This window comes from Scardinius erythrophthalmus, assembly GCF_964197995.2.
Source record: "Scardinius erythrophthalmus genome assembly, chromosome: 4".
Classification (NCBI taxonomy): Eukaryota; Metazoa; Chordata; class Actinopteri; order Cypriniformes; family Leuciscidae; genus Scardinius; species Scardinius erythrophthalmus.
The window spans coordinates 44,520,376-44,592,464 of record NC_138224.1 but is presented as its reverse complement, the minus strand read 5'-3'; the positions used below and the strand labels follow the sequence as shown (position 1 = coordinate 44,592,464).

Here is a 72,089-nt window from a genome sequence, read left to right as displayed (position 1 = left end):
AATAGTCCGTTCCGCGTCCATAGCAATGCGCTGTTTTGCATGGCAACGGTCTGTTATAGCTCGCAGCGGTCTGTTATCAAGAAATAACAGACCGCATTCTACATTGGAATTCAGCCGAGCCATGTAATAACAAAATACAACGAACCTTGCATTATTACCATTGCCCAACTATAACGTTAAATATCATATTTCTTATGTTTCGTTTACTTTGTGATATGGACCTACGGGTCTGAAATAATTAATTAATTAATATTCACGATATTATAACATATTATGCTACATTTCAGTCTTATAATAGCTCACGTTATTCCTGTAAGCAGGCCAGCTAGCTACATCTCTCTTTCAGATATTGATATTGACTTAAATAGAGGAGATTGTGTGTGTATACTGTCTTGTGTTTGTAATGGATCTCTCTTTTACACACTGTTCTCTGTAACTATGGGTCCATCATACATTAAATCTCATGATCTATTTTAAGTACTAATGTAAAAAAAATTGTATAGTTATATTTTTTCCATAGATGCATCAATGAGCGTCAGTGATGCAGTGGACAACTGTGAGGATGATCACAGCCACATGCCCCAGACCTGTGATGCAGAAACACAATGGGAGGATCCATCTGTCTCTGACCACAACTACACTTCACAATCTAAACTCAACCTGAAGCCACCAACATCTGAAATGGGAACACAATGTGTTGAGCCAGTGCCATTGTACATAACTCTGCTGAGAAACGACCACCTTTGTCAGCTCTACACAGGGTTGACACTGGATGCGTTCCATTCAGTGATTTCGTGAAATCACCAACACGGTGATTTCGTGTTGGCTTGACATCATGGAGGAGAAGATGAGGTGTTACATACCATGGCTTCCCAGGGAGACAATCCAGGCAACAATGCCTCAGTGTTTCAGAGAGCAATTTCCAAACACAACATGTGTGATCGACTGTTCAGAGACACCCCTTCAAAAGCCACGCAACCTTGACTCGAGAGGTGAGTCCTACAGCCATTACTACGGCCAGAACACCATTAAATACCTGGTCTCCATTACACCATGTGGACTGATCATGTTCATCTCACCAGCATATGGAGGAAGGTGCAGTGATAAATTCATAACCGCAAATTCAGGGTTCCTGGAATACCTTCGTCCAGGCGATGAAGTAATGGCAGACAGAGGCTTCACCATTACCGATCTCCTCTATGAAAGGAAGGTGAAACTTGTCCTTCCAGCATTCACCAAGAGAGGCATGCAACTCTCTGAAGAAGACACCACTAACACTAGGCGCATCGCCAATGTACGTGTCCACGTTGAGCGGGTCATATGTCGACTTAAAAACTTTAAAGTCCTCTCTCAAACCGTTCCAATTAACCTCACCCCTAAAATAGATAAAATTCTAAGAATTTGTGCAGCCCTGTGCAACCTTCGAAGCGACATCATTTCTGATATAGAAGATGGATAAATGTTTATTTGTAGTTGTGTTGCATGTCTGTCGATACTTTTTGCTTTCATTCTGCTTGAACTAATCAGTGTAAATAGTGTAAGTAGTTATTTTTATAAACCTTTACAATGTGAATAGTTATTTTTATAAACCTTTACAATGTGACCAGATGTTACCTTTGTGAATAGTTATTTTTATAAACCTTTACAGTGTGACCAGATGTTTAATAAACCCTTACAATGTGACCAGATGTTACCTGTCAGTAATTTATTATAAAACCATATAATGTGAGCTCTGTAGATTTCCCCTTAAAACTTAATTTAAGTCTTCTGGTTAGAAGGAATAAGTCATGTCAAATTTGCAAATGAATACCATCTTGGTTTATTACTGATGAAAATAAAATGGTGAAATATATCTACATTAAGGTCAGCAGAAGGTGTCTCTAGCTTCCTGAAAACATCAAACACAAGTGATTTTCTAAAACTTATTTAATCATTTATATTTTCTAAAACACTAAATCACAAATATATCTCGTTTAACACAACCAATTTAAAATGCATCCCACCCCAATTATCTAATATACTATCCTTAAAGGGATAGTTCACTTTAAAAATAAAATTCTGTCATCATATACTCACCTTCAAGTTGTTTTAAACCTGTATGAATTTCGTTCTTCTGCTGAACATGAAGATATTTTGAAGAATGATCTTCCTTTGTGTTCAGCAGAAGAAAGAAATTAATTCAGGTTTAAAACAACTTGAGGGTGAGTATATGATGACAGAATTTTATTTTGAAAGTGAACTATTCCTTTAACCCTAATTATTCGCATTCCTGCTTATTTACAAAGCTGCATGTATCTTGTGGATAGCAAAAGACGGCCTGCCTGAAACTCATCTGACACATGAGGGAGCATATACTTAAAATAAAATGCTTTCAGTCTATCTACAGTCTTGGCACAGAATTGCTCATTGTATGGGACTTGTAGCAGAACTTGCTGTGATGGAGCCCAGATGAGCAGCTTACAGGCCCTCAGCCCTGTACAGAACATTCCAAGCTGCACTTGCACATAGAAGCCCCGTGGACCATTTGGCTGCAGCTGAGGTGTCCCCTCCACCATCTTCACATCATATCTCTGACTTCTGAAGAGATCCTCCAGAGTCTCGCCACTTTTAAGGAGAGGGGATTTGATCTCCAGCAGTTCCTCCGAGTTCAAAACTCCATCTGGGCTTGATGACAGCCAGGGCTCGCTTGCACACACAACTGTGCCTCTGCGGCTGACTGAGAACCTGCAACCCTCTAGCCACTGTATCGCAGACGCCTCGCTTTCTAAGCCATGGTAAGTGGCTGCATTCCCATGGAACCTGGGGTAGAGGTGCTCTCTGAGGAAGGTCTGAGGGTTGACTCTGCTGGGGACCTTCTTTGCTGTGCTTGCCGTGATTCTTACTTTGCGAGAGTCATGCCACAAGTGAGAGGGACTCTGTTCAAGAGTTACACGCTCCAATGCTGTACGCTTTAAGAGATCAATGGCCACGAAACTGTCATAAAACACCATGCACCTCTGGCAGATGTTGGTGCCATCATGGTCAGCATGTGGTAAGGAGGATGCAGGCTTTTTTGGCTCCTGTGTCTGAGCAGCACTCAGACATTTGTGCAGAAGGCTTGACACAGGCAGTTGAAGATGTTTGAGACCCTCTCTCAGCTCACCCTGGGAGCAAAATGAAGGAGTGGGAGGCAGAGGGACATTGTTGGGCATTACCTCTGACGTCAGTACATCGGTGGCTCGGTGGTGGGAAAAGGTGATGTCCGTTAACCGCTTCGGGCAGAGGTTCCTCTGGGTCCCCACATTCCAGAGCCGCTGCTCATCTGTGCAGGCAATGCCAGTGAGCCCACTGGACACAGCATTTTCCACCTGAGACCAAACATATGCACTGATGAGCTTGAATACTTAAAAGATATTTCAAAACTTTCACAGTTATCTTATTTAAAAAGCATTCATTAATATTACACGTAATGTTAACCTACCTTATTCCTTACATCAGGTGATAGCGTAATTAGACTTAATGTTCACTTATACATGTAGGCCTACTTTACGTTTCCTTTTCCATTTTCAGTGCATGCATATTTTTTTCCTAGCACATTTTACCAATTCCAAACCACATTAATCGTAATAATTAGCATTAATTTTGTATTTAATTATTTATAAGTGATATAAAAAAACACATTCTATTCATATGTGCAAAAAGAAAACCTGCTTAATATTTATGCACATCTAAAATACACAATTAATAGTAGTTGTTAAGATTGATGTGGTTTGGAATTGGTCAAATGTGCCATCATAAAATCAAATTGCAAAATAATGATGCATGCACTGTACTTACCTGGACTCCATTCACTTACCTTACTCCAATGTACAATTAAGAGATTTGACAAGATACTTAGCCTGCCGGTGGTCATCAGGTCATCATCAACTGTGTATGTCACAAACATTATGTTAATATACCTAAATATATACATTTATAACATACTTATGTTAACAACTCGAAGGTTGCAAGATATTATCATGAATAATAAATACTAATAATGAGTGTGATATAGTCTTACCTTCCATAATATAGAGCAGGGGTCGGCATGTAACTTTGGCCGCGGGCCAATATTTTTTTTAGCCAGTAGATGGCGGGCCTGCTACACAGAGTAGGCCTATGGATACAAATGAAATATTCTTATATAGGCCTATAATCGCGGAATATGATGGGTCCGTCACCGTCCGTGGACCATTAGTTCAATCGTTTTTTTTTTCAAATTAAAACCAAAAATAAAAAGATGAAAAACGACTTGTTTTTCCATTATTTATTTCCTGAACTAAAATGAAAAAACTAATAACAACGGGTTTTCTGATTTTCTGATTGTGCTCAGATCAAAAATAGAAAAAAATAATTACTGGATTAGACAAATTTTAATTTTGATTTTTACTTTAACACCTTAGGCATATATCAAGGAAATCATTTTAAACAGATCAAGTAGGCTACTATTGTGGTAACAGATTACAGCAATTTTAATAAAGGTGTGGATAGCAATCATGCCTCATTCGCTTATAGTCCAACTTTTGAACTTTATTCCTTTTTTTTTTTATTCGGGACACACTCATACACACCTAAGGTTTAAGGAGGTCTGCGCGGGACTGTTTTGTTTTCGTCCCACTCCCACAAGGTTCTATTCAGCAACCGCTTAAAATACACTCGGTGTTCACCCGCTTTATTTCCCGACCTGACGGGTCCGCAAAATTTAGATCTCGTTTCCATAATCTCACATTCAAATGTCTCTAACGAAAAGGAGATTAAGTAGCCTATAATATTTATAAATGCTATACAAAAAAAATGTGTTCGTGTCAATATAAATATTAGGCTATTTTAACATTGTAGCCTACTGTCAGCAGAGAAAAAAAATGCCACAGAAAAAAATTATGAAATATAAATAACATAAATTAAATAGGACAAAGCCTATCACTCAAATTTCTAAGCAACATAAACAAAAATCATATTGCCCTACTGACAAATGAAGTAGGCTATTTTCTGCCGAACTATTTCAAACATCCTTGCAAAAAAAGAATGTTGTTGACTGACAATGGTTTCCAAACAGCTCCTCAGAGCTAGCTGTACAGGTGGTCAGAATTAAGTGCGGATACGCTGTCAAAAGATGTCGGGAGTGGGCTATTGTCAGTCAGACCGCACGCTCCGTCCAAAGTACACCAGGGTTCTGACCGCAACCGTCTTTTGACGCGCGAATGGATACAAAGTGGTCAAGCGTATAACTAGACGCGGCAGGCGCGAATTTGACGCGCTATTCGCGTCCGGTGTTAACGCACCGTTATACTTTAAAATTTAATCCCGGTGAAATCGCCGCACGACTACGGCTTTTCTCAAGTAGTGGAAGAGTTTTGTGCAGCATTTAGGACTTCCAAAATAATCCGGCGGGCCAGAAAATATTGCTGGCGGGACAGTTTTGGCCCGCGGGCCGCCAGTTGTCGTTCCCTGATATAGAGGCTGCGTGGCTACAGGACCTTCCCAAACCAGCGATGCACGAACATCCAGTAGTCTCCACTGATCCCAGGCTGCTAACTAGCACCCACGCAGAGTGGTGTGGACTGCTCGACTGGCTGGGGAGCACGTTTGCTTTTAAAAATACAAAGTCACCCTCACGGTGTAAGAGTACACGACCCACTTTCCCACTGTGTAAATACTGATAGGCCTCAGTACTTTTATAGTTTTTCATGGGGCTATTGACAGGACGAAGTAATTAAATATGACAGGACGAAGTAATTAAATATGTCCACATAGGTAACCTCAGGCCACTTCTTCATATCGTCTATCCACGTTAATAATGACGATGGATGGGACAATATGAGACACAAGTTTTCTCCGTGCTCCCAATTTAAAACAGAATTAATGTTATTTGTCATTTTGTCAAGTTTTAGCTAGCTATAAACAATCTTCTATTTACTGAAATAGCTACCGGATGCGCCGTGTCAGTTTACCGGAAGTCGGATGAAAAAATGCGGAAGCGCGAAGAATTAAAAGTGGGCGGGGCGGAATAAGGTGAATAGGATGGGTGTGATCGCTACTGAGGGAGCCACGCCCTAAGCGGGGGTTTTGTACTCTGCAAGTGTTGAATAAAGTTCAGTTATGTACCTGCTAAGCTGTGTGATCACTGTCTCGGCTCTTGGCAAACACAACATGGTGTCAGAAGCGGCTAGAACAGTCTCCAACGAACGATAAACTGTTGAATAAGCCAAAAAGCATTGCTGCAAGAGAAACGCTACAGCAGGATCGCATTGTATGCCGTTTCCAACGAGAAAAATAAACGGAAAGACTGCACGAGAATCATCACACTCTCATCCACCGCATGTCCACATCGTAAGTTTACAGCGGGGGAGGGGTACGGTTGTGTGCAGGCAGAGAAGGCCAAAGAAGTGTATATTAAGTTTAATAAAAGTTAATGCTGAAGTTTGAAAAGAGCTCAAAGAAGCAAATATAAAAAAAAAAAAAAAAAAATTCTAAAAAGCAAATGGATGAATTACCAGTACCCACAACTTCATATCAAATCCGACCTCCTGATCCATTTGATTTTACAAAGCCAAACGACTTTGAAAGATGGCTCAGACGATTTGAAAGGTTCAGAGTTGCGAGTAACCTTGCATAAGCATCAGATTTGCACCAAGTTAATACACTGATTTATTGCATGGGAGACAAAGCAGATGACATTTTGTGCGGATTAACCATGACTACAGAAGAGCGTGGAAATTATGAAACTGTGCAGAATAAATTCAAAGAGTACTTTACTGGCAAAATAAATGTGATCTATGAGAGAGCAAAGTTTAACTCCAGGAAACAAGAACCAGAGGAACCAGTTAATGATTTTATCACTGCACTGTATTCATTGTCGGAACGCTGCGCTTTTGGAACTCTGAGAGAGGAACTTATTAGGGACAGAATTGTCGTCGAATTAAAAGATATCAAACTGTCAGAGCGCCTTCAATTGCATGCTAACCTAACTTTGGAAAAAGCCATAAATATGGCCAGGCAAAGCGAAGCAGTGAGAAAACAGCAGGCAGAACTTAGGCAGGAAGAAGACGAAGACCTAAAGCTAGACGCTGTACACAAAGAGATGTATGGTCAGGATTCAACCAAAAAGCCAAAGTCAGGAAAAGCTGGGGGTTGGAAAAATTTCCAGAAAAACCACAAAGAGAAACCAAAGAAATCAATCTGCATGAGATGTGGAAAATCACCATACCATGTAAAGGATCTCTGCCCAGCCAAAGAAGCTGTATGTCATCAGTGCAATAGGACAGGGCACTATATGAGCCAATGCCATTCAAATACTCAAGGCTGGTGCACAACCGTTCAGATCTTGGAGCAACCAGTGAAAATGAAAATGGACACTGGGGCAGACGTCACACCAATACCTGAATCCATATTTGTGCTGCTGGCCTCAAATAAAAACACGGGCCTTATGAAAACGCGCAAAGTACTGATGGGACCAGAGGGTTGTTCCATAAAACAAGATTAGAATACAAGCCAGGCTTATTTTGGTTAGTCAGACTTATTGTCGGTGGATTCTGTTTCATAAAGCAAACTTAAAGGGACACTTCACCCATTTGCATTAAGCTTTGCATTGTTAGAAACCCAGTCATATATTATAATAAACGTGGATTTTTCATTAATTTTTCCCTGAGATGGGAGAAATAAGGATTTAAGTGTTTTACTTCCTGCTTATTATGACGTAAAAATCATCATTTTGCGTCATAATAAGCAGGAAGTCACATTTCATTGAAAAGTGTATGAGACTACAAACACTAGCTCCTCATTATTCCAGGGGGCGGGACCCGCTCACGCTACAGGCCTATTACAGATCAGTGGGTGGGACTTCACTTTCTGAAACTAAAAGCAATATCCTCCATCTTGTTTGGAAGCTAAGCTAACAGGCGCTGTGGTGCCAGCTGTGAAGATATGACAATAGCGGTGGGTAACGTTACACAATATGATGTAGAAGAAGAGGATTTCGGAAGTCTGATGCTCGAATCAGGTGTTTGTGGCTACCTTTACAAGCCGCATAGCGAAGAGCAGCCGAGGCAGAAGACCTGCCTGCCGCGGACGAGGAGCCCGGACTGGCTCGAGCTGGGGGCGGACTGGTGGCGCCGGTGATCTCACTATGCAACTACGAACACAGAGATAGAGTCCGTCTGCTGCAAAGAATTTAAACGATGCCAATTTCTCCTGGACGAAATCTCTGAATCAGACCCATCCTAGTTTCGCAACGCATCTGACTGAACATCCCGGTAACGTTATGTAAGAACAATGGGTTGTACATTAATATTAATATTAATATTAATATTAGCTCAAATTATCTATTGGGAATTTTAATAATTAATCATGAATATGATTAATATGTTGTATGTTACAGTTACATTAATTTAGCGCAGCTGAACTAGATTGATATATGAACGATTACCATAACGGGTTATGGTTCGTCATTAATACATCAATTGTGCTTATTTCAGCTCGAAGTTATGGGATAACTTTAATGGAATTAATTTAGTTATCAAACAATCTGTTTGTCCAGCAAACATATACGTAAGATTAACTTAACTCTCAAGGAAAATTATCCTTCTTACAAACACGAGAAAGAGTATCTTTTCCAGGCCTTGAAAAGACACTCTCGGTGTTTGTAGACTAAAATTAGGTTACTTAAATCGTAGCCTACCAAGATAAAGCATATAGCTAAGATCGAACATTTCAGGGACTAAGTAACATGGGCAATTAAATCAGAGTCAGTCAATGGCATATGGAATTTAATAATTGGACCAATACATCGAACTAAGGAATATATCAAACTACACAATACACACGGATTATATGTCTATGTACATCAAATACAGTTAAACAATACAAGATAACGAATAACGAAAATGAGAGAGAGAGAGATAGATAGATAGAGAGAGAGAGATCGGAAGATGCGAGAGATGGAGAGAAGGATGGGGGACGAGATCGGAAGTGAAAGCAAAAATCTGCGATCAGAGATCGCAGTTGGCTATGGCAAAATCACAGACAGTAACCCTTAAGACACAACAAAGAAATCACATCATAAGTTCAATTCAATAATCGATACTTGCATGGCATATGGTTCTCTTTGTATGAGGTGTGTAGGACCGCAGGGTTCTGCGTGTCTTTAAAAGCAGCGCGAGTCGTCTGAGGGGAGGCGTGCGCGTGCTGTCTTCCGACGCGCGTGCGAGCGCGGGAGCTTCAAAGAGTTGCCGGGAATGATTCAGGCTAAGTTCATTCAGCTCATGAATGAACAGAGGCGAAGAGGAAAACGAAACTAGACTATAGAAAAACATAAAAGAAATAAATAAAAAGAAAAGAGAAGCAGGCCGAAGCCGGTCCGGACTTGGGTTTTGGAGGAGGAAGGAGAGGCGTAGGCATGAGAGAGAGAGAGGTTTTCTGAGTCGGTCTTTTATGGACAATATGGGTTGACGCCTCTGTTCGCGCGAACAACCAATGAACGTCCAAAGGTCTGAAGCGGGAAAAATGTCTTTGTCTTAGTTCCCAGTTTAATTTGCATGTTTTATGGCAGCGTTATTATGTGATCAGTTATACTCTAACGAGGGTAAAAATAGTATCATACATTTTACCAGATCCTGATGCATACATTTGGTTCCAGTACAAGGAGAGCTTTACGTGGATACCGAATTAGATATGTTTCGAAGGTACACGTCGAGATAGATTATTATTCTGTAAAAATAAGCTTAAAAGTTAAACTAACAACCTAGGAATAAAATGAACCCAACATGTGGTGTACATTGATAAGTGGGCATTGAAGATTGGACTTTAGAAAGATCCACATGGCATATCTAAAAAAAAAGGGTGCACATCTGAAACATTATTCCTTTACGGTTTACAAGAATACAAAAACCCATCACAGAGAAGAACAATCATGAAAAAGAGAAATTACATTCAGGCTTACATATTTCTTCAATGGTTATACATATAAAATATCTAGGATGAACACCTAATTCTGCTCTTCTGGCTAACATTCCGTTAGGTAATAAAACACAGTTCCACACAGGGGGGAAGGGATTGCCAGAGAATGTTAGTGAACCCTCTCTAACTAAAACACTATTGATTAAAGAATACATTTCAAAACCACACCTCTAGAAAATCATAATTATATGGTTAAACGAATTAATAAAACATGCGTACAGGAAGATCAAACCCAAATCTGAGTTACATACATTAAAACTATATTTCTATAGGAGGATGTTGATGTGTGTGTGTGTGTGTGTGTGTGTGTGTAGAAGGTTTCAAGTTTCGTTATCTCTCTGTGGTCCAGAGAGGGGAAAGGGGGGGTTTGGAATGTCTCTGAGGTGACATTAGTGTCGTAAAAGTCAACTGGTTCCAGTCTTTATGGAGCCAAAGCCTGATTTGCACTCACGAGTTCAAAGTGCACCAGCTTTTGTATTCAGGAAGAAATGTTTTTAGCAACACAGAGTATTTGAATTTGTTAATTCAAACCAACGACGAATGATTCGATAGCCAATGTTGTTACATTCCCCCTTTTCGTCCGGTGGAGTCCGTGTGGACATCGTCGGACGACAATCATCACAATGGTCACATGGCAGGTGAATCATGACAGTCGTGTAGCAGGTGGATCATGACGGTAGGAAGGCAGGTGGTGCTTGGAGCTGAGGATTCAGCTCGATGAGGTTCGGCGTGGTCTCTGACTTGACACCCCCTTTCTGGGGATTCCGTCTGAAACCTTTGGACACAGCTTTCGTGAGCTTGGCTGTATCGCATCTCGTTGAGTCTTCTGTACAGGATGGAAACCAACCTAGTGTTAGGGTCTGGCTGATTACCTGCAAAGGTGCACAGCCCAATGTCGGCGGCGTTCCAGCCTCGGATCGCAGATGAAGTGTTCAGAACGGGCCGTCGAGCCGGTGCTCGGAGGGCTTTGTTGGCAGGAGCAATGTCCATGAGTTGGGACCCCCTTTTCTCACTACGGAGTTCCAGTCCTGGATTCAAGGTGACGTTGAAGTTTTTGGAGGATGGTAGTTTCAGTGCTGTCTGGTACTCTTTGCTGGGAAGCTGGTACCATGTCAGGCCATCAAGGTGTAGGATGACACCTTTCAGTACTTGAAGTCCCATTTTCTGGTTGAGCATGTTGACACGGCTGGTTGTGTCATGCTGGTCGTGAGTGACAGTGGCGGTGTGCACAGGTGCGTTAGCACGCCACCTTTCACCTGCTATCTCTGCTTGTGTGTGGGTGACTTTGCTGACCAGGGGGTGCAACCCGCAGATTTCTTCAGCGTTGTCTCTGAGTAAGGGTTTGCTAAGGCAGAGATAACAAATGTCTTTGGTCATAGTACACAGGTGTAGGTTTGGAGCTGAGTACCGTTGTGTGTCGCCATCGTGGTAGGCCACCACGTCTGGAGGGCTTATCTTGATGTGGGTGTTGTTTTCCCAAAACCTGACCTTGCGAATGTCTGTAAGTCTGTAGACTTGGCTTGACTCGATGATAGGCGGATTTAGGAGAAGGCCCACTTCTCTCTGCTCGGGATCGAAGCAGAGTGAGATGGCGCTACCCAGAGAGTAGGCCAGGTGTTTTTGTAGAAAGTCAGCTGGCATGTTGATGGCGGAAGCCAGCACAGTTAGCATCAGGCTTAGTATCAGGTATGGTGGGATTACACCTGTGGCTATGCTGTCATTGGAGGAGCTAACCTCCCACAGCATGTCTGTCGTTGGCACTGTAACCAGCTGAGTCTGGACAAAGTCACTCTGTAAGACAGTAAACTGCGGCTTCATGGAGTTTGCGGTCTGGTTCGCTGCATTTACACTGGACACACCAATGTTAAACAGAGTTCTGGCGGCAGCTCCGGTTCCGAGCAACGCTCCCAGGAACTGGCTGGAGTGGTGGTTGGTGCTTAGGAGTCCCGATTGTGCAACAGTCACTTTCTCAAGTTGGTTGAACATGTGTTCGACCTTGGCCTCGGCGTGAGAGAGGGAGTCCTCTGTCCGTCGGACACTTGTCCAGATGTATTGGGCTACGGAGCTGGGGTGGTGTGCTCTGTAGACCGGGCGGGGCTGGATGAGTCGAACATGCACTTGCTGGGGGTAGGTCCTGCCGTCCGTGATCTGGGGTCTCGGTCGTTCTCTCGGTGGCAGCTGTCCTCTGGTTGGCAAACAGTACAGCATGGCGAACCACAGCAGCAACCTGGCACAGACAACAGGGAGAGAGAGAGAGAAAGGGGAGGAAGAAGCCAGCCAGGGTTGTCTTTGATTGGACAGGGCAGTCTTTTTACTTTGTGGGCGGCGACTGGGTTTAGTTCGCCTTGGCCCATGTTTTGCCATATCTTGCTGTCGGCTTGTCGCTTGCTTCAGTGTCTCGTCAGTGTCTCTGGTGTTGCGTTGTGCAGCACATGATGCGTTATAGATGAACATTAGCAGTTTATCCCCCTTTGTGCGCCGTGGCAGTACAAGCCTTGGCATTGTGATGTCAATCGGTGCACAACTCATAATGTTGTTCTGTACGCGCAGCATGTGCGTTGTGTTATGCAGTGGTCTGAGGCATTGGTTGTCAGTGAGGTCAGACGGCATGCGAGGGTGGTTGGAGGGTTTTGAGAGGTGGGCATTTAAAGTCTTGATGTGGATGTCAGAAGCCCGCATGTCAGTTATGGTTGTCTTTTCAAATAGCGGAGCCAGCGTAAGCGGCTCTGAAGTAGGCAGTTGAGCTTGTAAAGTTCTTATGGTGTGTGTAAGCTTTTCAACCTCTAGGGTGGGTGGGTGGGTTGAAAGTGACCACAGCTTGTTGTTTAATGCACCAGGCTTGGCAATGGCTTGAATGAGGTCATGTCGCTGCAGGTCAGTCATGACATTGAGGCAGCAAGTGTCAAAGTCTTTGGTGGGCTGTAAGGTGCAGGGTAGCGGATTCAAACCTTCAGTTGGTGCTGAGTCTGTGTCTTTTTGGCTGGCTGTGGGAGTTCCCATGAACTCTGTGACCGTTGTGACCTGACTGTCTGGCTGTGACTGGAGGGGGCAAAGTTCTCGTACTTGAGCCCAGACTTTGAGCTGTTTCAAGTCCAGTAACGGTTCAAAACGATCTAGAAGGTCTCTGCCGATGAGGAACGGAAAAGTGTCCATTTTTGAGATGAACACGGGATGGACTAGACTCAAAGGACCAATCGTCAGGTGAATGTGGGCTACCTGTTCGAGCCGGATGTCATGTTGACTGTATGACTGTACGTTCAGTTCACAAGTTTGAGGTGTAAGAGTTTGATCTCGTCTCTTAGCTTCAAATTGGAGTCTCTTGAAAAGTTGATTTGAGATCACCGTAATGTCTGATCCTGTGTCGATCAGGGCTTCCATGCTCACTTCCTTTTCCAACGTGATGTTCAGGTAGAGTTTTTGGGCCACCCCCTTTTTGATTAGGTTGCCCAGGAATGTTGGCATGGCAGGTGTGACCGTCGATGGGTGGTTAGGACCGGTCTCGTGTGGCTTGCTGTGGAGGCAGTTAGACAGAACAGTGTTTCCTGGTACCTTGGTATTTTGGTGCTTGGTGTGAGGAAGTGTGTCGTCTCGTTCAGGGTGTGCAGCTGTCAGCTGTGGAGCTTTGGTGATGCTGTCACCTTGTGATGTGACAGTTAGCTCTGTGGTCTGTGGATGATGAGCAGTGTTCGAGGTGCTTGGCTCAGTCAGATGGCGGACAGACGGTTTGGTTTCAGTTCTTATGCTTAGGCATAAGATGTCTGGCTCGTCCTTCTTGTCTTTCTTGCAACGTTTCTGGTGAAGAAGCTCTTTCAGCACCTTTAGGATCTCTGCTGTCTCAGACGTGGATGCACTGTGGTTATCTGATGTGAGCTCAGGCTTGAGCTTACCAGTGTCGTGTCGAGAGTGGTTCCACTCTCTGTCGGGGCTTGTTGTCCTGGACGGTGGAGATCGGCTCTTCTTGGGTCGCCGGCCGGTTTCCCGGAATCTTTTAGAGCGCTCGCTCTGGTGCTTTGGACGAGCACCACCGCGATTGTGTTGCCCTCTGCTGGTTTGGAACGGTCGTGACTCTCTGTAAAAATGTCTGTGACTGTGGTGTTGTGGGACACCCTCTAAAGTCAGTTTTGAACAGTGTTCAGAGACAGAATAGATTGTGGGGTTTTTCACAGTCTTTTCAGAAATAGTCTTTTGCTTGGTGTAGGCTTTATGGGCTAGTTCTCGCAGCTGTTGTGTAGACATGCTACGTGGGCACACGGCCACGCCCAAATGGTAACTTAAAGTGGGATGTAGGTTTCTGAGGAACAGAGTCTTAACGTTGATGTCCTGTTCCATCCCGGGCTCATTCCGTGCTCCGAAGAAGACTTGTCGGAGTCGGTTGTAGTAGGTCTGGGGGTGTTCACGCCGACCTTGCTTGAGGTCTACAGCAGCGAAGAAACCTTGATCGGAGTCTGGATCAGAGAATTCACGGATCAAAGCTTGCCGTAATTGTTGGACGTCCGTTTTGACAGTCTGAGGTTGACGGTCTAGAAAACTACGAACATCACTACTAGCCGTTATTCTTAACAAATACAATTTGTCCCAAGCCGTCATGTTGGCGACAGTTTGCACGTGAAAGTCAATGTCTCTTAAATAAGCATGAATGTCATAATGTCCTGCAGAATCTGGATTAAACATAGGAATGTTTCGGGCTATCTTGTCAAGTTCTCGGGGGGTCGTGCCGTGGTTAGTGGCATGGGTTTTCTGAAAGGGTCCTCCCCCTTTTGCGGCTGACAGGTGTTCTGGAAAGCTGGCTGGTGATGTCTTGAGCCGTGGGCTTACATCTACCTTTTCAGCTCTGGGTTCTTGGCTGAAAGAATTGGAGTGGCGGGCCGGGAGAAACTCTGTGATGTGTGTTTCTCCGTTCCAGCTACTCTGCAGTCTGTAAGAATGTTTCAGCTCTCTGTGAACAATGTCAAGTTCGTCTTTGAGATCGTGTTTCTGCAGAGTAAGCTCATGGATCTCAGCTCGGGCCGCTTGCAAGTGTTTCTCGCAGGCCCTGGCTTTAGCGTCTCTGTCTTTTATTTCAGTCTCTGCTCTTGCAAGGAGGGCTTCACCTTGTTGGAGTTTTTCGTCGAGTTCTCTTCTGGTTTCTTTCGCCGACTGTTCTCTTTGGTCTGTGTCAAGGCGAAGATCTTGCAGGGTATATTGAAGTCTTTCTACTTCTTTCTGTAGCTCTGGATCTGTGGCGTCCTCTTTCTCGCGCTGGTACTGGGTCTCGAGGAGGAGCTGATCTAGACGGCTCTGGGTCCGGGCCTGGTCCTTCCAGGCCTCATCCGCTTGAAGCTTTAGCGTTGCGGCTTGCTGCTCCAGGTCGATGTTGCTCCGTTCGCTGAGCCGTGCCTGGGCGACGAGGAGGTGAGCTAGGGTCCCGGTGATCCTGGCGAGTTCTTTGTGGGTGTAACTCTGGCTAGGATCCTGTGCCATCAGCTGGTCCAGCTCAGTGTCCAGCTGCGTTTGGTTCAGATGCTGCAGGTCACTGGCTTCCTTGGGCAGGAAGGTGCTCGTTGTCGCTTCCAGCCATGTCGCTAAGTGCTCCCGACGGACCGCGGGACTGGATGCACGGGACATATTGGCTTCACTGTAGGCGAGAGAAGCACAGCACACACACAAAGAGACCAATGCAAGTTTGTTCTAAGGTTAAAGAGCTATACTCATACGGGCTATGCCGTTTATGAGAATTTTGGGCTAACTGATGCACAGTTAGACAGTTAGCGGAGCCAATTGACTTGGGTCGAAGGACCCGAACTAGAGATTTTGGCAGGCAGTAGCCTGGCGGGTCACGTGTTGTGACGCCGGCTCTGGTTGTCGCTCTACTTATTCAGTTTTCTTTGGTGGCTCTCACAGGTTACTGTCTTTAGGTGAACTGAAAGAAACAAATCACAACAAAACAAAGGATAGAAAAGATCAAAGTGAAACAAAACACTAGTGCTGACTAGGTCTGGAATTAAATGAAACAGAACAGTAACACGGTACGTGTTAGAGAGGGTAACGAGACCTAAGCTATTACCACTGTTAGGGTTTAAGATAGGCCACCAGGTGAGTGGGGGCTATCGGGGTAGGAAACCTAGGAGAGGGTATGGCTTAGAGAAGAGGGAAAGGTGGGCCATACATCTAGGATATACCCGGGGGAATATCTAATATTCTGTGGCTTATAGTAAGTGGATGGGTTTTATCACATTTAGTTTACCTGATGTGAATTGAGGCCACTCAGGTGGAAACCAGTGGCTCGGTCAACCTCTCCGACAGTTCTCCAACACTTGACCGCGGTGCTCCCGGGCAACCTCGTCTCTCGGTACCACGGTGTGCCCACTCAAACCACTTGCGACTTTAAACACAAAGTGGCAACGCCAAGGTGTCAATCATCAGACGGCACGGAAAGATTGAGTTTTCCTCGGAACTCTCCTTTCGGAGTGGTCCTTTCAGCAGACCCCAGTTCGAGTGATTGTCTCAAAATTGCCTTGTGTGTCGCTGACGTTGACTTAACCTTTTGGCGGGCCAAATTGCTGATGTCGGGGTGGCGTGCCACAACCGGAGGTACGAGATTCGGAAGAGTCCGAGACACACGGCCAGTGTCAGGTAGCGTCGGACAGGTGAGCTCGCTTGCCGGAGACCAAGCAGAGATGGCTGTCAGATCACAAAGGGAGTACTACAATAAATACACAGAAGGATGAACAAGGGAAACTTAAAGTGAATTAAGGCTTGCTTGTTTAAAACCAATTGAGTAGTTATGTATGTAGAAAGGAGAGTCAAAGGTTTTACTAAATAATGATAAAACAATAGGAAGTTATGATAATGTTAATTATCAAAATGACCTAACCCGAAAGAGAGAAGGAAAAGAATAACAGTAGGAATAAAATAATAGAGAAAAAAAAAATAAAAATAAATAAAAATTTAAAAATAAAAATAGAAAGGAACAGGATTGAAACACGGGAGAAGAAGCAGGCCGCAGTAGCTGGTTTTCACCACAAGGGGGCGTGCTCCCTCTCTGTGCTCAACCTGGCAAACAGAAAACTTAATTCAAATCAAAAATTCAAAACTTGTTTAAATTAAAATTTAAAATAAGCATGTAAGGAAATGTAAAAATCAGAATATCTTATAATAATCCAGATACCCTAAAGTATCAGTCCTATTTATAAAAATAATCAGGAGAGGAAGACGATATGAAAGAGTGAAAGGAGGGAAACAGTGATGCCGACATAGTATCCACAAGGCCACACGGTGGCGCTGTTTCCTCCAAGTGGATACCAGTGGCTGAATAGACAACTCAATTTAAATTAAATTCAAACTAGTTCAAATCAAATTTAAATGAGCATGTAAAGAAACGGAGAACTCAGAATAATATCCCATAAAAATTAATGTTAACAGTGAAGTCTCATCAATAATTTATTAAGAAAACCAAAAGAGAAAAGTAGAAGTAAACAATTCACGAAAGGATTTGAAAAGAGAGGAAAGAGAGCTGAGTGAACCGACCTCGCGGGTGGCGGCCACTAGGTGCCGTTGTTTCCTCTAAGGGAATGGCTGAGATTTAATCTGAGTTTTAATCCAAATCTTGTTTGAACCAAACTCAGAGTAAATGTATCAGTCCAAAAGCAGAAAAATTGTCTAACACAAAATAATAAACGCACGAGCAAAGCTATAAATGCGAATAGTTATTTAGAGTTTAAACATTAATTCACAGGGAAATGAATTCAGCCGTGAAGAGAGCTTTATCTGATAACTGGCCACGCGATGGCGTTGTTGCACTCATGCAGGCGGAAATCAGGGGGCAAAAGGGGTAATTTGAGGCTGCTAAACACTTACGCCCTCTGGCGTTTAGTAAATGGAATTACACAACTTCAATGTGATTCAAACGCTAAGAGCTTTTCAGCTCGCGTCACGCGCTGATTTCTGCAACACTCACAAATAGGACAGAGGTCTCGGCGGACCTTTTGGTGCTATTAATACTGCACAGGAAAGTATGGCGGGGTTTCTTCCCGCAAATACTCAAATGTGGACAACAGGAATTTTCCGTCTGTTGCTAGACTCCCATATTACACATTTATCAAAATAGCACTTGATTTGTGTATTTAGGTTTTCGATTGATTAGCTAGGTCAATGTTAACCAGGAGTTCACCGTTTTGTTGAATATCACTGGTCTAACCACGAATTCAATAACGATATTGCATGCATGCAAGGCCTACGTTTAATAAGGAATCTCGCTTAGAAAACATATTTATTAATACCGGTAGTACGCACGTGAGAATTCTTCGTTCACAGTGATTTAAAACAAATATTAGAAATGTATCAACTGCAGAGATATTTCTTCATCTCTTAACAGGACATTTGTAATATTAAATACTGCAGTGTACGTAGCATTTAACAGTGCTAAAATCGTCTAGGCATATTTTAGCAACTTGTTAAAATGTACGTTAGGCCTACTGACTTCGGCTTTTTGCCTTGGACAGTTAGGAGTGAGTTCGCGTTAGCGACTTAACTCACAAATTCATAATTTCATAATGCGCAAAAATTATTAATAACCATATAAACAGACTGAAACTGAATATTGCCCATAAACAAAGTTTGAAATGCGTCGCGTTCTCCACCAAAACTGTAAGAACAATGGGTTGTACATTAATATTAATATTAATATTAATATTAGCTCAAATTATCTATTGGGAATTTTAATAATTAATCATGAATATGATTAATATGTTGTATGTTACAGTTACATTAATTTAGCGCAGCTGAACTAGATTGATATATGAACGATTACCATAACGGGTTATGGTTCGTCATTAATACATCAATTGTGCTTATTTCAGCTCGAAGTTATGGGATAACTTTAATGGAATTAATTTAGTTATCAAACAATCTGTTTGTCCAGCAAACATATACGTAAGATTAACTTAACTCTCAAGGAAAATTATCCTTCTTACAAACACGAGAAAGAGTATCTTTTCCAGGCCTTGAAAAGACACTCTCGGTGTTTGTAGACTAAAATTAGGTTACTTAAATCGTAGCCTACCAAGATAAAGCATATAGCTAAGATCGAACATTTCAGGGACTAAGTAACATGGGCAATTAAATCAGAGTCAGTCAATGGCATATGGAATTTAATAATTGGACCAATACATCGAACTAAGGAATATATCAAACTACACAATACACACGGATTATATGTCTATGTACATCAAATACAGTTAAACAATACAAGATAACGAATAACGAAAATGAGAGAGAGAGAGATAGATAGATAGAGAGAGAGAGATCGGAAGATGCGAGAGATGGAGAGAAGGATGGGGGACGAGATCGGAAGTGAAAGCAAAAATCTGCGATCAGAGATCGCAGTTGGCTATGGCAAAATCACAGACAGTAACCCTTAAGACACAACAAAGAAATCACATCATAAGTTCAATTCAATAATCGATACTTGCATGGCATATGGTTCTCTTTGTATGAGGTGTGTAGGACCGCAGGGTTCTGCGTGTCTTTAAAAGCAGCGCGAGTCGTCTGAGGGGAGGCGTGCGCGTGCTGTCTTCCGACGCGCGTGCGAGCGCGGGAGCTTCAAAGAGTTGCCGGGAATGATTCAGGCTAAGTTCATTCAGCTCATGAATGAACAGAGGCGAAGAGGAAAACGAAACTAGACTATAGAAAAACATAAAAGAAATAAATAAAAAGAAAAGAGAAGCAGGCCGAAGCCGGTCCGGACTTGGGTTTTGGAGGAGGAAGGAGAGGCGTAGGCATGAGAGAGAGAGAGGTTTTCTGAGTCGGTCTTTTATGGACAATATGGGTTGACGCCTCTGTTCGCGCGAACAACCAATGAACGTCCAAAGGTCTGAAGCGGGAAAAATGTCTTTGTCTTAGTTCCCAGTTTAATTTGCATGTTTTATGGCAGCGTTATTATGTGATCAGTTATACTCTAACGAGGGTAAAAATAGTATCATACATTTTACCAGATCCTGATGCATACATTTGGTTCCAGTACAAGGAGAGCTTTACGTGGATACCGAATTAGATATGTTTCGAAGGTACACGTCGAGATAGATTATTATTCTGTAAAAATAAGCTTAAAAGTTAAACTAACAACCTAGGAATAAAATGAACCCAACATGTGGTGTACATTGATAAGTGGGCATTGAAGATTGGACTTTAGAAAGATCCACATGGCATATCTAAAAAAAAAGGGTGCACATCTGAAACATTATTCCTTTACGGTTTACAAGAATACAAAAACCCATCACAGAGAAGAACAATCATGAAAAAGAGAAATTACATTCAGGCTTACATATTTCTTCAATGGTTATACATATAAAATATCTAGGATGAACACCTAATTCTGCTCTTCTGGCTAACATTCCGTTAGGTAATAAAACACAGTTCCACACAGGGGGGAAGGGATTGCCAGAGAATGTTAGTGAACCCTCTCTAACTAAAACACTATTGATTAAAGAATACATTTCAAAACCACACCTCTAGAAAATCATAATTATATGGTTAAACGAATTAATAAAACATGCGTACAGGAAGATCAAACCCAAATCTGAGTTACATACATTAAAACTATATTTCTATAGGAGGATGTTGATGTGTGTGTGTGTGTGTGTGTGTGTGTGTGTGTAGAAGGTTTCAAGTTTCGTTATCTCTCTGTGGTCCAGAGAGGGGAAAGGGGGGGTTTGGAATGTCTCTGAGGTGACATTAGTGTCGTAAAAGTCAACTGGTTCCAGTCTTTATGGAGCCAAAGCCTGATTTGCACTCACGAGTTCAAAGTGCACCAGCTTTTGTATTCAGGAAGAAATGTTTTTAGCAACACAGAGTATTTGAATTTGTTAATTCAAACCAACGACGAATGATTCGATAGCCAATGTTGTTACAGTTACCATGCAATAATTCACCAGTTCGAAAGAAATACAAATGAGGAGTTATTCACTAATGAGTTCGCCAACTAACTAACGTTAGACATTTTGTGTGAAATGAATTTCAAGCTCCGGTGGTAGCTAGCCTTATAGACGGATGAGGGATTCATGCTGTTCTGGATTAGTGGGAGTGGCTTGCGCAGCTGTGCAATGTGGTGCATTGTGGGAGTTGTTGTCTTTCATACAAATGTGTCCTGAAGTTACTTTCTTTCTTTCCTCGGTCAAGAAGGCACCAAATTCAAAATTTATTTTACATTTCGACTACATATATGACCCACTTTCAATAAAGATCAATGTTCCCATGGGTGACATGCTCCTTTAAAATAGTTCAAACGCAGTTACCCTGGCAACTTATGCTGGGAAACTAGCCTGGTCCAGGGCAGGCTAACTGTCAGGCTAAGCCTCAGTTGTTACACAGATCCTCTAACACTGACCAATAGGAACACAATGATATGACCACTAGGAACACAATGATATTACCACTGACACTCTCTCATACCATTATTGGACTTTATTAACCACTATTAGTCCAAAAATAAATACACAGTATACAGAAAATCAACTTAAATAAGGCTACAATGATAAATTAGACAATATAGACCTATATATATATATATATATAGGCCTAAATACAATATATATATACTACAGGTTTTCTTTTTTTACTGGCTGAATGTTTTGTGCCCAAGATTTAATTAGATTGTTTTAAAGATTTATGAAGATCTCTCTGGTTTTGTTTGGCAGCTGTAATACATGTTTATGATTAGAAGAACATTAGAACACAATCTGAAAAAAGCTTTGTAAAGCATAAGTTAAAATCACAAAATTAAAAATAAATAATTATTTACATTTGATTTACCCCATTACAATAGTCCCTTTACAGTTATTGCTATCATAAAAATATACACACAGGTTTAAAATTCTAAATAAGGCACATCTAATGTCCAAATAACAAATATTTTAGTATATATATATATATATATCTAATGTACTTTATTATGTCTTTTAATTCAAACACATTTAACACAATTATACAAATTGACAGTTCCTTTAAAGACATCATATTTCCCCCCAATAAATATTCCTTATTTTTCCTTCTACTTTTTTTCTTTTGTGATAATACCCACTAACACATAGCCTAAAAACACACATGATTAGAACAATAACCAAAAAGTACATAGACACTTTTATATATGATTTAACAATAAATAAATAGCACTACAAATTTAACATTAACATATTTATATCAAACTCTTATAATGACACATAATTCCTAATAGTATTTTAATATTAATTGAATATCAAATATTCAATATTAATTAAGTAAATAAATAAAATAACAAATAACTAGAAATAAAAGGGAGGGAGGGTTATATAAAAATGTAGTTAATGTAGGCTAATATATATTCCTTTATTTTATGGAATATTCTTTGATTTTAGAGTTGCACATATCTTTTCCAAATGTATACATTTGCTCTTAATTTAATGTTATCCTCTCCATAATGTACTTTATAGAAACTAAATCTACTCATTTAAAACTGGGGATTCTTGCTTTCTCCAAAAAAATATTGCATTAAAAGCTGTAATTCTCAGCATTCTAAATAAGTATACATCATCTTTATTAAGTAGCATAGGTCCTATACCCAAAACTATATTTTGTATCTTTATATATTTAGTTTCTTAAAAAAAATCTTCCCTGAATTATAGGCTACTTCTGTTTGCTAGAAGTTCACTGCAACTTATCCAACATCCTAAAGATAAATTATTATAATTAGAAGATATTTCTAGTGTTATAAAATATCGCATATTAATTTTCCAAGCAAAATGTATATTTTAGTCAGAATTATTGCGCTCCTATTTGGCGCGCAGCAGCGCTCGTTCAATATGAAAATTAGCAGCAAAATGGATACATTTGCATGACTTTCGAACATTTACAGATGGAGAATATAACTGTAAAATGTAAGTTTTGAACTGAGGGGGGGAAAAAACATGTCACAAACGCATAAAACAGCACAAAATATACGCTGTTTGATGGTGGATCGATTTGATCCACGATCGACCTCTAGGGCTGCTTAAGAAACGCGTGGAACCACTTTAGCCCCAACTCATTTGTTAGGCTCATTCAAGTCCGGTTTTGGAGTTTAATCCCCGCTTTTCTAAGCGTCTTTTATGGAACAACCCTCAGGACTTAAAGGCTAACTAAACCCCTGGTCAGAGCCTGACTCCACCCACTGGCAATATTTGAAAAATTCTGGAAAAGTGGGCAGACCCCAGCGGAGATAGAGGGGACGAACCGAGGGCGGGGCTGAGCACCTGAGACCCGCAGTGACGGATTAATTGACAGCTGCTGTCAGACTCTAAAATGGAGAGGGACTCACAGGGTCGCAAGACGACATAAAGTACATGCATCTGATGAGTTTTATCGAGTTGATGTCAATAGTGCACGCTCTCTGTAGGCATATTCATATTTTGCCTCTATGTGGAAAAAAATCCACGCTAATCTTGTTGATGTTCTTGATGAGACAACATAGTCCAAGCGAGCTCGAACAAATCAGTGTTAAGGCAAGCTGGAGCTAAACTGTAACAAATCCACTGGAGGCGAGTTGCAGAACACTAGTGCAGTTTATCCAAACGTGATCAAAATTAGTCATGGCAATTTCAAAACACTGCTTCATGATGCTTTCGAAACCTTAACAAATATTTTGTTCTGAATCAATGGTTTGGAGCATGTATCAAACTGCCAGAGTCACGTGATTACGTCACAACTGTTTCTAAACGTTTCCAAACACTTCAAAATTTCAGTGGTTCACCACTAGGGGCGATGATCTCTGTCAACCCATTAATCATGAGGAGTCACTGAGAACCATTGAACAAGTGTCTATGGGTTTTACCTGATCTCTGATCAGTTTTATACATTTTTAGACGTTTTAATTAGACATAGTATAATTAAAATGATTAATGGTAGTTAATAGTCTCTTATAGATCTGTTTAGAACAAACAAAACCTGACAATTGATAAAAGAACATATAGACACTTGATAATCTTATTAGATGATTAGATAATAGCGTTTGAAAGATTTTACTGTCAATAAAATCTGCAATAGATTTGTAAAAGGTGTTTTTCTGCACGTTTTGCCAGGGTTTTGTTGCATTTACACTGTTCTGACCACTAGGGGAGGAGCTGCAAACGGAGACGTGAAGTCAGACACTTTCTGGTTCCCGACCGCTCACGTGGTGTTTGCATACTTTACCACAGCTGAAGTGAAATGAATGCAATATTTGCCAAATACACAGATGTTTCAGAAACATTTTCATTCAATACTTTATGTACTGCTTCATACAGCGTCTGTTTGAACAAGAATAAAGTTCAACGTAAGCCTATAGGGATCTCCCAGTCAAGTGACCCCTAGCCATTTTGACGGAATACATCCATCAGCTACTCAGAGGCAATGGATCTATTATTAGGGGTGGGTAATTTATTAGAGAGTATATTATTAAATGTGTAGAAAAAACTTCCTGACATTGAGTTCGGTGACATTTACAGCTACCTTATTCACTTCCCATCACGCTACACCGGAGCTTCATTAAAAGCATACAAAAGCTTAGCAGGCTATCGGTTGTCATGGACAAGTTACAAAAACTGAATAGACGTAAAAAGTCAAGTAACCTTGTATAATTTCATCTAAACTTTATTGTATATTTTACATGCACTTTTATAATTTGTTTACATTTTACTTCTTGTACCTTATATCACAAACAGTGGGAAAGCCAAACACCACCATCAGCGTTTTGCCTGTTTATTGCCGCCAAACACTTGTTTCTTCGTTTTTTTTTTTTTTGGGATACGGTATAAAGATATTCCTTTTGTATGATCACGTATCTGATCGCATCCAACTGCACAGCATCGCTCGGGCATGATAGGAATATTTCGCGACGAGCTGTGGTATCACCGGCGGTTTATATACTGTCTATGGAGGTTTAGCATTTTCTATTCCGTCAAGATGGCTGCTCCAAATGGCGGGACGTCCCTATATGTACTATCATTGAAGTGGAGTCTAGGTTTTTTAGTCAGTTTTATTTTGATAAACATGACACAATATAACATTGCGACTACATGAAAAGAGTCTTTACTGTTATAAAAAACTGATTTGTGAACTTTAGTGGAACTAAAGGTGTGAGAATAAACACAGACACACGTGATCGTTGTCATGCGGTGGAACAGCTGTGTCTGAGTTGTGCTGGCTGAGTCCTCCGGCTACTCTCGAAACGCTCTCGCGGTACTTTGATGGCATACGTCACGTGGCGTCGGCGCTGTATCAAGTCGGACAAAATTTCTAACCAGCATGCACTGCTTTAAGTCAGCCGCCGATCGGTCTGTGCAGAGCTGTATGAAGTCCAACAAGCCTAAGGACTAATCACTAAACAAGACACACCGTTAAACATGATTAGACAATTAACCAATGACAACATGCCACAAAAGACTAGGGAAGCTCATGGCAGGATCACATGAGGGCAAGGGAATCACATGACAAGACAGGAAACATGACTGACATGAAACATGAACCCAAAGCTTTACATAAACTCTGCAGGACGCAATTCCTTGAATTCAGTTCCCTATCGTTCGGTCACTACGACGTACGTCGTGGTGAACGACGAATAGGAATCTCGCTAGAGAGGCCAATCTACTTCGAGTGAAACTAAACAAGCCAATGCACATTGGCGTGCAATCATTTGCATCAGCTGTGCAGCCTCGCAGCGCGGGTATTTAACGAGCAGCTGGTGAGATTGCACTTCAGCTTTTTGCTTCGGAGCCAAGCACTTCGATGCGTTCTACACAGAGTGACTTTGACAAGCCTTATTTGGACCTCTCCTTCCGGTGCGGGCGTTACAACACGGCAGCGCGAGCAGTCTTCTTTTTCCTCTCTCTTCTTTTCTCTGTCTTTTTTGTTTTGTTACAAACTGAGCAAACAAAAAAGCTGTTATAACAGCTGGTAAGGTGCGCCAGCAGAGCGCTCAAAAGCTGTTTTTACAGTTGGTAAGACCTGCCAGCGAGAGAGAGAGAGACAGCGCACAGACAGGTGCACATTCCTGTCTGTGTTCGCAGTGACTGTTCCCCTGCGTGTTTCAGCACCAGTGAGAGCAGTCCCTAAAAGAGCTTACACAGATAGAGAGCGTCTTTTTCAAAAAGAGAAAAAAATGACTTTCTATCTGTGTGTTTCTGGATGCGGTCGTTACCTGGGCTCACAGGATGGTCACAAACGCTGCCTCGTGTGTCTGGGCATTGAACACGCTGAGGCAGCGCTTGTGGATGAGTCATGTACCCATTGTGGGAAGATGACCATCGCGGAGCTGCGGTCGAGACTCACGTTCCTGCAAAGGGGCGGAGTCCCCGTGCCGCTGCCTCGATCCAATCCTCCTCAGAGGATGGCTTCGGGCAGCGACATGGGTGACCTGAGGATCACGGTGAGCGCGTCTCCTTCGGGGAACCAACCCCCTAGGAGCCCTCACCCCTCTCATGCTCCGCAGCCAGTTGAGCCCCCATTGGAGAAAGCTGGACCATCCTCGCGGTGTGTACCGGTTGTCTCCTTTGGGGCTCCCTGTGAGGATCAGATGTCGATCGCTGCATCGGAGGGTGGGTCAGACTTCTCTGCGGATGACGACTCGGCGCCGTTGCCTCCTTCGGGGGTGTCAACGGTGCCTGAGACGGACCCGGAGATGATGGCCATGCTTTCCCGGGCCGCCAACGGGGTCGGGCTCGTGTGGAATCCTCCACCGTGTCCCGAACCCTCGAGGTTGGACGATTGGTATCTCGGGGTGGCGCGCGCTGGTTCTCAGCAACCCACCCCAGTGCCTTTCTTCCCGGAAGTGCATGAGGAGCTTACGGGGACGTGGACGGCACCTTTTACTGCCAGAAACCTTTCCGGTGGCTCCTCCTCCCTCACCACCCTTGATGGCGGGGCAGCTAAGGGATACACACGCATCCCGCCAGTGGAACGGGCCGTTGCTATGCAACTGTGCCCTAACTCCACTTGGCGCGGAGAACCGTGTCTCCCTTCACGGGCCTGTAAGTACTCGTCGGATTTAACCGGCAAGGCTTACAAGGCCTGTGGGGAAGCTGCCTCTCCCGTGCACGCCATGGCGTTGCTGCAGGTTCATCAGGCCAAGGCACTGAAGAACCTGCACGAGGGTGGTCATGATCCCCAAGTTCTTCAGGAACTTCGTATCGCGACGGACCTCGCGCTTCGTGCGACGAAGGTGACCGCGCGGTCGGTGGGTCGTGCGATGTCCACCATGGTGGTCCAGGAACGCCATCTCTGGCTGTGTCTGGCGGACATGCGGGAGACCGATAAGCTCCGGTTCCTGAACTCCCCCGTGTCCCAGACCGGCCTCTTCGGCGACGCGGTCGAGAACTTCGCCCAGCAGTTCTCGGCTGTACAAAAGCAGACTGAGGCCATCCGTCACATCCTGCCGCGGCGGCCAGCTGCTGCTCCCACCCCTGCGTCTGCGGCTCCTCAGTCTGCTCGTCGCCGAGGGCGGCCTCCTGCGTCTGCCCCTGCTCCCGCGCCGCAGCAGCAGCCTCCATCCAAACGGCGCCGTGGAGCCAGTCGCAGGCGGTCCGCCCCGCCCGTCCAGGACCCCACCAAGAAGGGCGGCAAGGCCAAGGGCAAGCGGCCCTAGGACGGGCGACCCAGAGATGGCAGGGACTGCTCTCCAGGAGACGATGACGGCATCGCTCCATCCCCCGGAAGAGGGCCGGGTGGAAAATCCTTGTTTTCCTTTTCTTTTTGTTCCGCCGCTGGCCTCAAAACCAGCGGTACCCAAAATTTCAATAAAAGAGCAGTTTCTTCCGTCTCTGGGTCCGAAGAGGGCCCGGAGAGCAGTGGGGGGAGAGAATCCTTACCACTCTCATCCACCTCTTCTATCGCCAGCAGGCAGCAGTGTGCAGCTCGAGAACGCAACCAAGCCGTCTCCTGCACCTCCCGCCTCGTGGAACCAGGTAAGTGTTGCGCAGCACACTCAGACTCCGCTACGGGCCGCCTCCCAGAGAGAGCCACCCGAGCCGAGCCCCTGTGTTCCACCTCGCTGCCCCACTCCGGGTATGCCTACGGTCCCTTTGGTCCCGCTTGTACGGTCTCTGCGAGCCTGGCTAGCGCTCCCCAGTCCGTCTCGCTGGCTCATTCGGACCATCAGGCTCGGCTATGCGATTCAGTTCGCCCGGCGTCCCCCCAAGTTTCGGGCCATCCACTCCACTACAGTGAGAGCAGCCGATGCCCATGTCTTGCGCGCGGAGATCGCAGTCCTACTGGCGAAGGACGCGATAGAGCCGGTCCCTCCAGCCGATATGAGGTCAGGGCACTACAGTCCCTACTTCATTGTACCCAAGAAAGGTGGTGGGTTACGACCGATCTTGGACCTGCGAGTTTTGAATCGGAGCCTTCACAGGCTACCGTTCAAAATGCTCACGCAGAAACGCATTTTCGAATGCATCCGTCCCCAAGATTGGTTTGCAGCGATCGACCTGAAGGACGCGTACTTTCATGTCTCGATTCTTCCTCGACACAGGCCGTTTCTGCGCTTTGCGTTCGAGGGTCGAGCATATCAGTACAAGGTCCTACCCTTCGGGCTGGCCCTGTCCCCCCGTGTCTTCACGAAAGTCACGGAGGGGGCCCTTGTTCCCATGAGAGAACAGGGCGTTCGCATTCTCAACTATCTCGACGACTGGCTCATATTAGCACACTCTCGAGATCAGTTATGCGAACACAGGGACCTCGTGCTCAGGCACCTCAGCCAGCTGGGCCTTCAGGTCAACTGGGAGAAGAGCAAACTCGCCCCTGTGCAGAGGATCTCTTATCTCGGTATGGAGTTGGATTCGGTCGCACAGACAGCGCGCCTCACAGAGCAACGCGCTCAGTCGGTGCTGAACTGCTTGAACACGTTCAAGGGCAGGACGGCGGTCCCACTGAAATTCTTTCAGAGGCTCCTGGGGCATATGGCAGCGGCAGCAGCGGTAACTCCGCTCGGCCTGCTCCATATGAGACCGCTTCAGCACTGGCTTCACGGCCGAGTCCCGAGATGAGTGTGGCATCACGGCACTCACCGGGTGGCAATCACACCGGCGTGCCGCCAGACCTTCAGTCCGTGGTCAGACCCCTCGTTCCTCCGGGCAGGAGTCCCCTTGGAACAGGTGTCCAGGCATGCTGTGGTTTTCACAGATGCCTCTGCCACCGGCTGGGGTGCCACGTACAACGGGCATGCAGTGTCAGGGGTGTGGACGGGCCCCCAACTGCAGTGGCACATCAACTGCCTCGAGTTGCTAGCAGTACGTCTCGCTTTGAGCCGCCTGAAAAGGCCGCTACAGGGCAGAGACGTGCTGGTCCGTACGGACAACACTGCGACCGTTGCGTACATCAACCGTCAAGGTGGTCTACGCTCCCGTCGCATGTCGCAACTCGCCCGCCATCTCCTCCTTTGGAGTCAGAAGCATCTGAGGTCGCTTCGAGCCATGTATGTCCCCGGTGTGCTCAACCGTGTGGCCGACGAGCTATCACGAGCTGTGCTCCCGGGAGAATGGCGACTCCACCCCCAGGTGGTTCAGCTGATCTGGAGAGTGTTCGGAGAGGCTCAGGTAGACCTGTTTGCCTCCTCAGAAACCTCCCACTGCCGGTTGTTTTACTCCCTGACCGAGGGAACACTCGGCACGGATGCACTGGCACACAGCTGGCCCCGGGGCCTCCGCAAATATGCATTTCCCCCAGTGAGCCTACTTGCACAGACACTGTGCAAAGTCAGGGAGGACGAGGAGCAGGTCCTTCTGGTGGCTCCCTATTGGCCCACCCGGACTTGGTTCCCAGAGATCATGCTCCTCGTGACAGTCCCTCCCTGGCCCATTCCTCTGAGGAAGGATCTTCTGACTCAGAGACGGGGCACCCTTTGGCACCCGCGTCCGGACCTCTGGAAACTCCATGTCTGGTCCCTGGACGGGACGCGGAGGTTCTAGGTGACTTACCCCCAGAGGTACTTAACACCATCACTTCTGCGCTAGCGCCGTCTACGAGACGTGCGTACGCCTTTAAGTGGAACCTGTTCGTCGAGTGGTGTTCCTCCCGCAGAGAGGACCCCCGAAGATGTTCGATTGGGTCAGTGCTTTCCTTCTTGCAGCAAGGGTTGGAGCGGAGGCTGTCTCCCTCCACCCTTAAAGTACATGCTGCTGCTATTTCAACCTATCATGACCACATAGATGGCAAAACAGTTGGAAAGCACGACCTGGTCGTCAGGTTCCTTAGGGGGGCGAGACGATTAAATCCTCCTCGTCCCCCCTCCATACCCTCTTGGGACCTTTCCCTGGTGCTCCGAGCACTTCAGGATGCTCCCTTTGAGCCTTTGCAGTCAGCAGACTTAAAGCTTCTCTCCTTGAAGACTTTGCTGCTGATTGCACTGGCCTCGATCAAGAGGGTAGGGGACCTGCAAGCATTTTCGGTCGACGAGTCGTGCCTAGAGTTCGGGCCGGGTGACAACCATGTTGTACTGAGACCCCGGCCTGGCTATGTGCCCAAGGTTCCTACCACTCCCTTTAGAGATCAGGTAGTGAACCTGCAAGCGCTGCCCCTGGAGGAGGCAGACCCAGCCCTGGCTTTGCTCTGTCCCGTTCGCGCTCTGCGTATGTACGTGGACAGAACCCAAAGCGTCAGGACCTCAGACCAGCTCTTTGTCTGTTACGGAGGCCAGCAGAAGGGAAAGGCTGTCTCCAAGCAGAGGATGGCCCACTGGATAGTGGATGCCATCGCCTTGGCTTACGAAGCTCAAGGCGTGCCCTGCCCGCTCAGGTTGCATGCACACTCCACGAGAGGCGTTGAATCCTCCTGGGCGCTGGCATGTGGCTCCTCGCTAACAGATATCTGTAGAGCTGCGGGCTGGGCGACACCTAACACGTTCGCTAGATACTATAGCCTACGTGTAGAGCCTGTGTCCTCCCGTGTTCTCACCCTAAACGGGTAGAAGCACTGAGAGTACCGGCTCTGTCGGCTTGCTGCACCCTACTGTGCACCCTTATTGCTCCAGAGTCAAAACCTGTCGAGTCCTCCAAACACCCTCGGCCCGGATGTGGCGGAGCGTCCGGTGCCAGGCCTTTATCCGCTGAATCCCTGAGAACCGGATCTAGGCTGGGTCCCATATGTGTGACCCTACAGGGATCCCATATGTGTATATCTTCCACGGCTGCTCCTAACGGAAGCCCGTGTCTTTCCCTTGGGCTAAGTCACCCATTATTCATATGCAGTACAACCCTTGGGTTAGTCCATATGTGTTTCCCACATAACTCTTCTTAAGAATGTGGTTCCCGCAGCGTTCCCCTCCCTCAGTTCGGGCACGCTTTCCCAGTGTTATCCAATATCTCACTGTAGGGGTTATCATGGAACAACAGTGTGGATACTCTTGGGGTAAGCCCTCTCCTATCGTCCTTCCAGGCAAGAAGGTGTAGAGGCTTGCCCAGGGCGCTGGATGGGGTGCAGCAGCTGTGGCACTTTGGTAGGGATTCCTATTCGTCGTTCACCACGACGTACGTCGTAGTGACCGAACGATAGGGAACGTCTCGGTTACATATGGTAACCCTCGTTCCCTGAGGGAGGGAACGGAGACGTACGTCCAGTTGCCACATCTGCCGCTACCCGCCGGGGCGACCAGCTTTTTCAGGCTTGGCTCCTCAGCAAAAAACTGAAGTGCAATCTCACCAGCTGCTCATTAAATACCCGCGCTGCGAGGCTGCACAGCTGATGCAAATGATTGCACGCCAATGTGCATTGGCTTGTTTAGTTTCACTCGAAGTAGATTGGCCTCTCTAGCGAGATTCCTATTCGTCGTTCACCACGACGTACGTCTCCGTTCCCTCCCTCAGGGAACGAGGGTTACCATATGTAACCGAGACGTTTTGGGTTGCTTCTAGAGGGCGTGCCGTTGTCCTGCGCAGAATCTGCTTGTTTCTGTTTTTGACTACTCTAAATAAACTCTGACCATTTATCACTGGAAAATAACAGATCCAATCCTGAGATCCAGAAAGAAAAGAAACGAGACTTAATCAGGGTAGACTGCTCTTTGTGCTACTCTAATCTTTAACTGTGTTTTTCAACCCCTAAACAGGAAGCCTGCTGAAGGACACACAGAGGACTGAGACTTTAGGGAGTTTTATGAATAATTTTAATATTTGCTTTTACTTTGCAAGTTTTAAACATTCAGTTATATCAGCCATTTGCGTTTATTTATTATCTTTAAAGAGAAAAAGAGTTTCACTGATGATTAGGCAGCATTGTTGATGTAAAAAAGTGTGAAGCAGTATCTTGAATAGTATTTTTACTCAAGTGTCTGTACTCACAAATCTGTATTTACTATTTCATCCAGTGATTACATTCGTGTACTCTTTTTAGTGAAAGGAAAGCAGAGATAAAGGACAGTAAGGGCACGTCTACATTCATCCGGATACATTTAAAAACGTATAAAAACGCTCTCCATCCACACTAGCGGTTTCTTTTGAAAAACTCCTTGTTACGTACATATACGTATTTAGAGTGTTGTAATAGGGACATGTGGGTAGTTTGTTGTTGTGTGTGTGTGGGTGTGTGTGTTTCAGATGCTCATTGGATCAATCTACAGTCTGTCAGTTTTCCTGAAGGATGATGACGTCTCGGTTCACCCATCCAATCACATTACACCACCTTCCTCAAATACCCATATCTCTTCCACGTCCCCAGCTTTTTGCTCACTTTGACATTTGCATTTGTTTGGCTCGCTGTTGTTTTCTGTGTGTCTATCCTTTGCATTAATCAATTGTCATAGTGGTTGTGAAGTGTTTTTGTTTGTTTTACTGTTCATCCTAGATCAGTCATCACGGTACATGTGAGGCTGGGAAGGAGGGAGCAGGTTAGTAAGTCGCGCGACATACATTGCGCACCACGTAGGACAATTTTGATTTGAATTAGACACACTAGTTAAGGAGAGTGCCACACCCTGTAAGTTTTTGTTATATTGTAGTCAGTGTAGTTTTGTTAGGGCGTCTTGACGCCGAAGACTTTTCTTTTCTACATTTTTCGTTTGGTAGTTAGTTTAGTTGCATTAATCTTCTAGCTAGTTTGTTCTGTTTTATTTATTTATTTCATTTGGCATCTCTCGAGCTCGCCTTCCCGCCTTTGTTTGTTTTTGTTTAGTATTGTTAATTGTCGTTCTTCTCATTGTTTGTAAATATTGTAAATATTATTTTCTCTTCATTCTTTCACTTTTGGGTTCTGTAAAATAAATACTTTTGAGCAGAGTTTTTGAGTTGATCTTTTTCCTTCTATTGCCCGGTCCTTCATATTAGGTTATACGCACATCTTTATTTAAATGTTATACTCCCTTACCCCTATCTAAAATCAAAAAGGGACGTAACACTCCTGAAAACGCTGAATGCACCTTACTACGCATGCGTAAAACCTCACAAAAGCTCACTGAGATGATACAGATGGAAAAGTAAATGATAAACTTACTAATTCTTCTGACAGGATTATTTTATTTAGCAAAATATCTCAGCATTCACTGATGCACTCAGTCACCATTATATGTTTGGTCTAAAGCGAGACTGCTCTCATGTTTTACTGAAGGACAGCAAATGCAAGTAAATTTTCTGTCTTCCTTGCAGGACTGTGATATGAAGAGTGTGTAAAGTAACATATTTTAGCAACAGTGTGAAAGTGGATCATACATAACAGGCACAATACTGGTATAAACATGAATATGTGTCACATGACTAAACTTACGTCAATGTTTTTAAAAAACTCAGTTTTGACAGTCCACACTACAACGCGAAAACAGTGTTTTCAAATTCATCCACTTTGGAGAACGTTTTTTATTAATAAAAATGCGTCTTAGTGTGGACAGAAGGACAAAACGGAGAGAAAAATATGCTTTTTCTTTTTTTTTAACAACAATGTTATTTATCAAAAATTGTCACAAGTTTAAACAGCATTTAAAAGATGCCACACGTATTAGTGTGGACAAGGCCTGAATCACTGGAAGAACCCGTGTGTCCTGTGAAAGCATCAAACCCAGTGGCAGGACCACAGCTCTGTCCACTTTTTAATATTCATATTTAGGATATTCAGCACATTCACTGTATTGTGGGGGAACATCTGCAGGATTGTGATTCACAGAAGATTCGCTCACCAGAGGTACCTGCAAGAAAAACAGGTATGCCATCAGCTTTAATGCTCATTTATTGATAATTCTAATCAATTCTTGAACACACACACACACACACATATATATAAATTAGGGCTGTCAAAAGATTAATCGCGATTAATCGCATCCAAAATAAAAGTTTGTGTTTACATAATATATGTGTGTGTACTGTGTATAATTATTTTGTATATATAAATACACACATATATTATTTAAACACAAACTTTTATTTTGGATGTATTTTAGACTGGTGCTACAAGCTTCTCTTACCTCTGATGGATTGGGTCTAAAGGTATAGGACTGTGGAATAACAACTTGGTGAACATTCAGCACCTTTGGAAAAATACACGTTGCGTTTTATACCTTCTTACTGAAATTTAAATTTAATATCATTGGATGACAGTTCTAGTATTATAGGTTTATAGACAACACTGTATTTCAAATGGAAAAAGGAAAAGACAAAAATCTTGCTGAAATATTTTGGTGTCGAAACTTGTGCAGATTATTGAAACCAATAGAAATTGAAAAACTACCCGTCTTTCTGTCAATATGCAATGTCTTAGCAACCACCCAGAAAACCCTAGCAACTGCTTAGCAACCATAGCGGCCACTCAGCTTCTAGCCCTGAACGCATCACTCACCTGTGGAGAACAGCAGGCGTTGGCTTTACAGGCAAATGCTGACAGAACGATGGAGATGATAAACTGAAGGATAGTGAATACCAAGGACACACCACGGATCCCCCGGTATACGGTCTGAGAAAACACTCATCATTAGCACAAATATCAATAAAATAAATGATAGTTACTCATTCATACGCTGGCTGCAAGTGCAGAATGTACAATCCTTGAGGGTCATATGGTATTATAACAAATCAAACTTAATGTATAATGTCAAAGCCTTCTTGCATGGTAAACAGGGCTTGACATTAACTTTTTTTTTACTTTTTTTTTTAACGCTATTTTTGACCACTACATTGCACTTAGTTTATTATTTCAGATGACTTTTTAAAAGACTTCAATTGAAAAATGTGTATATAAAATTCAGTCCGCTGAAGCGGCTAGTAGGAGTGACTGCAACACGCCACTGCTGAAATACACACGCATTTGGCGGGTGTTAATATCAAGACGTAAATTATCAGTAACATTAAGAGGTCTATTAAATTCTTCTATTAAATGCAAGTAAAACTGTGACTAGAAAAGTTGTTAACATACCTTGTAATAATAACAGTCATATCCATAGCAGTAAGGGATATATCCTACAGCCAACTCCACTGAAAGGATAATAATGGAAATGCCTGCAGTTATAGCACTTGAGATGTTCATTCCAAGTGAACCTTTCACCTATAGACAGAAAAACAAGTTAATAAGTTAGAAAGCACTTTACCCAGTGTGTTAAAGCAGATCATGAAACAATATATATGGAGCACTATAAAAATAAATAATAAAGTTGCAATTATCGGGTCCAAGAACACATGATTCATGAAGACAATCCAATTACACAATGGCAATATCTCTCTTCAAATATAATAAGAGTCTTATAATTTCAAATATAATACGGGTGTCGGTGTGTGGAACTATTCTTCTATGTACTATTTTACAATAGACAAATAATATTGTGTCTTCATTTTAATAGAATAGCAATACATTCATTCATGTCTGGCAACTTGACATGTTTTCTGTATCATGTAAAACTAGGTAATTTGGAGATCACCGATTTCTTTGCAAACTGATTAGATTTTGATTAGACTTCAATGATCTTTATGAGAATATAATGGATTTTATGCACAGTCAATCAAATTAACCATTTACAGAGCATCCGGAAAGTATCCATAGCGCTTCACTTTTTCCACATTTTGATGTTATGTTATGGGCTTAATCCAAAATGGATCTGAGCCTCGACACAATCCTGTCTCAGAGCTGCACAGACACTTCATGGCTTGGTTTGTGCTCTGACATGCACTGTTAACTGTGGGACCTTATATAGGCAGGTGTGTGCCTTTCCAAATCATGTCCAATCAACTGAATTTACCACAGGTGAACTCCAATCCAGCTGTAGAAACACCTCAAGGGTGATCAGTGGAAACAGGATTGCACCATGGAGTTTTATTTTTAATAAATTTGTAACGATTTCAAATAAACTTCTTTCATGTTGTCATTATGTATTATTATTTATTATTTATTTATTAATATATAATATTAGTATTATTAGTAGAATTTTGTGGAAAATAATTAATTTAATCCATTTTGGAAAAAGGCTGTAACATAACAAAATGTGGAAAAATGTATTATCTCGGGACAGTGCAATATTTTTTTAATGTGTAACAATCTTAATTTAATCGTAATCTTAAAGTAATAATCCTTAGTGTGTGGGCTTATTTGACATAGGTTTGTGCTGCCCTTCGTTGACTGTATCTCTGAAAGTCTATTTATTGTGTGTAGTGTGTAGTTTGCTAGTTGGTCTTCTATGTTTACTTCTTTTTTTTAAATGCTGACTAAACGAGCTCTGCTACAAAAATTCCTTATCTGTACCGGTACAAATGGCAAATAAACTTAGTACCAGTTAAAAGTTTGGAAACATTACTACTTTTAATGTTTTTGAAAGATGTCTCTTATGCTCATCAGGCCTGCATGTATTTGCTCAAAAATACAGTAATATTGTGAAATATTATTACAATTTAAAATGATAGTTTTCTATTTGAATATACTTTAAAATATAATTATTTCTGTGATGCAAAGCTGAATTTTCATCAGCCATTACTCCGGTCTTCAGTGTCACATGATCCTTCAGAAATCATTACTTCCGTTCAAAAGTTTTGGGTTCAGTAATATTTTCTTTCTTTCTTTTTGAAAGAAAGTAATACTTTTACTTTCATCCAGTATTGGAAAGTTTGTTTAGTCTTGCCCCTTACCCCTGAAAATAACAAGTGATGTGTACTTACCAAACACAAACTGGAGGAGGCTTTGCCATGGAGTTTATTTTCTGCAACAATGCAGAGTGATCCTGTGATAATGTACTGAGAGGAGAGAGAAAGGATTCTTCTGTTAGAATATTTAGCTTGTGTTAGAAAAGACAGAACTGTACTTAAGTTGTATATTGTTTCCTTACGATGAGAGATCCCCAATAAGGAATACCACTGACGGCAAAGTTGGAATATGCATTGACTGTAGCCACGATTCCCAACAGGAGAATCAGCAGGCCGATCATTATCTGGACAGTCTGAGGAAGACCAGAAAACAGGTTCTTATTGCAGGGGAATAGTGACTCACAGTTATTAGCTGAGCAGGGTTGCCAGATCTGCACAACAGTTTGTTAATGTTTGTACTACTGCTTTTTTTTTTAGGGCCGAGGAGAGTTGCTGCTGCTTCAGGGCTTGGCCCCTGTATCGCTGCTTGCAGCTATATTTGGATTTGTTCCTGTCCCTTTCACACGTATAAAAATCAATTATTGAAAGATTTCTCACCCCAAGTGCTTTTGGTTGGCCTTTCAGGAAAGCCTGAAGTCCTTGAGGAGCTGAAGCTGTCTGTGGCACATAAACAGTCGCTGGAGCCGTTTGTTCTGGGGCCTGAAACTGGATGATCAGTGTCGACGAGTTTGTGGGAATGACGGTACTAGACATTCTTGTTTCTGAAACTGAAATGGACCTGTACAAAAACAAGACATGTAAAAACATGTGAATAATAAGAATATAAAATAGATTTTCATAAATAATCTTACCAGTGTATTTATTAAAATATTATATGTTCATATAAACAATCTGTGGTCTTCAAATTCTGGAAATAATGAACGCAGTTGTGTCACATAATTATTGGTAACTAGAATAACTCTTCACAGAAATTATATTACAAACATCTCGTTTAAACTGATCTACAGCTGTCACCATCTCACAGGTGGGACATTTGCCAGTATATATTCAAAACAATAATATCTTTGTAAAAACCTAAAGTAATATTGACAAACTATTTATCATTTGAAAGCTTACAATCTCTAGTTTTCATATTTGGTGACTTTTTTTAAATAAATTACAGAGGAGCAGTAATTTATCAAATTGCAACAAGAATATTTCATTCTCATTAGGCGTGTTCAGGCCTTTATTTTGAAATAGTGATGAACATGAAAAATCATGAAAGATTGGTAGAAACCTCAGTTTGTTTTCATGGCAAGAGTTCAAAAGGTAACACCAATTAAATTTGATGAGGAAAAAAAGGTCTGAAAATGTTTTAAATATACAGAAATAAAGATAGATTCTCGATTTGGTATGCAGTGTTGAGCTATAATGCACATACATGTTTTTTATTGCTTTACTTATAGGTTGAATACAAATCAAATACTGCCAAACCGCCCATATTACTTCTGGATAGGATGACTACTTCATACATTTTATGAAAATTATGGAAATATATGGTTCAGATGAGATCACTCAAACCATATATGGAAATGGAGGCGCCCTTATATGGTCAGTAATAGAGCTTGTCTGTTATCTAGTGAAAAAGTGTGTTACTGCGCCCAAACAAACTTACTGAAAGCTATTTTTTGAGATATCAGCCTAAAATTTGGATCACAATTTGTTCAGATTTGCGGCTTTGATTGTCTTGCAGTTTTATGGTAAAAATTATTTTATAAAACAAAAGTCTTACGGGGTTGGAACAACATGAGGGTGAGTAATTACTGGCAGAAATTTCATTTTTGGGTGAAGTAACCCTTTAACAAAAGTGCCCTACTGCCATTACAAATCCAAACATTACTAAATAAAGTAATAAACTACTCATTAATACAATTTTAGTCTTAAAAAACAACAAAAAGGGAGACATAATGCAAAGATAAATTTTTTTATAAAAGTAGTCAGATGAGATCTAATTTGTTTTACCGGGGGGAAAAAAATGCACTCTTCAGTTGGTTTTTCGCACTTGTCTGTGTGTTCTTATAGTTCACTCCTCTGAGATAACGCATTCTGTGGTTTCCCAGAATGAAAGTTAAAGTGGGGGAGCTCAGATGGTTAGGAGGGGTGGCAAACTACACACTGTTTCCAGGAAATCAAGCCTGACGCACTACTGTAATATAATCTCTTTTCACAATAACAAGAAGATTAAATTAAATCTTACTTAATTTGTCTTTGTTGTATTTTATATAATCTGCATGCTGGTTTGGAAACAGACTGGTAAATATTGTACAAAACATGTGACACAACAATGATAAGCACAGTCAAAACCATTTATCTTACCTTATTTGGAACAAATTTGGCCCAATAATCAGTAGTTCAAAACTTCTAAAAAAATAGAGAAAAAATAGAGAAAACAAATTGACTAGCTTGTTTTTGCATCATACTGTATCATTTGTGTTAATTATGGGCATATAAGCAAGATTCATTACCTTTAGTATGCTGTTTAAAATGAAGTGAGGAAGCTGGATCTTCCAGACAATAGAAAACAGGGCTCAAAAAACACGACTAGACGAGGAAACAAGGAGCACTAGGGAAAAATGAAGGTGGGGAAATAGTAGAAGAACTACAAAGACCAAGTAAAAGACTACAAAAGGACAGGAAATCATGAAAAATACAAAATACAAGACACTAAACAAAAGACCTGACACTAGTGCATCACAGACTCAAACTCATCATAAGGTATCCCTGAGAGTTAAACATCTGACAATCTAAAACCATACTATCACACACAAGCAGGACATGAGACAGATATTCACTGAGCTGAGTCCTCATTTATAAAACTTTCCGTAGATTTCATACTATAAGTCTGCGTACGCACAAAAGTTTTCAGATTTATAAAACCATGCATGCCAGAACCTGCTCAAAAATCCCAGTCAGTGGAAGACTGTGTGTACATGCATCTCAGTCCCCGTCCCCTCCCCGAAATAACCATACATGGAGCTTACAGTGCCTAGTTTCACTATGCATAACATCATCTGTATCATTTCCATCCACATGATACCATGTTTAACACCATCAAAGGTACAAGACATTGGAAATTATTATATACGGACTATAAATGCCATTTGTGCCATTCACATTACACTGCTAAAAATCATCCAATATCCTTGCTATGTTTTAGAATAAATATTAAAATATACATAAAAACTATTGTATTGTATAAACTACTTCTCAAATAAAGTTTTTAGAATAGTGTTGATTTATTCATTTCCACAGGTCAAATAGTATTTTAATTGTTTTAAAGGGGGGGTGAAATGCTCATTTTCACTCAATCTCCTGTTAATCTTGAGTACCTATAGAGTAATATTGCATCCTTCATATCTCCAAAAAGTCTTTTGTTTTATTATATTTTTAATTGAAAGATTGGCTGTACCGAGTCTTTCCGGAAAAAAACGAGCGGCTGGGGGCGGGCCGTGTGGGCGAAGTTTAGCTGTGCTAACGCGCTGAGCTAGTAACAACACACAGAGACATTTGTTCAACAGTTTTACTCACCGTTCCAACGCACGACGCGAACCTTTATCGTTGTGACTGCTCGATCCTTAAGCATTAGACGATCTGCAAATCCGGCGATCTGGGCTTTGTTTATAAAACAATCATCGTCGAAATGCAGGGAACAACAGTCTTACACAACTCCGTTTATGCTCAGGAAAACAAACTCCATCCACTGGTCCCTTAATGCTGTTTTTGTTGGTAATTTGTGCAGGTTTGACTTCCCCTGGCAACCAAAAACACACTTCTTTGGAGACATTTCGCTCTCTCGCTCTGCTCAGTGAATGTCTCTGTCTGGTGTACGGGCGCGCGCGCGTCTTTCCGGGGGAAGTGCCCTTAAGAACCATATAAGGAAATTCCGCCCTCTCTTACGTCAGACAGAGCCATACTCGAAAAAAACTTTCCGAAACTTGTGACAAACCGGAAGGACAATTTTTGGAACAAAAATACTCCTTCAAACGTACAACTTAACTTTTGAAACTTTGACCATGTTTAGCATGGGAATCCAACTCTTTAACAGTGTAAAAAACTCAGTATGCATGAAACAGTAATTCACCCCCCCTTTAAACAAACAATGCTGCTCCTCTCAGCCATTCACTGAACAGGGTAAACGCAGCTAGAGAGAGTGACGGCAGGGAGAAAGCAAGAGCTCGCGCTCGCAGGACATTACTGGCAACATTTGGAGGTTATTGAGGTTTGTCCAGAAAGTCGCTAGATTTGTCGCTAGTTGCTTTTTTGAAAAATTGACGCTAAAGGGGTCTGAAAAGTTGCTAAAAATAGCGACAAAGTTGCTAAGTTGGCAACACTGGTTGATAAATCTGAAAACGACACCCTTGCGTTTTCGTGTGTACAGACAAAGCCAACCAATCCGTTTATTTCATGAAACGATGATGTCATCAGCCCACGTGTCAACCCTAGTCAGACACACGCTACGTCACGTAACAGCAACAACAACTGCAGACTGCATGCTTGTGTTCGTGTTGCAGAACCCTCTTTTATTTCTTTATTTATTATTTACTTGAATGTATTCATATTTTATTTCTTATGATATGATGCTTGTCTGTTGTCTGATCAAGACATTTCATATTTTGTACCAGGCCATTGTTTAAACTGTTCAATAAAGTTCTTGGTAAAATAAAATAAAATAAAAATAAGAAGCTACTGTGCCTAATATTAGTGTATACAGCGCGCAAGGTTTATGCGCATGCTCCAAGTCTTCTCCGTGTTTAGTGTATCTCTGTGGCAGAATCACAGCGCCACATACTGGTGAGTCAATATTACATCGTTCTGAGTTGATTTCAGTGGTTTCGTGTGTACGCAGATATTTCTTCAGACGACGCTGTGTTTATGAATTTTTTTTAGAACAAGGGAAAAAAAGATTGGATAGGGAAAGCTCTGACGTCGTGTGGATGTGGCCTGCATTTACTAAACATATTTATTAATGGAAAACAATTTTTTTGTGTGTATTTGACAACGTGTATTTTTTTGTGTATTTGATTATTACATATGAATATGTAATAATTATTTAAACTGATTATTCATTGTATGAACTGAAATGGTCCCATGAATTAAACCACAGGAAAACAAACAATAACTACACATATCAGATTGAAACGGCCAAAAATCACATGAAATGTGAATTTTACAAATCCTTTTTTGAGCTACATTGATACAGCCAAACTCATCTCTGTGTGAATAAGGCCTCAAATGATGTTAAAAATCTAAATGTTAACCCTCACAAACTTCAGACATTGTTATAGGAAACGTGCTGAAAGTCGCTGCAGAAACAAGGTTTGTTGCAAAGTGCCGGACGAGCAGAAAATGACAATATATCGGAGACAACAGCCGAGCAATATTTTAATTCAGAACAAACACACACACAAATGAAGGCATGAGACTATAGAACATCCAACTCTCTCTCACACACACACACACACACACAGAGAATAGAAGGACTACTGCACTTGACAGTGCGCATATAAGAACGAGCAGAGAGAGCGCCCCGGGCGCGCGCACGCACTCTCACCGTCTTCAAACAACACGAGCGCTGTCTTGCTCTCTCTCCCTCTCTCCCTCGCGCACATTAATCTAAATCAATTGACACGATAGTAAAAGGTCGGAAGACCGAAGTTTCACGTGGAGCATTCAGAGATTTTTTCTCCTGAATTACCACGGGGTGTGAATTGTGCTAAAAACGTTGCCTTATCTTCTCTGAAAAGAGTTCCGCACATTCAGCTGACATAAACCACAATTTCAATAAACGAAAAAACCTATTCAGTGATGAAATGTTTTCTGTGTTGACACAAATCTTGTGCGGCGGCCTAAACTTCTGAGATAATCACACGAGTGGATTAAAAAAAAATTTCAGCAACACCGGGTGATCTCGCGAGATCCCGCACAGAGCACGACATCTATTGCCGGAAGAGAAACGAGAGAACAGCAGAAGAGATCAATGAAATGGCAGAGACTGAGTTTAGTATCGAACACGACAATGAGTGGCTCAATTTCCAAGGTCATCCGTACCTATTCGAGTCTGAATACATATTACTGAACACACTAGGTCTCTCGATATCCTTACCAAATATAATGCCTGTATTTCCACTGCCCTTGATTGACATGCGCCTCTTAAAAGTAGAGTTTTACCTTCTACACACACGTCTCCCTGGTTTACCCCTGCACATCTAAAAACAGCTGGTCGTCGTCTTGAACGCCTTTACAAGAAAACTGGTTTGACTGTTCACCTTACTGCTTTCACTGACCATATCCAGTTGTACAAATCTGCTATAAACACTGCACGCTCTAGCTACTACTCTACTATTATTAATAATGCATCCTCTCGACCTAAAACACTTTTTTCTGTAGTCAATAAACTCACCAACCCTCCAGCACCTGTCATAAGTAACTCAGCAGACCTCTGTGAGTCATTCCTGCATTTCTTTCATAAATAAAATTGATAGCATTCACAATCATTTCCCATCCATGATCTCCCCTGTCTCCACACACAACTTCCCCACTACTTTTACACCTGGTACTCTCACTGATTTTGCCACCCCAACCCTGCTTATATCTCTGAGCTAATCAACAAAGCAAACGCATCTTCCTGTCATCATGATCCCGCTCCTTCTACTTTACTTAAAAAATGTGCAACTGTAATTTCACTGCTGATTTCACTTCTCATCTCCCAACTACTAAGAACTTGTGCTGTTCCAATGGCATTAAAAACTGCTGCTGTCACTCCTGTCCTAAAGAAACCTGGCCTCGACCCCTCTGACATGGCCAACTACAGACCAATCTCAAATCTACCATTTCTTTCGAAACTGCTTGAGAAAGTGGTCACTGCTCAGCTTCAAACACATTTGTCATATAACAACCGCTATGAATGTTTTCAATCTGGTTTTCGCACTCTCCACAGCACTGAGACAGCATTTCTTAGGGTTGTCAATGATCTCCTTATGGCCACTGACTCCAGCTCCACCAGTATTCTAATTCTTCTAGATATTTCCTCTGCATTCGACAATCTCTCACAGTATTCTCATCTCACAACGGTATTTCTGGAACTGCCCTATCCTGTCCTGGTTCACCTCCTACCTATCTGATTACCAGCATTACATCTCTATCCGCCAGGCTAAGTCCACTACTGCCTCTGTCCCACACGGTGTTCCCCAGGGTTCTGTTCTTGGGCCTCTTCTCTTCATCATCTACATGCTCCCATTAGGTAACATCATCCGTCATCATGGCTTTAAATTCCATTGCTATGCAGATGACACCCAATACATCCATTCTCAACGCAATGCTCCTTTCCCCTCAAATTTCATATCAGCTTGTATTGATCATATAAATGTGTCACAGGTAGGGGCGGGCCAATCAGGCTGCACCCACCCCTAAGACCCGTACCACCCTTGGGGAGTCAGACAGAAGCCAGGCAAGGACGACAGACAACAGACTTCAAGTAACACAGTATTTTATTGAGTATAAAAATGGATAAAATAATCTAAAATGGTGAGTCTTCTGGGCAGGGTCGTTCCGTCCTGCAGACCCGCCGGAGGCCCACAGAGTACGATGAAGAGGGGGTGCTCTGGTGAGTAGCTTCGCAGTCTTCCGATGGGAGGGACGAGTCGGGGCTCACGACTGGGAGGAGGCTGCTGTAGGACCGCTCAGGTGCGTATTTCGGGTGACGTACTCCCTTCTTCTTCCCAGGGGGAGGACGGGTCGGGACTTACGACCGGAGGGACTGTGGTGGAACAGTTAAGGTGCGTGTTCCGGGTACGTACTCCTCTTCTTCTGCAGATGACAGGCAGGGAACTTACAGCTGGAGAACTTCACTGTAGAGCGACCAGGTGAGTGTACAGGTACGTAATCCTCCTCTCCTACGGATGACAAACAGAGAACTTACGGCTGAAGGGCTTCACTGCAAAGCAGACAGGTGAGTATACAGGTGCGTAATCCTCCTCTTTTACAGGTGGCAGGCAGAGAACTTACGGCTGAAGGGCTTCACTGCAAAGCAGACAGGTAAGTATACGGGCACGTAATCCTCCTCTTCCACAGGTGACGGACAGAGAACTTACGGCTGAAGGGCTTCACTGCAAAGCAGACAGGTAAGTGTACAGGCACGTAATCCTCCTCTTTTACAGGCGACAGACAGAGAACTTACGGCTGAAGAGCTTCACTGCAAAGCAGACAGGTAAGTGTACAGGCACGTAATCCTCCTCTTTTACAGGCGAAGGACAGAGAACTTGCAGTGAAGCCCTCAGCCGTAACGCAGACAGGGAGTATTCAGGTATGAACTCCTCTTGAAGGGCTGGCAGACACAGAGCTTTTATGACAGGGAGACGTTACTGCAAAGCAGACAGGTGAATATACAGGCACGTAATCCTCCTCTTCAGTAATGACAGACAGAGAACTTACGGCTGAAGGGCTTCACTGCAAAGCAGTCAGGTGAGTATTCAGGTATGAACTCCTCTTGAAGGGCTGGCAGACACAGAGCTTACGACAGGGAGAAGTTGCTGCAAAGCAGACAGGTGAATATGCAGGCACGTAATCCTCCTCTTCAGTAATGACAGACAGAGAACTTACGGCTGGAGGATCTTCACTGCAAAGCAGTCAGGTGAGTATTCAGGTATGAACTCCTCTTGAAGGGCTGGCAGGCACAGAGCTTACGACAGGGAGAATTTGCTGCAAAGCAGACAGGTGAATATACAGGCACGTAATCCTCTTCTTCAGTAATGACAGACAGAGAACTTACGGCTAGAGGATCTTCACTGCAAAGCAGTCAGTTGAATATTCGCCTACGTGTCCCTCTTCACAATGGGCTATCAGATAGTACACTCAAATGTCTGTGGAGTACAACAGTGTTAGCCTCTTCTTACGTCTTAGAACATGATAGAAAAACTCAGGTAAGTGATGGACATACAGCGGGTTTAAGTTCACACTTCACACCTTAAGACAGTGCATCACATCACTTCATCACTGCAATTCAACACTCAGTGGAAAATATATAAATGGCCGTCGCCCATTTTCTGACCTGGCATTCACATCAGGGAGTCCCATAGACGAGAGAGAGAGGATGGAGATCGATTGGACTACTCACAGTCTCTCACAAACAATCTTACTGCCCAGCGATTTCCTCCTTCCGGTTGAGTCACTGTGCTCTTTCTCCCAAACTCACAATGTCATGCCCGTTTGCCAGCCCCGCTTCCTCTTCTCCGCCGCTCACGCTTCCTCTGCCTCACACAGTCCCAAAAACGACTTCCTTTTATCCTCCCCTAATGGCAACGTGTCCCAATTGCGGGGCTTCAATCTCCTCGTGCACAGCTGCCAGCGATTTTGGCTACTCACCCCATTCGCGGGGATTTTGCGCTACCCCGGAACTAGCCCGGTGTTCCGTTGTTATGGGTCCGGCGGGAGGCAATCTCGGCGAACATTAGTTCCGCCTTGCAAGGGGGAAAAGCTGGAATTTCGTCACCTCGTGACAAATGCTTGGATGACCAGTAATTTTCTCAAACTCAACACTGATAAAACAGATCTACTTCTTATTAGTTCACCTCAAATTACATTCCGTTTCTGTGTTGATAATGTTAACATTGCTGGAGTTTTGGTTCAACCTTCCACCACTGTCAAAAACCTTGGTATAATCTTTGATTCCTCTCTTTCCTTCCTTCCACACATCTCCTCGCTCACCAAGTCTGCCTTCTTTCACCTACGCAATATCGCTTGCTTACGTCCATTTCTGAATATCAATGATGCTGAAACTCTGGTTCACGCTTTCATCACTTCACGGCTTGACTACTGCAATTCTCTCTTTTATGGGTAACCCAATTCATCTATAAATAAGATCCAATATATTCAGAACTCTAGGGTCCTCACATACACAAAGAAATCTCACATTACTCCAATTTTACACAGACTTCATTGGCTACCGGTACGCTTTCGTATTCAATACAAGATACTCCTTATCACATTCAAAGCACTCCATGGTCTCCTGAAAGGAGCTATATAAAATAAACGCATTATTATTATTATTATTATTATTATTTTGTTTTTGCCCCCATTTTTCATGAGCTGAACTCAAAGATCTAAGACTTTTTCTATGTACACTGTTACGATATTTAAAGGTCTAGGAGATGTAATGCAACATTTCGATATTATATTACTACTGGTAAATGGGATACAGCAGAAGGACACATGATAGACTGATTGAAGTGTAATCAACTGGATAATTTATTACAAAAAGCCGTAGCCACTAGATCCAGTGAATGCGCTATGTACAATGTAGATGACAATACTCATGGGAGAGCAAACATACAAGTAATAAATGGGAAAAGGAACTTAAGTGGCGCCAAAGAAAAACCCCAAATATAACCAAAATAATTCCCTAAATCTACTCCTAATCTGCCAAAGTAAAATGTAGAAAATAAACCGAATTCTTCGGCGCATCCGACGCTCAAATAATCCTAAGCTAAGAAAAACAAAAGTACAGAGAGTGGCGCACACTTCTTACCTAGTGTGTCTAACACTTACAAATACTACGGGCACAGTGTATATCGCGCGATATACTGACCTGTTCTCTTTTCCCAAAGGCGTAAAAGCCATTAAACTCCGAACAGTAATGCAAGACACAAAAGGACTAAGCAATTAAATGCTAGACTACACATAAGGACTCTGATACAAAGTACATCTCTCAAATCACTGAACAAACACGCACACTTTCTTGAATGAGACGCGCTGTCTTTTAAAACAGCTGGGCGACATCAGATTGGACGTTGAACACCGCCTTGATGATGATGGACAGCCGACACAGCCAATCACAGCAACCTGAGAGCAGATAGAGAGCGTACCAGAGAGGGAGGAAATAACGAGTGCAACAACAAACACGTGTGGAACTTACCAGCGTACACGAGAGGGAGGGAATAATGACAACAAAAACAGACACGTGTGGAACGTAGCATACACAAAAGGCCTATTTCTCTCAAATATTGTTCACAAATCTGTCTAAATCTGTGTTAGTGAGCACTTCTCCTTTGCCGAGATAATCCATGCACCTCACAGGTGTGGCATATCAAGATGCTGATTAGACAGTATGATTATTGCACAGGTGTGCCTTAGGCTGGCCACAACAAAAGGCCACTCTAAAATGTGCAGTTTTACTGTATTGGGGGGTCTGAAAAAAAAACCCGTTGTTGATTGTGGCCTGTGGAATGTTGGTCCACTCCTCTTTATTGGCTGTGCGAAGTTGCTGGATATTGGCAGGACCTGGAACACGCTGTCGTATACACCGATCCAGAGCATCCCAAACATGCTCAATGGGTGACATGTCCGGTGAGTATGCTGGCCATGCAAGAACTGTTTTCGGCTTCCAGGAATTGTGTACAGATCCTTGCAACATGGGGCCATGTATTATCATGCTGCAACATGAGGTAATGGTCGTGGATGAATGGCACAACAATGGGCCTTAGGATCTCGTCACGGTATCTCTGTGCATTCAAAATGCCATCAATAAAATGCACCTGTGTCCGTTGTCCACAGAGATGTATAAAGTACTAGAGACCCAGACTTGAGTAAAAGTACAAGTGCTCTATCAAAAAAGTGACTTGAGTAGAAGTTGAAGTGCTAATTAAGCAGAATACTTAAGTAGAAGTACTAAAGTATTCAACATTTTTTGTACTTAAGTATTGCAAGTAGTTTATTTTAAAATTTACTACTCAAGTACTGAAAGTAAAAGTACAAGTATTGTGTTATGAAGTTATTAAAGAAAACAGTCAAAAGTTTGAACATCATATTGTTTATATAATTTCAAATGTTTAGGACACTCACAATTAATTTGGCTGAAGCAGCAGTACAAGGACATGAATGTTCAAGAACACCTTAACACACTGAGCTTTTCTTTGTAAAGAAAAACAGATCAAATATGTCCCTTCCCCCTTTAAAGCATCCCTCTCTTCTCTTCCCTGCTTGTGCCTTTTTTCTCCACAGCTTATTGGGTATTTATCAGCATGTAACAGCGATCTCTGGAAGCTTTGTTTATGTCAGGGAGTTCCCAGGGGGGCAGGGTTTTCTATTATTTTGAAGGTACCCCCGGGCGCCGCCATTTGATAGCGGACCCCCACCTGCTGTTAGCATCCCATTGACTCCCATTCATTTTGGCGTCACTTTGACAGTGAATAACTTCACATCTGAGGCGTTTTAAGACTCCATTTGTCCATTATTTATTTCTAAAGAAACATGAAAATGTATAAAAGGCTTCATTACCTTGTAGCTTATGTTATGGCCCCGTAGAAGCAATTTTTGTAAAAATAGGCTAACGATTGCGTCATAACCACACGACTCTCTGTCGCACAGTAGAGAGATTACCGTATGGACAGGAGGAGAAGCTCGCGGGCAATCAGGGGGACGTGGAGGCAAAGTGACAAAATAATTAATCAGAATACTTAGCAAAAGTTGCTCCTGCTCCAGCTCATGGACACCTCCTACTCACACTCTCCGTCTCTGCAAGATTCGGAAGGGAATGATTCAGATTTCTCTCGGCACAGCTACTAGAAGACAGACGGGTTGTGTCACATCTATGTCGTCAAGCTCAGTTTGAGTCTGCGCAGTACGCTCGACCCCCAGGAAGTAAGAGATTCTAATTGACTTCACTTTGTCTCCATTGAATCCAATGGGGTAGCTGTGTCCATTTCTTTTACTGTCTATGGGAGTTCCTGGAATGGCTCTTCTTCATGTGTTCCATATGTGGTCTAATGTGCATAGGGCGCCCTCAGGCTGCCGGTATGGACTGAAAACACAGTACATCGGAGTATCCAGCGCTCATAATGATTACATCGGCCCATTTTGGTTATAATAATTTAAATAAATATTATTCCTCTCTATAGAAATCTAACGTAAACCTATGAAATCTATCAATCTATCAAAATCTGCACATTTTTGAGCTAAAAGCCCTGAGGGACGTTGTTTGGTCAAGCGCTTTCATGACGACCGCACAAGGTTTTTTTTTTTTTTTCTGAATGGGTGCGGCTGACGCTCATAATTCATATTAAAGGTATCGACTATTTTTTCCTGATATATAACTGACACAAATTAAGACATAACTGTCCCTATAAGTTTCTCAGAATAAAATAGTGCTCAAATACTGAAACTTGAGTCTTATATCATTTTAATGATGTATAGTTTGTCAAGGTAATGACATTACATATAATAGTAGCCTAACTTTAAACTATTTAAACAAGTAACGAACGATTCAGTTCATCGGCGTCCTCATGACAGCTAACAGTTACGCACTTCAATCTATATGAATTGTCTTTCACTCCGACAAATGAAAACATGGACTCTAAGTAGGGCCAGGAGTGGTCTCCTTCCTCACCCTCACCGCCACCGCCACGATCACTCGAAGTTCTGGTTCTTCCATCTCGAAACAAATTAACAAAGCTCAAGTGTTCTCACTGGAGGCAGGCAGCAGAGCGAAAGGTAGAACGGGAGCACGCACGGTCTTCTTGATCGTATGATTCGCTGGGCCAGCTTCATCAAACCTGGTGACAGAGCCATCTACCGCTCTGGCAGTGATAATGTGGGTTTGAAATGATTCGTAACATTTTTATAATTGTAACGAGTAACGAAGCAGCACATAAAAAAAGTATCGGAGTAAAAGTATTACACTCGCCGAAAATATGTACTGAAGTAAAAGTGGAAGTAGGAGAAAAAAATAATACTCTAGAAAAGTACAGATACAGCCTTTTAGTACTTAAGTACAGTAGTGAAGTAGTTCTACTTCGTTACTATACATCTCTGGTTGTCCATAACATACGCCTGCCCATACCATAACCCCACCGCCACCATGAGCCACTCGATCCACAACGTTGACATCAGCAAACCGCTCACCCACACAAGACCATATATGTTGTCTGCCATCTGCCCTGTACAGTGAAAACAGGGATTCATCCGTGAAGAGAACACCTCTCCAAAATGCCAGACGCCATCGAATGTGAGCATTTGAACTACAGTCAGGTCGAGACCCCGATGAGGACGACAAGCATGCAGATGAGCTTCCCTGAGATGGTTTCTGACAGTTTGTGCAGAAATTCTTTGATTATGCAAACCGAATGTTGCAGCAGCTGTCCAGGTGGCTGGTCTCAGACAATCTTGGAGGTCAAAATGCTGGATGTGGAGGTCCTGGGCTGCTGTGGTTACACGTGGTCTGCGGTTGTGAGGCCGGTTGGATGTACTGCCAAATTCTCTGAAATGCCTTTGGAGACGGCTTATGGTAGAGAAATGAACATTTAATTCACGGGCAACAGCTCTGGATCGGCATATATGACAGCGTGTTCCAGGTCCTACCAATATCCTGCAACTTTGCAGAAGCACAAGTTCACATAAAGCTTGCTAATCTTTAAGAGTCTAAGGAGAAAATAATAATTATGTCATCTACTACAACATTTTCAACATGAGATTTTTTAACCCGTTTCTCAGAGACCTGCTCATCCTGCTTTTTTCTTCTCCCCCTTTTTCCTTTAATTTGCAACCCCTTACACACTAACTGCAGCACTGGAAGGTTGTTGTTTCTTGCATTTGCAGCTTCAGGTACTTGAAATTCAGATGACCTTACCTCAGTAGTCACAGATTCACATACCTTGGGTGTATGTTTTAAGACGTCGCTGTAAAGCGCTTTACCAGAAGACTGTAATAAACTGCTGTGTTCTGCCTCCAGCGAGTGAGACTTTGTAACTCGTTTCTCTGAGAGTTCATCCTGATTTTTTCTTCTCCCCCTTTTTCCTTTACTTGGCAACACAGTGCTTTATCGGAAGAGCATGGAAAACTGCTGCGGTCTGCCTCAAGTGGGTGAGAAACTTCAGCATCTGTGTGATAAAGTCACATTAGCTGCCACCGCTGGGGAAGCAGCACTGGCACACACACACATACACACATATATACGCACATACTGACCTCATTCATCATCGTCTCGTTGTCCTATCATAGGAGCGGGTGCACACGCGATGATGATAGCACATGGACATTCATCCATTTCTCCACTCTCCCTTCCATATTCATTCCCCGGTCATTTCATACACTTACACTGCACTGTTTTGTCGTTTCGTCCGTGTTGTTTGTCTGTGTGGGGGCGTAGTCAATCTTCCAGCGGGAAAATTGCGCCGGCCAAACCGAACGATCGAAACCGGAAGCTGACAAAACCATTGTCTAGTGTGAATAGTTGTTCATATGTGTATTCAAATGAAAAAATTATGTGTTAAATGTATTATGTGTGAATGACTTATGTGTTTATTATTAATATGTATATATTGGGAATGGATTATTATGGATAATCAAATAGATTAAGTATTTGTATGTGTATTAACTGTTACATGTTCTATCACTGCTGAAGAAGAATCCAACTCATCCCCTAACTGTGGATATAAACAAATGTAAAATATATGATTCAATGTGAGAAATCACTTCATCATTTTTAATTTAAATGACTCCTTACATTCAAGACTATCAATTCTTGAGGAAGTAGATGGCACTTCTAGGGTCCTTTTATGTAAATCACAGTTGTCAGACATGGTTGCATTAATAAGGATAACACAAAATAATTGTCTTGTACCAATTAAAACAAGTAGTAGACTTACAGTCAATCTGACTTGTGTCTGATGTGTTAATCATGTTAAATCAATTATTAAAGGGGGAATTATACATTATTCAGAAGTTAAACTGGTATATGCATGACACTGAACAACCTACACTGGCATGATCATCCTCCACTTTTGTGAAAAATGAAGGCACTTCTTTACACAGCGAGTAATCTCTAGGCTCCTGTAACAAATGAAATGTTAATTTAAAAATTTTGACAATTGTAAATTTTACTTCATATTTTATTTACTATGAGTGAAATGAAAACATTATTTAAAAAAAATGAAAGTGACTTTACTGATTCACAATCACTGATGTCGATACACATGTCTGTCTCGCACTTCTGGACGTACACAGCCAGCAGCTGAACGGGCATATCTGTGAGACATTTAGTGCATCATGCTTTCTGCATTTTCTCAAACTCTTTTGCAGAGTACAGTAATGGAGATATGTCTAGAGTATTCTGTAGAGGCATGATATTCAGACAGCTCTTTCCTCCTGCAGTTTTGATGAGATAGGACCCTGTGTGTCCTTCAGCTTCCAGCGCAACAATGTTCAGCTTTCGCTGACCTGATCCACCTGAGTGAAAAAGATCAGAAGCCATTATCAGCTATTTAGATCAAATAAATGTTTCAGAAATTAATGAATATTCTATTTCACTCTAACATTGTGTCAGGCTTCCTGGGTAGGCTGAAGTAGGAGGCAAACTCGAAGATGAAGTATTCCAAGGTTTTAATTCTCAAACATAACAGATACACAAAAACAGGGAGCGTGTACTCAGAGCAGGAACCTAACATTAAACATTGACCGACAAGTGAAGACTGAAACACTCAGGGCTTAAATACAGGGGAGAACAGATCAGGGAAACAAGACACAGCTGACAAGACTAACGAGGAACCAGGTGATACAAATGAACTGAGGGTAACCATGGAAACCAAGGAGTGGCGGGAAAACAGAACAAAGGAAGACATGTGACCAGTGACAAAAACACTCAAACAGAACAGAACTGTGACATAATTCCCCCCTCCCGGTAGGCGCGTCCTCGCGCCGTAGACAGACCAACAAATAGGGTGGGAGGGTGGGCGCCCTGGAGGCTGACAAGGGCGTGGCTTGGCAGGACAGGGAGCCTCCAGGGCGGAGCTGGCAGATCAGGTGACCAGGGCGAAGACAGCCTTTCAGGCGGCCATGGCGGAGAAGACCCCTTGGGTGGCCATGGCGGTGCGGACCCTTCGGGCGGCCATGGCGGAGACAACCCCTCGGGCGGCCATGGCGGTGCGGACCCTTCGGGTGGCCATGGCGGAGACAACCCCTCAGGTGGACATGGCGGAGACGACCCTTCGGGTGGCCACGGCGGTGAAGACCCTTCAGGTGGCCATGGCGGAGAAGACCCTTCAGGTGGCCACGGCGGTGAAGACCCTTCAGGTGGCCATGGTGGTGAAGACCCCTCAGGTGGACATGGCGGAGACGACCCTTCGGGTGGCCACGGCGGTGAAGACCCTTCAGGTGGCCATGGCGGAGAAGACCCTTCAGGTGGCCACGGCGGTGAAGACCCTTCAGGTGGCCATGGTGGTGAAGACCCTTCAGGTGGCCATGGTGGTGAAGACCCCTCAGGTGGCCATGGCCCCTCGAGTGGCCAGGACGGAGCCCTATGGCCCCCCCCCCCAAAAAAAACTTGGGAAAAGTCCCGGGTACCAGAGAGGGCTCGGTGCTGGGCAGCGATGAGGGCTCGGTGCTGGGCAGATCCAGCGATGAGGGCTCGGTGCTGGGCAGATCCAGCGATGAGGGCTCGGTGCTGGGCAGATCCAGCGATGAGGGCTCGGTGCTGGGCAGATCCAGCGATGAGGGCTCGGTGCTGGGCAGATCCAGCGATGAGGGCTCGGTGCTGGGCAGATCCAGCGATGAGGGCTCGGTGCTGGGCAGATCCAGCGATGAGGGCTCGGTGCTGGGCAGATCCAGCGATGAGGGCTCGGTGCTGGGCAGATCCAGCGATGAGGGCTCGGTGCTGGGCAGATCCAGCGATGAGGGCTCGGTGCTGGGCAGATCCAGCGATGAGGGCTCGGTGCTGGGCAGGACCAGCGGCGAAGAGGGCTCTGAGCTGGGCAGGACCAGCGGCGAAGAGGGCTCTGAGCTGGGCAGGACCAGCGGCGAAGAGGGCTCTGAGCTGGGCAGGACCAGCGGCGAAGAGGGCTCTGAGCTGGGCAGGACCAGCGGCGAAGAGGGCTCTGAGCTGGGCGGAACCAGCGGCGAAGAGGGCTCTGAGCTTGGCAGGACCAGCGGCGAAGAGGGCTCTGAGCTGGGCAGGACCAGCGGCGAAGAGGGCTTTGAGCTGGGCAGGACCAGCGGCGAAGAGGGCTTTGAGCTGGACGGAACCAGCGGCGAAGAGGGCTCTGAGCTGGACAGGACCAGCGGCGAAGAGGGCTTTGAGCTGGGCAGGACCAGCGGCAAAGAGGGCTTTGAGCTGGGCAGGACCAGCGGCGAAGAGGGCTCTGAGCTGGACGGAACCAGCGGCGAAGAGGGCTCTGAACTGGACAGGACCAGCGATGAAGTGGGCTTTGAGCTGGGCGGAACCAGCGGCGAAGAGGGCTTTGAGCTGGACGGGACCAGTGGCGAAGGGAGCTCTGAAAAAAGGTCAATTAAGTCCTTCTCGTCCGGACTCTGGCTGAGGACAGGAACAGGAGACACTGGGCGGACAGTCTCTGGCTTGGCGGGCACGGCGCATACTGCTTTGGACTCGGCAGATCTAGCGTGAAGTGCGGGCTCGGCTGGACTGGCGTGAAGTGCTGGGTTGGGTGGTGTTCTGGACCGGGTCGCAACACTCTCCAGACACCGGGTTACCGTCTCCTTCCAACTCAGTCCGGTGGTGTCTGGGAGGTTGAGAGGACGATGGAAAGAGGCCCCGATCCAGAACAGGGTGCTGAGGGTTTCGTCCTTCAAAGAGCTTAAGAGGGCGAGCTGCCAAAACTCCTTGGCAAAGCTCAGGATGTCGTGGTTCTCCTGAGCCACGAGGATGAATTTGAGGTGTTCATCCATTACCTTGGTCGGTCAATCTGTCAGGCTTCCTGGGTAGGCTGAAGTAGGAGGCAAACTCGAAGATGAAGTATTCCAAGGTTTTAATTCTCAAACATAACAGATACACAAAAACAGGGAGCGTGTGCTCAGAGCAGGAACCTAACATTAAACATTGACCGACAAGTGAAGACTGAAACACTCAGGGCTTAAATACAGGGGAGAACAGATCAGGGAAACAAGACACAGCTGACAAGACTAACGAGGAACCAGGTGATACAAATGAACTGAGGGTAACCATGGAAACCAAGGAGTGGCGGGAAAACAGAACAAAGGAAGACATGTGACCAGTGACAAAAACACTCAAACAGAACAGGGGCTCGTTCTTCGTACGTCGCTAACTCAGTTAGCTGGATTTGATTGTTGACGATTTGGCATGATCTTGGATCGTTTGGTTCTTCGAAGCTCATCCTGGACTTGCTGTCATAGCAACAGCTGCGCAAGCTTAAACCTGCTCGGGAGCAGGCTTATTTCATGTAAACAGGATTAGATCGCGGCTTCATAAGCGGAGCTGATACGGGACGTCCAGCGCAGCGCGATAGTGCACTTTCTGAGATGTTTTTTTTTTTCTCGTGACTCGTGAGATTGTCGTTTACATTATTAAATTGTTGGAAACGCACATTTATTTTCGACTTGTCGGAGTCTGGCTTTAAATACAGCACAAACTGTTTGCATTGCCCTAAGATTATTTGCGAGTGGCTCTTTCGATGCAGAGAACTTGATGGAAAGTGCTGTCTGTCGTGTCATTTGGAGTTTACCTGGCGCTTTTAGGTTTAAAAAAGTTTTTTGTTTTTTTTTGTTTTTTTTTTGTGGCATTTCCAAGCCACTTTTTTTTAAAGCAATTTTTTTTAGGCTATCATCATTTTTTATGAAGATCATACAATCATGACCATGCCGATTACAGTATATGTCACTCAGGCTTCACTAACGTGATACCATAGACTATAGGCTGCCATCAAGGCCTCAATGAAGGGGATTATGTGAACAGAAAGGGGGATTATGTGAACAGAAAGGGGGTTCACAATGTAAATGTGCAGCCCAGTTACAATTGGGATTCTTAATATTCCAGATTAATAATATTATATCAAATAAAAAAAGGCAGTTGACTAAAATCTTCCATAATCACAAATGTGAAAGCAAAAAGGCCAGGATCTGTGCATGACTTAAGAATTTTCAGAGATTCACATTCCTGCACATTATTTGAAAGTGGTAAGGAAAGTTCCACAATTAAATATCAAGCTCACTGTATTACATACACTTATTGATCCTAACAGAACTGCACTTTTTCATAGGTGATTATGACATGTTCCTGCAGACAGGTGTTTTATGACCCCATTCCCTGACCCAAACCAGTTACAATGCAGCACCAGGACAAGGGCACACAATGAAATGAACTTTGGCTAACTAAAGGGAAGATTTCAGAGTCTGAGAAGTCTGAGGGTTGCACACCTGACAGGGCCTGTGACATTGTTGCATGTGCCATATTACACAACATTGCAAAAAAAAACCCAACACCTTTCATTAAATGTTTAATAAAAGACAAATATGCTTAGTTCCTTGAGTTTTATTTCAATTGTTCTTTGTAAAGAAAAGCCAGTGGTAAAGTGCCTGCAACAAGAGATATTAGACACATGCCTCATGCAACAAATAAAAAGGAAAAGTTGGCTATACACTGCCCACCTGTAGGCCTATGTCTCCTCTGTCTGTGCAGACTCTTCTGTAGGCCTTTCTGTAGATGTGGAATCCTGCAACTTATATTGCAGCCATAAAGCATACAAGTATAAATTAAGTAAAGTTATTTATGCACTTGCAGGCTAGTTCCTCCATATGACATGTTATCTTAGAGGGTTTATTCACTGTCCAGTGCAATGGAAACAAATGGACATTACAAAGTCTTATACTTTCTTTCCTTTGGAAAGTTAGAAAATGTCCACTTACTGCACATATTTCAGCCACCACTTTCTTGGGAACAGATACAAGTGTTGATGTATTATGTAAAAGTGCACAAAAGAGGAAAACACAGTGTCATACAATGAACTACACTCGGGAAAATGTGATCAATAACTCATGGCAAAATATTTTTACATTAACATAAGTTTATCAGTTTTCACTTTCACAAGTCAAAGCAATTCATCATTACTTTTAATGCGGCCTTCATTTAATGCAGCAATATTTGTACAATTATTTTACAGTGTAGGCTACTAAGATCTTTTCTTTTTTTCAGCCTTTTTCTTGGTTGCTTTTATAAACAGACAACCATTTATTTAACAGTGCCTTTTATAGAAGAGAAGAGACTATAATATAACTAAAAATTACCATTAGGCTATATGTAGAATATTTTTATACTTCACTTTTATTTGTTCCCATGTTCTAGTGTGGTGACTCTGACATTACAATGAACAAAGTAGCCTAATTATGCAATTATTAAAATACAAAAAAGGCTAATAAGTGATAAAAACATCTAACATGGCCACTTCTAACGGATTTAAATTGTCTGCTACTTTTTGCCAGCCCTCTCTCCTGGCTTTTGCAGACTTTGAGGTGTTCCCTGGCGTTTTGATTAAACATTAAAATTCCGAATAAACTTCGACTAAAAGTTCTTGCTCTGCTGAGGAGAAAAACTGTGCGCGCTCTTTGGCCACGCTGAACAGCCAATAGCAGCGTTGCTGATCAATGTTTCTACGATCGATACATATCCCCTTTTAAACCAGCGCATGAACGCGCAGTTATCTCAGATAACTCAATCCAGCTATACTAATCATAAACAACAGGTGAGTTCGAAGAACCCAATTAGCCGGATCATGATTAGCACGATGATATCATCTTGGATGTGTCATTTGATCTCGGATGTAATAAGCAACGTACGAAGAACGAGCCCCAGAACTGTGACACATTGATAGCCAATGTAAACAAACTAAGACAAGCAAACAAAGAACAAAGTAGCAAGAAAACCACATGTATATAGTCTAAAATAGTATTGTAATTATTCCACTGTTACACTGTTAATCTATTAAAAAAGTACTGGGAACAAGAATTTTCTTGTTACTAGTCTATTTATTTGCTTTATGATAAAGAATCAATGCTCTAAATTTGCAAATATTTCAGAAACATTTATTTTTTTACAACTACTACATACATAAAGCATAGTAATATTATGATTGTTGTGGTTAGCTGCAAGCTAGTTAGATAACTGGCTTCATAGAATACTGAACAGAAATCGTGTCTTACTATGGTCAGCTAATCTGCACATTTACAAGGTTTTCAAACAAGTAATACAAAACATAACGTGTCAAAATAACATTTTAATTTGGCAATCACTGTACCTCTCTTTGATTATCCATCTTTCTTACCGAATCTTGATCGTTATTAACAGCTCTCTGGGTCGTGCCTTAGCCGCTCTTGATTGAAAATCACAGGCGTCCAATCACAACTGACTTCCGGAAATGGGGAAGTAACCAATAACATTTGAGGTTATAAAAACAGTAACCCCTCGACTGCCAAAAATAAAAGTGTCCGAGCAAGCAAAAGCAGCAGGTGAGAGCAGATCGAGTGCGAGAGCGTGGGGAATGATCACGCGTGTGCTGTGAGACATGTCCGAGCGCGCGGGCTTGTATTGCGTGCAGGGGAGATGTCATGCGCACACGTAGGATTTGAAATGAGCTTGCGAGTTCACGTTTCCTCGCGCGTAGATCTGTAATCCTCTTGCGGAAGCAATTTAGCGCACGCACCAGCATCATTTGTGCGCTCGGTTAATTTTGTCATTAATTGTTCCGCCATAAATTGTCTGCTTTGAGACTTCAGTGTAAATGCTGACTGCTGTGATTGGCTGACATCATTGCATATGAAATAGCCAGCATTACATGTGGAAATCTATCGAATACTTTTACCAAGTTTTTACTATTACAGCTATCGAGATTAACAAATCGTGAAAAGTATTGATTAAATCATTATATTTAGATCTATTCCATCAAATGAAGGGTTGCAGTGATGAGCATTGAGCAGATGACAGTCTGTTGATCACGTGAATGAAGTGATCTCATCATTGCAACGCAATTTCTGCACTCTCACGAATGCTTTGACCAAATAACAATGTAAAACAAGATGTAATACAGTAAGAGCTTCGTTGTGCAGTGTAACAGCGTCATTGATTTCATAACGAGTTTTGGCAAAGTACCCAGATAAACTCGCGCTCGTGTGAAGATAAACAATAAACTCGTGTGATTGACAGCTTGGGCCATTGGAAAGGGAGCGTTCTTTAAAGGCTTTCTGTATGAATCACAGTTTAAATAAGATTATTTTCATCCTACTAAGAGAAACGATGTGAAGTTGATCTTTTAGTCCCTGGCTTGATTTACTGATGCATAAACAGTATTGAACGATTTTGAGAGAAAGATCATGTGTCTGAACTTGAATAATTATACATCAAAAATCACTGATCATAGATCAGACATTAGAATAAAAAACATATTTGGAGCTTGATTAAATAAATGCTTGTTATAATAGGGAGGACAACTTAAGCTATTAAACTTGCAGGAAGTTTTAATGGTAAAAAGACCTCTTATATGCCAAAAGATCGAGGTGTCATCACCCCTTTAAAAGAAAACATGTCAGATGGATTTTTGCATTGAACTCTTCATATCTGTATCCATAACACAGCAGCATTTTGAACGCGTTACAATACCTTCAAAATTAATTGTCTAAAATTTTGTTGAAAATAACAAATTTTATTTCCAATTTTATGACCAAATGTGAGGCCTTTCAATAATGTGTGATTATTATGGAAGTAAAATAATGACAAATGTTTTTGAAACAAAAAAGCTTGTTGAATTGCATTACTTGAAAAAATATGCATTGCATTAACCCTGCTTGCATTTTAAAGCATTGTGTTTTTAGGGCTTGCATTTTTATGGGCTGAAATTCAACATGGTTGTATATTTAAGCTGTGAATATTTCAATTCAAAACATTTCACACACGTTTTCATTATTAAAAATTCAATAATCCATATTCACCTTTCAGATTTCATTTTCAAAATATTCATTCTGTTTAAAAATACAACCTATAATATTCGACAGGCAATTTTCGGTCCATGTTATTTCGCTTTACAAATTCGCTTCCACAAATTCAATGGTTCAAATTCAACAGAAAATTCAACATTTGACATCTGGGAACGGCAGGAATATCAATGGATTGCCGATTGATAATCTCCATAGCTGTTAGTCGACCTCACCAGCAGGGGGTGCAAGCAGCTGCTGACAAAGAAAACTATAGAGCAGGGATGTCCAATCCTGCTCCTGGAGGGCCACTGTCCTGCAGAGTTTAGCTCCAACCCCAATTAAAAACACCTGAACCAGCTAATCAAGGTCTTTCTAGGCATTCTAGAAACTTCCAGGTAGGTGTGTTGAGGCAGGTTAGAGCTAACCTCTGCAGGACAGTGGCCCTCCAGGACTGAGTTTGGACACCCCTGCTATAGAGCAACGGTGAGAGAGTCATTAATTCATAAAAACGATTTACAAAAATGGAGCAAGCGGTAAGTATTTGTGATGATTATCAGGGCCAGTATATATATATATATATATGGAAAAGCTGATAAAGACACAAAAGCGTCTCGGTTACGTATATAACCCTCGTTCCCTGAGTAGGGAACGGAGACGTTACGTCGGATGATGACGAATGGGGTTTCGCTTAGAAAGCCTCTCACCTTCGAGTATATAAAACGAGCCAATGGCAATGAAATGCCATGGGTCTGCGGAATTTGCATAGTGTAGGTCCGCCCCCCTCTGGGGGTACATAAGGAAGTACACTGGCAACATGCAGATATGTCTTCGCTGAGGAGCCGAGACTGAACTCAGGCGTTCCTAGCGGTACAGCGGAAGTGGCAGGGAGACGTAACGTCTCCGTTCCCTACTCAGAGAACGAGGGTTACATACGTAACCGAGACGTTCCCTTTCGTGGTCACTCCGAGTTACGTCGGATTACGACGAATGGGGTCCCCAGTCTAATCACTCCACCTCGGCTGTCTTCCAGTGCCCTGCGTAAGTCTGAACTCCCTGTCCTAAGACTAGCACGGACGAAGGAGTCCTACTTAACACAGGAATACCAAGGTACACTGGGAAGCATATCTCAGAGGAAATATGCAATTACGCCCAGCCCGAAGGGGGGGGGGGGGGACTTGGAATACACATATGACCCTAAGGGGCTGCATATGGAGTACACTGGGGTGTCCAGCCGCAGGTGGAATTTTTCAACCCCAGGGGTGGCAAGGTGGCTTGCCGAGGGAAAGACACATGCTCAGAGAGACTTACAGTGGAAATACACATGTGGGGGTCGCCCAGAGGGGGAACCATGCACATGGAGGCACCTAGTCAAGCGCGAAAGCTGCCGGTGGCATAACTCTGGCGTTGACGTCGACAGTGCTGGAGGAGACTCAGGGCTTATTAGGCTCACCTGCGGAAAATATTGCACGTATCCCGTCCGTGGAGAGGAATGGCGAGCAAGCGAAGACACCTGAGCAGAATCTAGTACCGGCTAGTTGAAGCGAGTACATGAGAAGAAACTAGCTCCACTCTGAGATTATAGAATCTCGCGAATGTGTTGGGTGTCGCCCAGCCTGCAGCTCTACAAATGTCTGTTAGCGAGGCGCCATGCGCTAGAGCCCAAGAGAATGCCACACTCCGAGTGGAGTGGGCCGTCACACCAAGGGGGCATGGTCGACCTTGCTGCTGGTATGCCAAAGCAATGGCGTCCACTATCCAGTGGGACAACCTTTGCCTGGAGAGAGCCTTTCCCTTCAGTTTCCCACCACAACAGACAAGAGCTGGTCTGAGGTCCTGAAACAACGCGTTCTGTCTACGTAAGCACGGAGGGTGCGTACTGGACAGAGCAGTGCCAAGGCTGGGTCTGCCTCCTCCAAGGGCAGCGCTTGCAGGTTCACCACCTGGTGGGAACCTTGGGCACATATCCTGGCCGGGGTCTCAGGATCACGTGAGAGTTAGCCGGCCCGAATTCCAGGCACGCTTCGTCAACCGAAAATGCCTGCAGGTCCCCTACCCTCTTGATGTAGGCCAATGCAACCAGGAGCGCTGTCTTAATTGACAGAAACTTAAGCTCCACTGATTGCAGAGGCTCAAAGGGAGCACTATGCAGGGCAGTTAGAACCACTGAGAGGTCCCAAGAGGGTACGAGGGGAGGACGAGGAGGATTCAGTCTCCTCGCTCCCCTCAGGAACCTGATGATCAGGTCGTGCTTTCCCAGAGACTTACCAACGACTGCGTCGTGATGTGCGGCAATGGCGGCAACATACACTTTCAGGGTGGAGGGAGACAGCCTTCGCTCCAACCCTTCTTGCAGGAAGGAAAGCACGACACTGATCGGGCATTTCGTGGGTTCTTGATGTTTAGAAGAACACCAGTTGACGAAGAGGTTCCACTTCAACGCATAGGCATGTCTTGTGGACGATGCTCTAGCGGAAGTGATGGTGGCCACCACCGCTGGTGGTAGGGTACTCAAACCTGCCTCGTCCCGTCCAGGAGCCACATGTGGAGGTTCCAAAGATCGGGACGAGGGTGCCAAAGGGTGACCCGTCCCTGAGAAAGGAGGTCCTTCCTCAGAAGAATTGGCCAGGGAGGTGCTGTCGCGAGAAGTACTAGTTCTGAGAACCAGGTCCGGTTGTGCCAATACGGGGCAACCAAAATGACCTGCTCCTCGTCCTCCCTGATCTTGCACAAGGTCTGCGCAAGAAGGCTCACTGGGGGAAACGCATACTTGCGTAGGCCCAGTGGCCATCTGTGCGCCAGTGCATGCCCTCGGTCAGGGAATAATACAGGTCGCAGTGGGACGAGTCCTGGGAGGCAAACAGGTCTACCTGTGCATCCCGAACTGATCCCAAATCAGCTGGACCGACTGGGGATGGAGTCTCCATTCTCCAGCGAGAGGCCGAAGCCGAGACAGCTCGTCGGCCGTCTGGTTCAGGTTTCCCGGGATATAAATGGCTCGAAGCGACCTCAGATGCTTCTGACTCCACATGAGGAGGTGGCGAGCAAGTTGCGACATACGGCGGGAGCGTAGACCACATGGCGCCCCAGCCCGTGGTGGAGGCATCTGTTGATACAACAACATGCCGGGAAACTCGTTCTAAGGGCACTCCGGCCCGTAGAAAACTGAGGTTCATCCACGGGGTGAAGGTCTGATGGCAGGCTGGAGTCACTGGGACTTGGAGCGTGTCGTGTTGCCATGCCAACCTCGGGACTCGATCGCGAAGCCAAAGCTGAAGCGGTCTCATATGAAGCAATCCGAGCGGCGTTACTGCGGCTGCGGATGCCATATGCCCCAGGAGCCTCTGAAATAATTTCAGTGGAACCGCACTCTTGCCCTCGAATTGGTGAAGACAAGTCAGCAGTGACTGCGCGACCGAATCGATCTCCATACCGAGAAAAGAGATCCTCTGCACGGGGCAGAGTTTGCTCTTCTCCCAGTTGACCCGAAGGCCCAGACGAGCTAGGTGCCAGAGCACTAGGTCCCTGTGTTCGCAAACCTGATCTCGAGAGTGAGCTAGGATCAGCCAGTCGTCGAGATAGTTCAGGATGCGAACCCCGTTTTCCCGGAGGGGAACAAGGGCTGCCTTGACAACCTTCGTGAAGACGCGAGGAGACAGGGCTAGCCCGAATGGGAGAACCGCATACTGGTATGCCCGCCCCTCGAAAGCAAACCGAAGAAACGGTCTGTGTCGAGGTAAAATGGAGACATGGAAGTAGGCGTCCTTCAGGTCGATCGCTGCAAACCAATCCTGCGGCCGCCCGCACTGGAGGATGCGTTTGGCCGTAAGCATCTTGAACGGCAGCCTGAGAAGGGAGCGGTTCAAGATGCGCAGGTCGAGGATTGGCCGTAACCCACCGGATTTCGTCGGTACAATGAAGTAAGGGCTGTAGAAGCCGGACTTCATTTCGGCTGGAGGGACAGTCTCAATCGCACCCTTCGCCAGTAGGGTGGCGACCTCCGCTCTCATGACAGGGGCATTGCCACCGACCATAGTGAAGCGGACTCCCCTGAAGTGGGGAGGAGATCGCGCGAACTGAATCGTGTAGCCGAGCCTGATAGTTTCTCGCGACCCAGCGGGACAGTCTGGGGAGCTCTAGCGAGGCTCCCAGAACTGCGCCAGCAGGGTCATTCGAACCATAGACGTACCGTCGGTGGTGCAGCGAGGCGGAATGACCGGCCCAGGCGAGGGTGGCATAGCGGCCCTGTGCGGGGGCACGGTCATTAGCCGCGTCCTGCCAGAGGAGGCCAGGGGAGGACCAGCGTCCCGTGGGGGCGTGCTCTGGCAGGTGTCTGGCGACAGAGGGGGATGAGAGGAGCGTGGCCCGTGGGCGGCGCGTGCTGTCATCCACAGCCTCTTGGGGCTCAGAGAAAGAGCATCAGTTCTTTTTGAATGAGATTCTCCCCCAGCCCTCCACCGGGGGAAGGAGTGGTCCTGCTACCAACTCCTGAAAGAACTGAGCCCTAACTCCAAGCTGCCCGTCTCAGAAGTGCTGCTTAGCCAGGTGTTAGCCGGCTAAGGGGCAGAAACAGGCGGTGCCAGCCTCCAGCGACCTCCTCGTGCTCGGGCCGTTGAAGGCTCGAGGGGAGGAGCCGCATGGAGGCGGCGTCGGCGGGAAGCGTGGTCGAGTTTCCGCATTCTGTCAGTGTTGGCCAGGGAAGGACTAGCGTTCCACTGTGGCCGGTTCTGACAGAACTCCTGAGTCAGCACTGCCTCGAAGGCGAAGGCGACACACAGCCCTGCATGCCTGTGTCACAATAGTGACAGAGAACATACAGCCCATGATCGCCACGTGATCGAGTGCAGCGAAGGCGGAGGACGCCTGCGGGCCGCGACAAGTCACGGGGACCCTCGCGAGCCGGAGGCGTCCTGATGCACGTCCGCGAGAAAGGCGCTGGGAGCGAGTGCTGTAGAGCAACACGCGCCCAGTAACCAATCGTAAGCCTACAGCGCTCGGGGGGAGGGCCACTCCAACCGATGCTTTCAGCTGCCCGGGAAAGCATGGCCATCAGCTCTGGATCTGACTCGACTAACGCTGACACTCCCGAGGGAGGCAGCGCAGTCGAATCCTCATTTCCAGAGGAATCAAGCCCGGCTTGTGATGCTGTGAGTGACATGACACCATCTGCTGGAGTCCCGAATGAAAACATTGGGTCCCGGAGAGGAACCAGGCACACACGGAAGCCCCACGGTTTGCGATGTAGAGGGGGGCGTGGCCCGAGGAAAGCTCATCGGAATTATGCCACACCATAACCCTCAAATCACCCTGGCCACCAGCCAAAGTATCCCCTCTCGAGGAAGAGATAGATTGGGGTGTGGCAGAGGGGACTCTCACACAGAGATCATTGAGTCTCGATCTATAAACATCGCGATGGTCATGTTCCCGCAATGAAAACATGACTCATCCACAAGCGCTGCCGAGCGTGATTAAGCCCAAGACGCGAAACAGCGCTCGTGACCGTTAGGCAGATGAATCACGCGCTCACATCCAGTAAATACACGGGCAAGCCATCTTGAAAAAGACATGCCGCGTGCAGCTCTTTTAGAGAGGAAAAAGCTCAGCAGAGTGCTGAAGCGCCCAGGGAGAAACACACTCACTGTCGGCAGATCACTGCACAGATCAGCAGCAGGCAATGCGATCTTGCTGGAACGCGCCATCACTCCAACACACTGAAGAGCCGCTCGTCTCGTAGAGTGAAGATGATTCATAATGGCTTGCAGGAGTGAAGAGAACTCTTGGCTCCGAAGCGAAAACATCTGCATGTTGCCAGCGTACTTCCTTATATACCCCCAGAGGGGGGCGGACCTACGCTATGCAAATTCCGCAGACCCATGGCATTTCATTGCCATTGGCTCGTTTTATATACTCGAAGGTGAGAGGCTTTCTAAGCGAAACCCCATTCGTCGTCATTCGACGTAACTCGGAGTGACCACGAAAGGGAACTGTATTTACATTTAAGTCTTCACAGTGAGTTTTGTACATGTAAGCAACTTTCTCTACCGTGAACGAGATTATAATGTTATTCACCGATGCTGATGTATAGATGTATAGATAAAACGTTAAATCTGAGGTAGTAGACATATGTTTCTTTCGGTTGTTTAGTTTTCTTAACTTTATATCACTGCTCTGCTGCAGAACTGGGGATTCCCTCAATACATCATTCTCCAGGATTCCCCAGCGGCCAGGACACTTATTGCTTGCTTTGCAATAATTTAGAGTATTATATGTGAAACATTTGTATCTATTGTATTATTACATATAATAGTCAGACACAAGGCTGGACTGGGACAAAAAATCGGCCCTGGCATTTTGGCCCATACTGGCCCACTACATATGATCATAAACAGCACCCATCTTTGCACTCCATTGAGTATACCAACACCTTCTCCTTAAAACCACTAATGCCATGTAATGAGTGAGTAGGAACGAATACATGCCTGGTCAGACATTTATATTCACACTGCAATAAATAAGTAAGCCTATCTATTTCCACTAAAAATAGCCTATAAACATCCTAAAAGATATGTTCACCTTAACAAAACTGCATACATTTTGATTTGAATTGTTTAAAACAATTAAAATACTATTTGGCCTGTGGAAATGAATGAATCAACTCTATTCTAAAAACTTTATTTGAGAAGTATTTTATACAGTTTATTTTTTATGGATTTTTAAAATATATTTATTCTAAAACATAGCAAGGATATTGGATAATTTTTAGCAATGCAATGTGTATGGCACAAATGGCATTTATATATAATATTTTCCAATGTCTTGTAGTACCTTTGATGGTGTTAAACATGGTATAATGTGGATGGAAATATGAATGGAAATGATACAGATGTGTAGTAGGAAATGTGAAAAAAAAATTTTTGGGTGATTTTCCTTTTATTGTGACAGGACACTAGAGAGATGACAGGAAACGAGGTGGGAGAGAGACGGGGGATGGGATCGGGAAAGGTCCACGAGCCAGGACTCGAACTCGGGCCGCCCGAGCGCAAAGGCGCTACATGTCGGCGCACTGACCACGAGGCCATTGGCGCAGACAGGAAATGTGAATTTTAACAGGTATTTTGGACCTACAAACACACTTCCAGATACATATGCACGCACACACTTACACAGAAGTCCAAAGCGCAGCCCAGACAGCATGGTAACATTGATTCAATGTTGAGTTTTGATCCAAACCATCATTTTGGTTGACATCAAAATTTCAATGTTTAAAGTGTGTTGGATCAGCAAGATCTTGCAGGCATGTATCTGTGCAAAACACTACTGGGTGTTTCCCAATCAGTGGGGCGTTTCAGTTCATGATGGGCACTTTCAATGGTGTTACCTCATTTGCTCTAATACACTGGGGGTTTGGTTTAGGGGTGGGCCCTCATGATTTTAGCAAGTCTATTGAAAAATGGTTGAAAAACACCAATTGTAGTTTGAAAATTTGAACTAATTGGTATATGCCCATTTTGGTTTTGCATGTGGGCTTCTCAGTAGTTAATTGATTTAGGCTGTTTAATCCGGCCCGTCGAGTATTTAAAAAATTGTCTTAAGATTGCTTTCATTATGCCTTTTTCTTGCAATACTTTGCGTTATATATATATATATAGCGTTGCATATATTTGACAATCGGAATATCAGATATTTCATGCCATAGCTAACAAATGTAAAAAAGGAAAAATGACATAAAAGCAGATTATCATTCATTCAGCGCTGTTGTGGCTGCGGTGTGTCATGTAGCGCGTCACCATGGAAACCAAACAGACAGCGACTTAAGCGCATAGACTTAATGGTCTGATCTGCCTTTGCTTTTTGTTTTATTTTATTATTCTTAAAATAAATTTGTATATTCGTTTATTTCATTTTTTTTCCACAAATGTATGACTTTTGGAAGTGCAAATTGATTGCCATATGCAGTTTTAATAAAGTTGAATTAACGTAACCTTCTGTCATTTTTACTCTTCTAAGTGTACACTTGCAGGTGTTTTGTTTCTAATTTACTGTTAGGCCCATTAAATAATAGTAAGGATAAACAATATTTAAAAAGTATAGGCTATAATTATCTAACATCTGACTAATTAAAAATTAACCTCAAAACATAACATGCTAAATGGGGGATATCTAGCATAAAAAATGTAACGTTGTTGTCAGAATGTCGTCTTTCAGTTGTTGAATTTCGCGCAGACGTTGCCACAACGTAAATGTGTTTGCTCAGCCCGATCTCATGAAAGTGCGAATACCAAGAATTGTATTTCTAGTGCTTATGATACGCAGTTTTCGCGTGCATATGATACGCACTTTATGGCGTGTAATAGGCACGCACTCCGCACCCCTAATCCTAACCAAGGGGTTTACAGTGCGTAGCATATGCACACAAAATTTTTTTTTGCCGTATAAATGGCACGAGAAATTAAATTTGTGGTATAGATACGCACTTTCATGAGATCGTGTCTCATAATCTGCTACTGGGCCGACCCTCTGTCAAATTTTAAAACCCAGTGTGGCCCTTGAGCCAAAAAGTTTGCCCACCCCTGTTCTACAAGATAAACTTGTTTCTTGAATGCTATGTATGTAGTTTCACAGAAAATGAACTGAGATATAGTTAATGGCTATAGCTCAGAGGTGTTTGTTCCTCTTCATGAAGAGTTTAGCTCTAACACCTGCCTGGAAGTGTTCATTGATCCTAAATGACCCTTGATTAGCTTGATTAGCTGCTTCAGGTGTGTTTAATTAGGGCTGGAGATAAAATCGGACATCCCTGCCATAGTGCTTTCTTTTGATATTGAAGCATTAATAGATTTTAGAAAAATAAATGAAATAATCAGAATTTAACAATATTTTAATCATAGTTAAAATATTTTGTGTTCAGCAACTTTTTTTTCATATTGTGTTTAGTTTATTAACATTCTTGAACGTGGCAACTGAACTGACTTGTTCTCGAGTAACATGCTTTCTTTTTCAGATTTCAGAGAACCCAAAGGAAAAGAGGCAGTAGTCTGATGTAAGACAGATTTGTAAAAACCTGAACCGTTGGACCACCTCTAATTATGACATCAGACTTCTGAAGCCAGTTTTATTTTTAAAGGTTGAAATGCTTTTGTCTTATTTCTCCCCCTTTCTTTTTTAACTCAACTGCTGGAAAGGTGTCATTTATATTTTAAAAGGTTTTTGCCAAATTTTGAAATGGTCAGGAATTTGTTGATGCATCATTGAAGTGTAGTTGAAATATTAATGTTGTTTCAACATTAACTTTGTACATCAGATGGCAACATTGGTTGACATTCCTTTTCAGATGTATTTTCAGTGTTTCAACAAACTGTATTTAGAGTCAACATCACATTGTAACATTGATCAAACCATATTACCAAAGATTATTTCTGTTAATTTCAGTGTTAATTCAACAGCAGTGATGTAGATTCAACATCATAATGTTGATTAAACAATATTACCATCGATTTATTTTAGTTAATTTCAGTGTTGATTCAACAGCAGTGATGTAGATTCAACATCATAGTGTAACGATGATTCAACAATATTACCATTGATTATGTTTGTTAATTTCAGTGTTGATTCAATAGCAGTGATGTAGATTCAACATCTTAGTGTAATGTTGATTCAATATTACCATTGATTATTTTAGTTAATTTCAGTATTGATTCAGCATTGGTGATGTAGATTCAACATCATAGTGTAATGTTGATTCAGTAGCATTACTATTGATTTTTTGTTCAACAGTTTCAATATTAACTGAGGGTGCAAAAGTGATGTTGATAAAATATCACTTTGTAATGTTGAATCAATATGAACACCATTGATTTGTGATTGAAATCTGAACATTATTTCAATATTAACTGAGGGTGCAAGAGTGATGCTAAAGCAACATCACTTTGTAATGTTGAAGCAATATGAACACTATTGATTTGTGGTTGAAATCTGAACATTATTTCAATATTAACTGAGGGTGCAAGAGTGATGCTAAAGCAACATCGCTTTCTAACATCATTTCAATGTAATCAGCGTTGACACATCAACACTGACTCAACATTGTTTCAGTGGTTACATGCTATCTGGGAGAGGACAGAAAGGACGCAAGAATGCCCATTGGGAAACAATAATGTCACCAAAAACCCCCTCGACTGAAGCAATAGAAGGTTAATGTTGCAAGATTTGTTTCCTCTGGAAAAAAAAACAAGAAACTGCATAGGAACAATGTAACCCAGTTCCGTATAAATATGACCGCATTTTGACTGTTAGTGGCTGCATTTTTTATGTTGATGTCGTTTGCATCCCTAGGGAGAATTCTTCTAGGGAGTTCTCTTCTAGTTCAGTTTTCTAACTGAAACTCTTTTTTGCTTATATTGCTCTGCTGTATTATCTTAGCTTGTAGACTTCTGAGGAGAACAAGTTATTTTTTACTCCTATTGCTTGAACTGCTTACAAGGTAATTAGCCTTTATAATATTCACTCATACAGGACTGCCCTGTTGAGATTGAATAAACTGAAATTTATAACCTGTATTTTTTTGATGATTTGCTACAAGTATTAATCCTTGTGTAACCAGTATTTTATCTTTTGTTTAAATAAAATTTTATTTCATAAAGACAAACACTGTAAAGTTTTACTTCAGCTTACAAAGACAGTTCTATTAGCGATAGACAGAGCATTGTAATAATCTTTGCAAGACCAAAGACAACAAAGTTTCCAGGAACGATTCTGCTGGAGAGTAAGCATGAATTTGATCCATATGTCTAGTTGTCAATGATTATTATTGTTTCACGAGAGTGTAGGGATTACACCTAGATTTGCTGGTATAAATTAAAACAAGCTAGTGAGGAAATAAATCCTATTCTGACCTGACAGCACAAGACTACCTAGCAACTTTGATACTATGGGGTTAATCAGGAAAATGAGATAAATACCAGATCTCACCACAATAGTGAAACTAGGCACTGTAAGGGGATTACTCCATGTATGGTTATTTCGGGGAGGGGACGGGGATTGAGATGCATGTACACACAATCTTCCGCTGACTGGGATTTTTGAGCAGTTTCTGGCATACGCATGGTTTTATAAATCTGAAAACTTTTTGTGCGTACGCAGACTTTTAGTATGAAATCTACAGAAAGTTTTATAAATGAGGACTCAGTGAATATCTGTCTCATCTCCTGCTTGTGTGTGATAGTATGGTTTTAGATTGTCAGATGTTTAACTCTCAGGGATACCTTATGATGAGTTTGAGTCTGTGATGCACTAGTGTTAGGTCTTTTGTTTAGTGTCTTGTATTTTGTATTATTCATGATTTCCTGTCCTTTTGTAGTCTTTTACTTGGTCTTTGTAGTTCTTCTACTG

The 72,089-nt window shown here is 43.4% G+C and overlaps 2 protein-coding genes across 2 annotated transcripts in view; one reads left to right on the top strand and one right to left on the bottom strand.

Moving 5' to 3' along the window:
- Positions 1–32,071: 32,071 nt before the first annotated feature.
- Positions 32,072–39,597, bottom strand: LOC308689605 (membrane-spanning 4-domains subfamily A member 4A-like). The gene is made up of 9 exons (XM_081363415.1): positions 39,473–39,597; positions 39,324–39,368; positions 37,566–37,746; positions 37,211–37,321; positions 37,044–37,118; positions 35,317–35,445; positions 34,744–34,857; positions 34,373–34,435; positions 32,072–34,096 (listed from the first exon to the last, which is right to left on the bottom strand). Exons 3-9 carry the CDS (start codon positions 37,719–37,721, stop codon positions 34,001–34,003), a joined length of 744 nt encoding a protein of 247 aa, XP_081219541.1. The 5' UTR covers positions 37,722–37,746; positions 39,324–39,368; positions 39,473–39,597; the 3' UTR covers positions 32,072–34,000.
- A 31,398-nt stretch (positions 39,598–70,995) lies between these two features.
- LOC308689470 (membrane-spanning 4-domains subfamily A member 15-like) overlaps positions 70,996–72,089 on the top strand; it is a 7,192-nt gene continuing 6,098 nt past the window's right edge. Inside the window, exon 1 of the mRNA XM_081363184.1 lies at positions 70,996–71,463. The gene's annotated coding sequence lies outside the window, so the exon portion shown is untranslated. The remainder of the gene's footprint in view (positions 71,464–72,089) is intronic.

Coding starts and splice junctions, on each gene's coding strand:
- LOC308689605 (XM_081363415.1), bottom strand. CDS start 37,721: ATGTCTAGTACCGTCATTCCCACAAACTCGTCGACACTGATCATCCAG. Junction 34,858..35,316: donor ATGACTGTTATTATTACAAG/GTATGTTAACAA, acceptor GTGTTTTCTCAG/ACCGTATACCGGGGGATCCG. Junction 34,097..34,372: donor TTAGACCCAATCCATCAGAG/GTAAGAGAAGCT, acceptor TTTTTCTTGCAG/GTACCTCTGGTGAGCGAATC.